General features: G+C 37.2%; 1 pseudogene; it reads right to left on the reverse strand.

Moving 5' to 3' along the window:
* Window positions 1–11,609: 11,609 nt before the first annotated feature.
* Window positions 11,610–45,901, reverse strand: LOC112913304 (small ribosomal subunit protein uS2-like; annotated as a pseudogene).
* Window positions 45,902–72,089: the final 26,188 nt, after the last annotated feature.

Here is a 72,089-nt window from a genome sequence, read left to right on the forward strand (position 1 = left end):
GAATAGGTAAAATGGCACTAGAACAGGAGCTATAGAAAATTTATATTTAAGAATGAGAAAGGGTCTGACATGGAGATGAGATTCTTCTCTTTCCTACATCATATACTACTATTAAATTTCTACTTCACTTACACAAAAATAATGAAAAGTTACCAAATATGTACCAGGCAGTGATTAGTCATTTACATATTTAAAGCAGATGCTATTGTTTTACTTTACTTTTTTTTTTTAACATAAAGAAATTATGACACACAAAGAGTAAGCACTTTGTCCACAAGGTAGTCACTGAGCAGATCCTGGCCTAGAGGTAAACCTAAGTGTGTGTATGACTCTAGAGTGGAATCTCTTAACCACTTTATTATAATTTCATTTTTTCTGCCTTTATAGTCAGAACCAGCAGTTACATATTCATTTGTTTGTGGTTACTGGAAATCCCTACCAAACTGTGAATTCTTTGAAAGTTGAGCACCTTGTCTTTAACTCCTTTATTGCTTCATACTATTTAGCTAGTGCTTAGTATGTGCTCATTTCATACTTACTGGACAATTCTTAGAGTCATTCAGATGATCAGGCTCTCTGTAGCACCAAGAACTAAGATAAATGATTGTTCATACTCTATTATTATCACTGGTGATATCATTTCTGTGCTATAGCAGACACTTTATGCATCCTATGCCACATTCCCTTGACCTACTACTAAATTCTGGTGTTGCTGTGCTGAACAGTTCTTATGCTGGACAGTTCCCATTCAAGATGACCACATTTCAGCCTAAGGGCCTTCAACTTCTCTCTATTCTTCTGCCTCAAGGCTTTTTCTGAAATCTCTGAAGCCCCTTTGTTTTGGCCTGCACAGAATCACTGAGGAGTTGATGACCCAGGGGCAAACTTCACCCAATGAAAAATAGGATAAATGCTACTGCCTTTGTTCCTCAGAGAAAATTCTTAGGTACAGTCTACGTGATCTCTTGAGAGTTAAGTCCCCCACTTCTTTGAACATCAGTTGCCCTATGGTTACCAATACCTTGTTTTTTCATACTTCTTTGTCTCACTCTCTCCATTCCCTAATTGCTGCTTCCTGGGAGTATCTCCACAATAAATTCCTTGCACCCAAGTCCTTGTCCATATGGGCTTTTTTGGGATGGGATTGAGTGGGAAAGAGAAAAAACAAATAAGGTACATGTCTGTTTGCTAATGACTTTGAGCCAGAGGCCACATATAATGGCACACAATGTGACTAAACCATGTGTTTGGATTAATTAGAGAAGTTATCTCAGAGGAGACTGAGCATCAGAGGTCTTGGATAGATAGTTTTAAGGTGAGTGGAGAGACAGCTTAATTTTCAGAATTGTCCTTTCCCCTTTAAGAGTTCACAGTGTGTAACCAGTTACACTGATGAAAAGATGCAATGCTTAAAAGTGTTGCAAGAATGAGTCAGTCAATTTGCTGAAAACTAAAATGACCACAAATGCAGTTACTTCCATTTTTAGCAGCATTATTGATTTTGGTGTAAAAAAGACTAACCCACAGTGCATTCCTAAGTCTGTGGTCCATAGCACTTGCAGTTGATAAGTTTTATGACTCCTTTTTTCACTTGAGTTTCTGTTAAGATTTATTTTTAAAAGATGCCAGATATGATATTCATAATTACTGAGCAGTCACCTCACCAAAAAAAAAAAAAAAAAAAAAAGGGTGAGAGAAAAACATGGCAGATGGTGTCATGAAAATTATATTGAAGAATCTCCCTTATCATGATGAAAGATGGAGCAGTGAAGTCCTGGCATGCGTATGGGTGGCAGGAAGGATTTATACCTGGTGTGTCTGGGCTCATAATAACTAATATATCAACTTGTTTGAAAACTTTTTAATTAGGAGGATCAGCAGGACTTGTGGATGAGTCATGAAGAGAAGACCTTTCACTTTCAGTAAATGAGGATGGACAAACCATCAGTAGAAATAGCTGCATTTATTTTATGCCCAAGTATAAATGGCACTGTTCTAATGAAGATAAGGCCAAGGGTCTGATCCCTCTATGAGCCAAGTCAGGCTGCCTGGTTCCTTGGCCCTGACTGCCCTCTTCATTTCTTAGCCGCTGTTGCACAATATACATGGGTCTAACGCAATATGACATGAACTTCAAATTTAAATCTGACCTTGTCACTTGCCTGTTGAAAATCTTTCACTGGTTTCCCACTGCATGAGCATAGAACTCAAACTCCTTATTAGAGGCCTTAAGGCTCTGTACAGTTTGGGCCCTTCTTTTTAGTTCTATTACCCCATTTTGAGGGACTCTCCCCTTTGCTCCCTGATGCAGCCTTTCTGTCATCTGGTAGGTCTAGCTCTTCCCAAACATTTTTGTAATTTCATAAGCTGTTATTAGTACAGCATAGTAATACAACATAATAAGCTATCATCTCATCTTAATGAGATGATATTAATTAAAATTTATATCCTAAAATGTTAATACTATATAATAAAAATCATTATTGATTTCAACATTAGCAGATCTGGAATCTTAGAAAGCAAGATCTCTTGGAATATTTAAGGGGCAAAAAGAATTTCTAAGCAAAGCATTCTTTTTTTTTTTTAATTTAATTTTTATTTTTTTAAAGATTTTTATTTACTTATTCATGATAGAGATTGAGAGATCAGAGACACAGGCAGAGGGAGAAGCAGGCTCCATGCACCGGGAGCCTGACATGGGATTCGATCCCTGGTCTCCAGGATCGCGCCCTGGGCCAAAGGCAGGCTCCAAACCACTGCGCCACCCAGGGATCCCTAAGCAAAGCATTCTTTACCTGGGAATGCTCCTCAGAGGATGAGAAATGTTTGTACATTTGGTATGGTGGTCTGTATTTGTTGATCTGCCTTAGTATGATCAGGCTTTGCAAGATCTTAAGAAGAACAATCCAGATTTCATGAATTGAGAACACTTAGAGTCCTCATTTCTAGGGCCTAACAAGTTGTATTATGTAGCTTATTTATTTGTTTGCTTGTTCAATGCCTATTTCTTTCATGAAGACTGTGTATATTTCCCCAGAACTAGTATAATGCCTGACATCTAACAGATACTCAAGAAATATTTGTTGATTGGACAGTAGCAAAGTAAAATATCCACTTTAGGGCTGGTGGAAAAAACAAAACAAAACATGTCATTTTTGGTATGTAGGATGGAGTTTTAGACTTTCTAGGATTATGAGTTGAATTTGAAATAATCTAGAAAATTTCTACAGGTTTCAAATCTAAACTTTTAAAGCCCTGGTTGATAATTCTTGTGTTGGTCCTAGCTAGAAAGTTATTGGATCTGTTTGGAAATTTGTGTTGACAAGCTTAGGATAAGTCTGATGTTGGGCAGAGGTATCTTCATATTGATGAACAGTCCTCTGGCCATTGAATAGAGTTCTGAGCTTCCCATGAATGCGGTGTCCCACAGAAGTTGGGCCTCTTGGAAACTACATTTCTCATTTTTGCTGACTTTTGAAATGTTTTGAATGCTCAGTTTTGAAATGAAACTATTTCTAAGGTTTTTTGTGACTGTGAGGTTTACTGTTTTGAATTGGTTTTATTACAGTAGCACTTAGCACTCTGGACAGTATATACTTAATAAATATTTAGTGAGTGAAGGAAAGATTTACATTTTCTATTATTAATCAATAGTCTTATGACATTCAATCCCTAATAGTCCTTTCCCACATTGGGTAGAGCTGACCAGTAGGATGTTGTAGAAATGACAGGGTATGACTTCTGAGTCTAGGTCATGAAATATATGTGGCTTCCCTCTTGTTCTTTCTTGAATCATTCACTCTGGAAGAATCAGTTGCCATATGGTAAGGATACTCAGACAGCCTATGGAGAGGTTAATGTGGTATGACTAAGGCTGCTTGCCAATATCCGTATGTGTAAGTTATCTTGGAAGTGGATCTTTCAGCCCCAGTCAAGCCTTCGGATGGCTGTTGCCTCAGCCAGCTAAGCTGCTTTTAAGTTCCTAATTCCTTGAAACAGAGATAAAAATATTTGGTTTTTTAAGCTACTAAGTTTTGAGTTAATTTGTTACGTGACAAATATAGGTGACAAATATACATAGAGATCTAAGCAGTGACTCAAACAAGATCTCATTAGAAACCAGGCCTTAATTCTATTGTCTTTATCATTCTTTACTCATTTTCCTGTTGGTATATTAGTGACCTTGCTGTCTACCAAAAATGGTAATTTTTGTGTCTGTCATATTATTTGCCAAAGTTTTTTTTCCATTCAGTTGTTTGTCTTTATTTTGGTTATGTTTTTGATATTCAGAGGTAAGTTCATTTGAGGGTGGTGTAGTAAGTCATTTTCCTTTTTTTTCTTCCTGTTTTTTTTCAAATTGCTTCTGGTTTCTTTTTTCTACAGCTTTAATAAATATTCAGTTAGTTTTTAAATGATTATATTTTGTATAGTTCAGTCTTTAAATACCTATAATTTATTCTGGTGTAAAGTTAACTATTTTTTGGTATCACCTTCCAGCCAACTCATTACTATAAATTCTAGAATTGTTCTTACATAGTACTATATATATCATGGTAGGACTTAAAAAATGGCTAAAGTTATAGTGATTACATATCCTTGTTCCCTTTATTTATGTGATCTGCCACTTTGTCAAAGAAGACAATGTACATTGGTCTGTTCTTTGTTAAGTCATGCTGATTGCTACCTAGTATGTCATTCCTATGAATTTCTTGCCACTTAAGTTTTAATTGGTTCTATTTTAGATTTTCTGTAAGCATAAAAGTCCATAGGTCTGTGACGTCATATATCTTAGCTTATTCAGAAACTTTTAACTCACTTTCATGTACAATATCACCTTGACTTCTGCTTTTCCTTTGGGTTTGTGTTTGGTCTACTAGCTTGTAATTGCAGAAATGTCAATAGTCAATTTTCTTTTAATTAATGTTTTTAGCAAAGCTGACATTCTATCACCCTCATTTATAAGTCTATTAGTAAATTTTTCATTGTTGTTCTTAAGGAAGAAAAAAACCCACCAACTTCTTTGAGACTTTTTTAAAAGTTTCATTTAAAAATTTTTTTTTTAAAAAGTTTCGTTTAAGTTCAAAATAAAGTATCTTTTTGTGGAAGAAATTTTAGTTGTGACAAAGTCAGCTTATAACATCTGTGGTTGGAACTTGACCCAGGAGTTCAGGAAGTCAGGTGTCTGCATTTTGAATTGTTTCCAAGCAACTATATTCGATCACAACCTGGGTGGCTCGTTCTGACATTTCACTTGTACTGTATCAAACTGGGTACGAATCCATTGGTGACTCTGACAAATCCTGTCATTTGTTTTCCTAAAGGCAGCCCCTTCTTTTAAACATGGTGAATCTGTATCTTTTGCTCTTGCTGCTGGAAGATTTTCAACTTGAAGAAAGCCACTGTGGTGGCTGTTACATTTGTTATATTCCATTTCTGCACTTTTTAATGGAGTATCCTAGTCACTGAACAATACCAACTAGTGTTTTATTTCTTAATTTTAAATTCCAATTCCAGTATAATTAGCATACTGTGTTATATTAGTTTCAAATGTACAAATAGTGATTTAACAATTCTATATGTTAATCAGTGCTCATTATGATAAGTATACTCTTAATCCCCTTCATCTATTTCACACATCCCCTCACCCATCCTCTCTTCTGATAACCATAAGTTTGTTCTCTATAATTATGAGTGTGTTTTTTTGTTTGTTTCTTTTTTCTTCATTTTGTTTCTTAAATACCATATATGAGTGAAATCATTTGGTATTTGTCTTTCTCTGACTGACTTTTCACTTAGCATTATACTCTCTAGATCTATTCATGCTGTTGCAAATGACAAGATTTCATTCTTTTTTAATGACTGAGTAATATTCCATTGTGTGTATATATCTATTCAACTACCAATTGACTTTTGGATTGCTGCCATAATTTGGCTATTGTAAAAATGCTGCAATAAACATAGGGGTACATGTATCTTTTCAAATTAGTGTTTTCATATTCTTTGGGTAACTACTCAGTAGTAGGATTACTGGATCATATGATAATTCTATTTTTATTTTTTTGAGGAAACTCCATAATGTTTTCTATGGTAGCTACATCAGCTTGCATTCTTACCAGTAGTGCACAAGAGTGCCTTTTTCCCCACATCTTCATCAACACTTGTTTCATGTGTTTTTGATTTTAGCCATTCTGACAGGTGTGAGGTGACATGTCGTTGTGGTTTTGATTTGTGTTTCTTGGATGAAGAATGATATTGAACATCTTTTCATGTGTCTGTTGGTCATCTGTATGTCTGTTCATGTTTTCTGTTTAATTAGATTATTTGTTTTTTTGGTGTTGAGTTGTATAAGATCTTTATATATTTTGGATACTAATTCCTTATCAGATATGACATTTGCAAATATCTTGTCCCATTCTGTAGATTGTCTTTTAGTTTTGCTGGTTGTTTCCTTTGTTTGGTGAAGTCCCAGTAGTTTATTTTTGCTTTTGTTTTCCTTGTTTCAGGAAACATCTAGAAAAATGTGTTGTCAGAGAAATTACTGCCTGTGTTCTCTTCTGGGATTTTTATCGTTTCAGGTCTCACATTTAGGTGTTTTATCAATTTTGAGTTTATTTTTGTGTATGGTGTAATAAAGTGGTCCAATATTATTCTTTTGCATGTACCTGTCCAGTTTTCCCACAGCATTTGTTGAAGGGACTATTTTTCACATTGCATACTTTTTTCCTCCTTTGTCAAAGATTAATTGACCACATAATCATGGGTTTATTTATGGACTGTCTATTCTGTTCTATTGATCTATGTGTCTGTTTTTGTGCCAATACTATACTGGGTTTCTTGTTGTTGTTGCTATTTGTTTGTTTGTTTGTTTGTTTTTTACAGTAGGCTCCATACCCAGCATGGAGCCCAACATGGGACTTGAACTCATGACCCCAAGATCAAGACCTGAGTTGAAGTCAAGAGTCAGATGTTTAACTGACTGAGCTACCCAGGTGTCCCAAAGCTAGGGTATTTTTTTTTAAGTAGTCTCCAAGCCCAACATGGAGCCCAACACAGGCTTGAATTCAGTTCCATACTGTTTTGATTACTATAGCTTTGTAGTATATCTTGAAATCTATCAGCTAGTATTTTAATAATGCCTTTGAATTGGGAAGAGAGTTATTTCAAATGATTTATATACTTTTATTTTCCTATTAATACCTAGCATATCTTATACTTTAATTATTAAAGCAATATTCTATGCTCTTTTTCATATCATCTCACAACTACCCTATGACATTCACTCCTATGCTTAAAATTTTTCAGTGGCCATTTTCATTGGCCTTTCTATTTTTCAAACCAGCTCTTTAAACATGGTATGTTTCTTTTCCTGGAACGTACTTCCTGTTTGCTCCTTCTTCCTTTCACCACGTTAAGACTATTTACCAATCAAATCCAATTGAGACATCACTTGCTCAAGAACAGTTCAGATACTTTTATTATATGTTCCAAAAAAATCAAGATTAGTCTTCCAATTCTCATTCATTTATTTGTATGATTATTTAATGTTTAATTCTCCTTCTAGACCAGTATTTCCATGAGAACCAGTAATTACTGGATTGGTTTGGCCCAACATTGTATCTTCTGCATCTGGTACCATGCCTTGTACATGTAAACACTCAAATATTTGTTAAATGAGTAAGTGAATGATTCCTAAATTAAACATGTACAACCTGAGACACAGAGTTCAAAAATAGCTTCACCAAAGTCTTAAAACAACTTAGTTGCAGAGGTAGAACTTGAACCTAGATCTTCTATGTCCTGCTTTTGTGATTTTTCTATTACACATAGTTGCTTTATGCTTTTAAGTTGACCCTTTTTAATTTACCTTCAATTCTACAGTAATTGTTTCTTTGGTTTCTTGCAAGTGATAGGATAACTCAGATTACACCTTGAGTATGATTGTAGCCTCAAGGTAGATAATAGGTGTATGTCAGTGTGCCTAAAAAGGGACATGGAAAAAGGAGATGGAAATCATTTACTTTAAAAGTCTTTCTCTTGTAATGTGTCCCAGTTTCAGGGAAATAAATGGAACTGTGAAAGTTATTACAAAAAACTCATCAGGTGAGGGCTATGGGGAAAGTTTGAAGCATTGTTTGGTGCTTGTGACAATATGTGTTTAGCTTGAAGCTGTAAAGTCTAAAGATTATTACACTCGGTCTAGATATAATTAAATATTAGTAGTCTCAAATCTTCTACTCATTAGTTGTGAGATTTTATGCAGGTATCTTTATATCTCTGGCCTCAGTTTCATGTCTAAAAAATGATGAGTGAATGAGTGAGTGAGTCTTGGAGTGGCAATGATCTTAGAATTATCAGCAAAAGTTCTAACTGCAGGTTTATAGGAATGACTTGTTCTCTTTTCCCTTATATTCTTTGCTGAATGATGTAGAATGTCCTGTGATTTGGGGATTTAGGATAGAAATTTATTACATGATGAGGAACTAGTCCCACCTATCTTTGGATTGCTTATAGCAGACACTGAGTGGTCTCTTAAGCTACTGTTATAAAAACTCAAACAAAACAGAAACAAGGTTGACGGAAAATAAACAGTTTCTAAAAGTTGTAAAAAAAAATAGATAACTTAAAGTTCATGGTACATGGGAATGTTTTTAGAGCAAAGTTACAAAACCAAAGAATTAATTTATGGTGTTAACCTATCAGGACACTTATCTGAGTATGAGCTGGGAAACTGTTTTCATTGTCTCTGGAAAGCTGGGGTTTCCACATATTTCCCATTGGTCATTTATCCAATGGTATAAGTTCTTCCTGTGAGAAAATGGGTGCAAGGTGAGTAGAAGTGGGTGGCTCTCGGAATTGTATTTGAATATTCAGGTAGCTGGGATATAGCACTATTTTCTGATAAGATTCAGATGGCCTAATAATTTAAGCTATCCCAAAGTGTAATGGGTTTACTCTTTTAGCCTTCCTGGCACAAGGACATTCAGCTAAAGATTGGATTGCCCTGTCCATCAACCTCCATAATAATGCCTACTAAGTATTAAGCAATGTCATGGATATTAAAATACAAAGATTAGCCATAGTCATATCAATCTGTTCTCAAAGTGTTTACATTGTAGTAGAAGATAAAAGATAGATGCACAGAAGACACAGAATAGTATTAGTGTCACAAAAGAAATATAGTTAAAGTGCCACAGGAGTTTAAGAAGGAAGATATGGTGGAAGTGATGGCATTTAAGCCACATTAATGCATTAACAAGCAGAGAAAATGGCATAAGCCAAACCAAGAGGAGAAGTTGAGGAATGACCAGAGTACAGGTCTTGTTTAGGAGAATGAAAGAAATATGGTTGAAAAGGTCATCTATATGTCAACTACAAAGGATTTTAATTACAAGGCTAGGAATATAAGTTTTATTCTAAAGATCAAAAGGAGCCACATTTCAGAGAGGTTGTCAGAGAAATTCCAGAGGCAAGAGGCCACCCTCCAGATGACTTTTTTATGGCTCTCCTCATTTTCAGATCTTCTCAGTCTCCAGATTCATATTGAAGAAGAAACAATCCTCCAACATAGATATGGACAATAATGGCTGAGTTAAAACTTGGGATATAGGGAAGCTACGAAATGGTTCTGAAAGACTGGTATATCATAGGTGATCACAGAGAGAGGTAAGTTCAAGCAACTAAAGAGAATAGCAAATTCAAGCCACAGGGGCTCTTCCCTTTCTGGTAATGACCCTAGTCAAGAAGCCAGTTCAGTGATGTCATTAGTTTATTTTCTGACAAAGGACAATTTTTTTTAAGTAGGCTCTATGCCCAGTATGGAGCCCAATGTAGGGCTTGAACTCATGACTCTAAGATCAAGACCTGAGCTGAGATCAAGAGTCAGATGCTTAGCCAACTGACCCATCCAGGTGCCCCACAACTGACAATTTCTCAATAGGAAAGTGTTATTTTTTTTCTCTGCCTCACTCCCTTGACACATAATGGGTAGTCCCTCTCAATACTTGGTGGTGTCATAAAAAAACTAAAGAGAAAATAGCTACTGTGGGCTGGAAGGAATAACCTAAACTCTAGGCATCTTTGGCCTGATTCAAACCATTTACAGTGAACTTTAGCCAAGTGAAGCAACTACTTACAGAGAAACTAGAAAGGACTTGCAGGATCCACTGAACTGGGATTTGCTGCACTGAGCTGACCCTGCAAAAGTGTAATTACAAAACTACAAAGCTTGACCAAGGAAATGTTCATGTGTCTCAGGACCTTGTAACTAAAATCGCCTCAGTCTAAAATCTCCTTCCTAGCCTACCTTAGGAATTGACTAACTGTATTGCTCTATTTACACAATTTTGCACCTAAACATTATGATCAACTTGAAGTGTGGTTTCTAGAAATTTATCATGAAGAAACATGAATATGCAAAGATGCATGTAGAAGGATGTTCACTGTAGCATTGCCTGCATTTTTTCTTCAAGTTCTTATTTATTTATTCATTTAAGTAATCTCTATACCCAATATGGAGCACAAACTCAAGATATCAAGAGTCGCATGCTCTTCTGACAGCCAACCAGGTGCCCCCAGAAATCCTTAAATTAGTGAAAGACTGGAAACAATATACATATCCATTAGGAGAGGAATGCTTAAGTGAAATGTGCTAATACAACAAACTACCAGTCACTCATTAAAAAGAATACATTAGGTGTACAAACTGTCTTTGACTTGTGATTTTTGAACCTTACAAAAATGGGGCAAAGCAATATAAGTTCAGTAGAAACCATAATTCAAACTCTGAATCTTTTGAATTTTGATCTTTTCCCAGGCTAACAATATGCAGTATAATACTCTTTCATGATCCTGAGCAGCAGCAGCAGTAAGCTGCAGCTCCCAGTCAGCCACTTGATTCTGAAGGTAAACAACCAATACATTTATAACCACTTTGTTTTTCACTTTCAGTATAGTATGCAATAAATTACACATTCAAAGACAGACGTTCAAAGCTATATTATAAAATAAGCTTTGTGTTAGATGATTTTGCCCAACCATAAGCTAATGTAACTGTTCTGAGCATGTTTAAAGTAGGCTAGGCTAACTTATGCTGTTTAGTAAATGAAGTGCACTAAGTGCACTTTCAAATTATATTTTCAATATATGATGGCTTCATCAGGATGTAACTCCATTATAAGTGGAAGAAACATACTAACAAGAAAAGATGTCTATGTGTTGTCCATATGTTACTTAAATATTGTTAAGAAAAAAGAACTAGAATGCAAATGGTGTACTATGATCTAATTTTTAAATATATATGTAAAAATTAATTTATATGTAAGATATTTTTATATATGTGAAATATCTATATAGCCATGTAGAAACCATTGGATAAATGACCAATGGGAAATATGTGGAAACCCCAGCTTTCCAGAGACAATGAAAACATTTTCCCAGCTCATACTCAGATAAGTGTCCTGATAGGTTAACACCATAAATTAATTCTTTGGTTTTGTAACTTTGCTCTAAAAACATTCCCATGTACCATGAACTTTAAGTTATCTATTTTTTTTACAACTTTTAGAAACTGTTTATTTTCCGTCAACCTTGTTTCTGTTTTGTTTGAGTTTTTATAACAGTAGCTTAAGAGACCACTCAGTGTCTGCTTCTACCCATTCAGTGGCCTGAGCAGTGGGAGCTGCAGATCAGTCTTCAGTGGCAGGCTAAGTGCTCCAGTCTTTGGTAGGGAACTGCTTAGTGGCACACAGAGCACCTGCACCCTTTCATATCAGTCTGTGGCTTTAGGTTGAGTAGCAGTGAACTTGGAAACTGGAGCAGTCCATTCACCCTGAAATTCCTCCTTGGTCACAGTCTTTCAGTAATAACCTGCTCTCCCTTTTGAGTATTTCCAGGTTCTGTGTGGAAGCTGAGATCAGGCATGACTTCCCACGGGTGTTTGTAGGAAATGGTGCAACGCATGTGCGGAACTTCCTGAGCCAGCATCCACCACATCAGACCCACTGAGTGATCTCCCTTGTTGTTGCAAGGGATGACAATGTCCACATAGTGCAGCGGAGTGTCTCTGTTACACAGAGAAATGGTAGGCAGGTTGACATAAGGCACCTCCATGAGAGACTGTTGGTCCACCCTAAGATCAGTAACCACCAGAAGTCTAGGCTCTCAGAAGGCTACCTGGATCTAGTGGAGGTTCTGGGAGTAAAGTGGCCAGCAATAGAGGTGGCTCCAGTAGCAGTGGTGCACTTCAGCACAGCTTACTGGCCACTATTCCTGGATGATTTGACACTGACATCAGCTAGGTTTTTAATGGCAACAATGGCTGCCAGTAGAAGCTTCTCCCAGTTTCTTTTGAGATTTATGATGTAAATACCATCACTTTTCCTATTGTAGATGGACTGTTTCATTTGGAAGTCAAGGTTGGTATCACCTAAGTGGATTTCTGCTGTAAGGAATTTGAGGACATCTTTTTCCTTCACTTGCAGGACATTAAGGGCTTCAGACACTGTGAAAGCTTCCCTTTAAGTGACAATGGGAACCCAGAACAATGCCATATGGACCTTCCTTTGGGTAGTGTGGAAGGCACTATAAAAAACTGTAGTTTTTTTAAAATCACTGTAAAAAACCAGTAGTGCTTATTAACATTATTCTTATATAATCTTTAATTTGCCTGCAAGTTAGCTAAATGTAAAGCTGATATTTACTATATGTAGCAAGTGCTTCCTAACCATCATCAAGGCATTCTGCACACTATTAGACTCTATCCACTACTTAACTTGGTCAGGGACATCATTTGGGGCTATACTGCCAGTTTGGGAATAAGCCAATGCAATTACATACATTTCAAGTTTGGAAACTCTGGATCCCTCCTGTATTAGTTTGCTGGGGCTGCTATAACAAAGTCCCACAGACTGGTACTTAAGTGACAAAAGTATATTGTTTCATGGTTCTGGAGACAAGTCCAAGATCAAAGTACCCTCAGAATTGAATCCATTTGAGGGCTGTGAGGAGGGATCCCTGTTCCAGGGCCTCTTCTTGGCTCACAGATGACCGTTTTATCCCTGAGTCTCTTCACATTTCCTTCCTCCAATACTTGTCTTCTTCTCTGTCCAAATTTCCTCTTTTATTTTTTTAAAGATTTTATTTATTTATTCATGAGAAACACACACACACACACAGAGACAGAGACAGAGACAGAGACAGAGACAGAGACAGGCAGAGACGCAGGCAGAGGGAGATGCAGGCTCCTTACAGGAAGCCCAACATGGGACTCGATCCCTGGTCTCCAGGATCATGCCCTGGGCTGAAGATGGCGCTAAACCCCTGAGCCACCCAGGCCACCAGGCTGCCCCAAATTTCCTCTTTTAATAAAATCTCCAGTCATATTGGGTTAGGGACAACACTAATGCTTTTCATTTCAGATACCTCTGTAAAGACTCTACTTCCAAATAAGGTCACATTTTGAGGTACTAGGAGTTAGGACTTTTTGGTGGGAAAATAACCCATAACAACTCCTAAGACATCTCTTAGGAGTTCCGAAAGAAAGAAAAAGAAAGAAAGAAAGAAAAAGAAAGAAAGAAAGAAAAAGACATCTCTTAGGAGTTCTGAAAGAAAGAAAAAGAAAGAAAGAAAGAAAGAAAGAAAGAAAGAAAGAAAGAAAGAAAGAAAAAGAAAGAAAGAAAGAAGAAAGAAAGAAAGAGAAATAGAGAAAGAAAGAAAGAGAAATAGAGAAAGAAAGAAAGAAAGAAAGAAAGAAAGAAAGAAAGAAAGAAGAAAGAAAGAGAAAGAAAAAAATCTAGCTCTTCATGGGAAAGAGACTATGTTCAGAATTCCAGCTCTCCTAGTACAAGCTATGTCTGGATTAGAGAGGAGCATGTAGGACTGCATCCCAAGCCACCTTCAATAGCATCTTGGGCTAGACTGGAATTAAGGGCAGGGTTACAGACAGGAAAGGATAATGTAGTGTTAATTAGGAAGCTAAAGAAGAACTCTTGTTTGTGTGTTAGGATAGGCATTACTCCAGATTCTCCTAATAGTGAACCTATGACAAAGCTAATGTAATTTGACACAATCCACTGCAGGAAGTGTGCATATGTGTAGATATGGAGGGGGTGGTCTGGATCACTTAAAAATCTGGGCAGGATGGAACATCTCGAGGAAGAAGCAGACCACTCAGGAGAGTAGTGGAAGTTACTCATTCATGGACTATTTGCAAAGATCCTCTGAGTCTCTCAGAGGCAGCCTGGTCTACCGTGGTTACTGCCACTACTACAAGACATTCTCACACAGCCCTGCTTAGCATCCCAGGCATCCTACCGACATCAGTGTCCACATGGTGCCCTAAGAGCCTTGTAGCTTTGAGGTACCCATTCTGCCTTGTGTGAAGAGATGGCTGAGGTCTTTGCCATGAGACTTCAAAATTCCCAGAAATAGAAACATAGTATATAAACCATATATTTAAAAAACACTTAAATATGTTTATATATAAAAATTTATAAAACACACAAATATATATATGTTATATATATATAATGCATATATACATCATACAGAAGTATACTATATATATTTAAAGTATAATACATATATTTAAAATATGTAAGTATATATAAATACATGACTAACACATATTTAAAATATATATTAAAACATGTTTAAAATATGTAATTTATTTAAATATATTTCAAAAATAAAATGTTATTTTATTTATTTATTTTATGTATTTACTGCAGAGACTCAGTGAAATGAGAGAGGAGAGACATCAGAAGTCATGGAGTAAGCCATATATAAATTCATATGTAAAACTATATATTTTAACCTTCCTTTTCCATTTCAGCAAGCTCTTGAATGGAAATCAAGTGTTATTCCTCCCTTGATAAGTAGAGATATTGTGGGAACTGGGGCAAATAGCCAGAATGTACACATACCAGCCCTGGGAGAAAACTTAGAATGGCATAAAGTAGCAGATGTGTGATTTTCTCCCTGTTCATAAGATGCTGGAACAACACAAAGCAATCTGGCATGGATGGAAATCAGATTCTGGCAAAGAGATTCCCATTCTTGGGATTTGGGGCTTTTAGGATGAATATTTAGGAAAGCATCAGCTCTTCCTTGTTGTTGCTGATGGCCAGCCAGGATATAACACCATTAAGAGTGGCCCCAGCTGTATGTTGCTAACTCAGCGTTTATGGTTGGGGATATCTGTCTCTCCCTTGAAGTGATTAGTGGACTGGAGTCTAAGAGTTGTGATTGCAGCTGTATTATCTAGCAAACTATTGGCAGGATTTTCTGCATTAGTGTTCAGGTTGAGGAAGCTGGCATGATTGGGGGAGTGGGGTCCAAGACTTGCCATCATTGGCCGGGATTAATGCCTTAAGCAATAGCCCATTGCTGAATTTTCATGCAACTTTGTAGAAAGCTAACGTCTTTCCTGGGAGGCCTGCCTTCCCAGGATAATTCTTGGGCATAACCCTTCTCTCGGAAAGAAAGCAGTATAAGTATAGAGAGCAGTGATAGGCAGTAAATAGTCAATACATTGACCCTTCTGTTCCATCCCTCTGTTCTTATGTACTACAGAGTGAAGGTTTGAATGCAGATCTTTTTATTCTCAGTCCACTGTTCTTTGCAATATCCTTCAGCTCTTCATCTTTTTTCAGGAGGTTGTGGAGCCTATGAGAGTTTTTTGGTTTTGATTTATATATATATATTTTGAGCCAACGAGTTTTTCAGTTATGTTTTATGGCAATAGCAGTTGTGCCCCCCAAATCCCAAAATAAAGATTTACTCTGGGATGATGAAGTTACCCTCCAATCTCTGTTGGCTGTGAGGGAAGTTTGAAATCATGTGGATACTTTATTCATTTTTTTTACATATTAGGACTTGAATTTTTATCACTTCTTTCAGTTCTTTCTTCTGGAAGAATCAGTTCTTGTTTTAAATTATTAATTAAAAGCTATATATGTTTTGCAGTGCCTCAGTGGTGGCTCAGTTGGTTAAGTGTCTGACTTTTGATTTCAGTCCAGATCATGATTTTGGGGTCTTTGGATTGAGCTCTGCATGGTGCTCCGTGGGGACTCTGCTTGAGGATTCTCTTTCTCACTTTCCCTGTTCCCAACCCCCAGCTCGTGCATGCACACACTCTTTCAAATTAATCAATCAATCTTTAAAAAATTATATATGTTTCAGGCCATGTGTCCTATGTATTTCCAGGTTTATTGCTTTTGTTTGGTGTTTTGCCTCTTGCCAATCCTCGATAGTCACTTATAATTCCACCAAACTGCCACAGGTGAAAGTAACTACTTTTGTAAGCTTGGAGTAAAAAGTTGCAAAATTAAACTGCACATTGGGTGCCATTCCTGAAGCTGAAATATTTACATACTTTATAAATATGTAGAATTATGTAGGAAGGTACCCAAAGCCATGCTTTTGATTGAAACACAATGTTTTTGATCCGTAAGGAGTGAAAGAATCTCTCAGAACCCCTGTAATTGCACTGAGGACAATTTCTACCATTTTTACCCAGATCACAGGCTTATAGGGCAAAAATACCTTGGGAATATAATCTAAATTAAGCTACCCTTTTTTAAAAATACTATTCCTTTTGCTTTGAATTTCTTTTTCTGTGATCTTTGTGTATTAAAGTCTTACAATTATTCATTTCATCAACTCTACTCCTAAGAAATAAATAATTAGTAGCTAATAAGCACTTGTCACGGGCCAGGAATGTTGCCAAGAGATCTCCACACATACTCTCTTTCGATTATAAGCATACCTCAGAGATACTGTGAGTTTGGTTTCAGACTATCCCAATAAAGCAAATACTGTTAATAAAGCAGGTCAAATGAATTTTTTGGTTTCCCAGTGCATATAAAAATTATGTTTGCACTATACCGTAGTCTATTAAGTGTGCAATAGCATTATGTCTAAAAATGTACACACTTTAATTTTAAAATTCTTAATTGCTAAAAATGCTAATCATCATCTGAGCTTTGAGTGAGTCCTAGTCTTTTTGCTGGTCTTGCTTCAGTGTTGATGGCTGCTGATGATCAGGATGGTGGTGCTAAAGGCTGGGGTGGTTGTGCCAATTTCTCTCTCTTTTTTTAAAGATTTTATTTATTTATTCATGAGAGACACAGGGAGAGAGAGGCAGAGACAGTTGTGCCAATTTCTTAAAATAAGACAACAATGAAGTTTGCCACACCAATTGACTCTTCCTTTCATGAACAATTTCTCTGTTAGCATGCAATGCTGTTCAATAGCATTTATCCACAGAATTTCTTTCAAAATTTGAGTCTGTCCTTTCAAACCCTGCTGCTGCTTTATCAACTATATTTATGTAATATTCTAAATCCCTTTTTGTCATTTCAATAGTCTTTACAACATCTTCACCAGAAGGACATTCTATTTCTATAAATCATTTTCTTTGCTCACCCAGAAGCAGCAACTCTTCATCCATTAAAGTTTTATCATGAGATTGCAACAATGCAGTCATATCTTCAGACTCCATTAAAGATCACTGATCAACATAACAAATATAGCAATAATGAAAAAGTTTGAAATATTGGGAAGAATTACCAAAATGTGACACAGAGACATGATGTGAGCAAATGGTGGGAAAATAGTGCTGATAGACTTACTTGCTTGATGCAAGATTGCCACAAGCCTTCAATTTGTAAAAAGTGCAGCATCTGCAAAGCATAATAAAAGGAAGTATGCCTATAATGGTTATATTTTAATTGCCTAATTTGTGCTTTCACTGTTCTGAGTGGACCAGCAAACAAAGAAGATATGGTCTCATGGTACTTACATTCTCCTAGGGAAGGTGATTTAAAAAGGAAACAAACAAAAAGATTATGTTAGAGAGTGTAAGTGTTATGAACAATGTAACATGGAGTAATGATAGAAGATGACTGGGATTGGGGGGCAACTTTTAGGTAGAGGGACTCCGGAAGACCTTTCTGAAAGAAAGGACCCAGCTATGTGGAGATCTGGCAGCAGAGAGAATTAGAAGGCTAGAAGTGTAAGGGAAGCAGGAGTGGGCCTCACAATAGTCCCGTGAAGTCAGTAGGTCCATCTGTGAGAACTGGTTGAGGAACTCAACTCTCGGAGCCCCAGTTTCTTTTTATCACAAACACAGATTCATTAGCTCATTTTAACTTTTTTTTTTTGAGCCCTCACTATGCGCCAGACACTGTTTAGAGTCTGGAGATTATTACTGCCCTCATGGAACTCATGTTCTAGTGGAGGGGTTGAGAGACAGGCAGTAAACAAGTAATTATAGAGGTTACGTAATGGTAAATGCCTTAAAAAATAAAACAGAGTAAGAAGACAGAGAGTAAAGGTGGGAGGTGGGTTACTAGGGGAGTCAGGGAAAGCATCTCTGTGTAAGTGACATTTGAGGAGAGATTGGAATGAAAAGAGGGAGAGAAGCAGGCCAGTTGGTTATCTGGAGTGGAGTGGGGAATATTTTGAATGGAGAGAACAGCATGTACTAAAGGCTATAAGATTGAAGGGAGCTTGGTGTGTTCAAGGCATGATAAATGGGTCCATGTGGTACAGAGGAAGGACCAGGTCATTCTGAGTGTGATGAAAAACCACTGCAGGATTTGGAGCAGGGATGTAATGGAAGTGATATAACTTATAATGGAATGTTGGGAGAATTAAGAGAGAAATCTATGCATAGCCTAGCACAGTGTGTGCTAGTAAGTGCTCAAAGACCTCGTTTCCTTCTTTTTAAAAAAGATTTTATTTATTTATTCATGAGACACACACACACACGGAGAGAGAGAGAGAGAGAGAGAGAGAGAGAGAGAGAGAGAGGCAGAGATACAGGCAGAGGGAGAAGCAGGCTCCATGCAGGAAACCTGATGCAGGACTCCATCCCGGGTCTCCAGGATCATTCATGCCTTGGGCTGAAGGCGGCGCTAAACCACTGAGCCACCTGGGCTGCCCATTGTTTCCTTCTTCCTTTCTTTTCTTTCTTTCTTTCTTTTCTTTCTTCCTTTCTTTCTTCTTTCTTTCTTTCTTTCTTTCTTTCTTTCTTTCTTTCTTTCTTTCTCTCTTTCTTTCTCTCTCTTTCTTTCTTTCTTTCTTTCTTTCTTTCTTTCTTTCTTTCTTTCTTTCTTTCTTTTCTTTCTTTCTTCTTTCTTCTTTCTTTCTTCCCTGTCTTCTCTCAATGTCTCCCTAACTGTCCCTTTCCTTCCTCCATCCTTTGTGCATCTGTACAGCTCAAGTATGTCTCAGAATAAGGTGACCTAACCTGCTGTTATTTCTTTCCTTGTCCACTTCATGCTAAACTATAACTTCTTTGAGGACAGGAAAGGTCTCACTTATTTCTTTTTAATTGCTACATCACCCCAGTGCCTTGCAAATTGTTGGAATGCAGCAATATTATTGAATTGGCATTAAAAATTCTGTTGCATGGGGGATGGTAATGATATCTGGGAGTTAAGAAGTATGTTTGGACTGGCAGGGCCTCCTTATTTGTATTGGAAAGTCCTGAGTTTGGTTATGATAAATGTACTGGGAAGTCTGCAGCTTTGTTGAGATTCACATAAGAACTTTCTAGTTTGCTAGTAGCTTAGAATCAGATGCTAAATCCAGTAGGACTTGGGCAAGTCACTTAATCTTTCTGAAGCTCAGTTTTCTCATCTGTACAACTGAGATAGTAATCCACAGAATTATTGGGGAACTGAAGGAGATCACATATATAAAGCTCTAAGTACAGTTGACAGCTCTGAATAATCAATAAATACTATCTATATTGAAAGTACTGTCTTGATTTCCTGCCTTTCCCTCAAAACAATCATACCTACTCCAGGAGTCAGCCTGGCAGCTATGGAGAAGAGGAAGGAGCCTGTCCCTTGCTGAAGCAGTACATTTTACCTTCTTAGTTATAATTACAACAATGAGTCTTATGCAGGGCAGAAAAATCAGGAAATGGCATTGGCTCCTCCTTTTCAACCTAGTCTATCTATTTGTGTCAGATTTACTTTAGTTCTCTGAGAGCAAAGAACTCACTTTTTTTTTTCTTTTTTATCTTGATGTCAAGGGGGGAAATAACTTGTCTAAGGTCACACATCTAATAACTGGTAAAGCTAGAATTTGAATAAAGGTCTGGCTCATTCTGCAGCTCATGTGGATAGAAGAAAGCATGCTCTCCTGGGTCAGAAAAGGTCATCTGGGCACCCTATCACTTACCTTGTCACCTTGGGAAAATGCATTTATCCTCTCTCAGGAGAAGGAGGAACCACTCTCCTGATTCCCAATACAATAGCCTTTCATTTGACCTTCTCTGGTTTCATTTTCCACCTGTGCCAGTTTAAGATGTTGGAGTAATCTCTGACTCTGTTCTGCATTTTTACAATGAAGCAATGATGCACATGCCCCAGGCCCTTAGAGCTGACCTGGTTCTATCAGGTAACCTTTTTGCTGAGAGATCTGTATGATTATTCCCAGGCACCAATCTACACTAATACTTGATAAAGCCAATTAATATTGCAAAGTAGTAAATAGAGTTGTTTTGTGTTTAGCTCAGCAGCGGAGATAACCTTATATTTCAAAACTCTTTGCTCTAATTCTATGTTCTTCTCTATACACTCTTCCCCCAGCCTTGCTTTTTTCTTTCATCAGCTAACTTCTGCTTTTAGAACCATCTGTCCTTCCTTTTGTTCATTTTATCTCCAACTAGAAGATAGAAAAACATACATCTGAAATACAGAGTTGTTATCTGGGAGAGATCAGAGCATTGTTTCTTTCCTTTTTTTTTTTTCCCTTTTTCTTTTTTTTACCTTTTTCCCTTAACAGCATGATCAGATCTTGATTCTTTGTTAACTTTTCCAAGCTGCCAATTAAAAGGTTGGATAATGAGAATTTAGTGTTCTGGTGATTAAGATGTACTCTGCCTTGCAAGTCAGTGCCACCTGAATTAATTGGCACCTTCTCAGTTGGAGTCCCATTCTCACATGTCTTATTCTACCAAGAATGGCATTCAGAGACCTCTATAATCCATCGTCATGCAGTTTTCAGAGCCCTTCCTCACTACCTATACCACTCATCTCTTGTTTGATTTACCCTCCGCTACCCTCTTGTTATATGATTTGCATCCCTTCCACTGTGTTGCTTATTTCTCTCTGCCTGGAATGATACAGTTACAACTGTAGACTCAGGAGACAGTCTACAATGAAATTATTGCCACCAGTTCTGTAATACTAGGTGTTTAACCTCAGCTTTCTCAGATATAAGAGCTTACTCACCTCATTGTATAGTTGTACAGAAGACATAAAATAGTGAGTGTAAAGGATTTGTTGGAGTACCCAGCCTATAGTAAACACTTACTAAACATTAGCTGCTGTGATTTTCACTTGTATCTATCCAGATCTCACTACTTCTTCAGGGGCACTCAAAATACACTTCCACTTCCTATACAAGAAGTCTTTTTTGACCACCTTCCAGTCCAAGCTGGCCTCTTTCTTCAAGTTTCTTATTTTGTGAATTGTATAGAATTATTTGGTCCTAGTTTATGTTCAAAGTCCTGTCATACAGGTGAAATACTATAGGAGGTGGAGACCTAAGCCTCTAGCAGACAGTGAGGTACATATCTCCACAGTGGAATTGTAATTTTCTGCCCCTGACTTAAGGGAATTCTATTTTGTTAATGTTGTTTTGGGTTCTTGAGTGTTCAACTGATTTAATGGGTGGTTTGCTCATTTTTCAGTACACTAACACATTAGTATCCTGGGTGTTTTGTTTCTAAGAGTATAGTCAGTTCAGACTGGTAAGGTTGTGACACGAATTCTGGGCTTGCCTATTGGGTAATCAATGGTAAGGCCTGTTTTGGCCATTAAGATCATTTACCTTTGGCACGCTAAAATATGGGATGTTGTGAAAGAATCTTCAGGGTAAAGTATAATATCATCTAGGTGTATCTCCAGTTAAGACTTATAAAGAAAGTTTGGTGTCTGATTTTCAGTAGCAGTATTATTATTATTTTTAATTGCAAGAAATTTCACATATACTTTGCCTCACAAATACCTATAATTAGGTCAGAATTCAGTAAAGTGGGCTTCTATTTGCATAGAATGACATTAATTCTGCATTTTCTCCTAACAAGGTTGAAAGAAAGGATTAATCACTTATTCATGCAAAACCAACTCACATGAATCATTTATTTATCTTGTTCTGGTAATTTTGCAGAGCTCATTTTTACATGCCTCAGGTTGCAGATAAAGTGAAAACTCAGAAGGTGATTTACTCTCCACAATAAAGACATGATGGCCGTGTAAACAGGATGTTTCCTATAGGAAATCAATAGGTAACCATGGAAATAACTCTACAATGGGAAATTCTATTTCCTTATGAACAAATTATCAAAAAGATCAATTGTAAAAGATGAAAGGGCTTTGTGCCCATGCCTTTCACAAAGACTCTTGGTCTATGTAAAGGAGAAAACAATGCACATTGGTGCCAGTAAATAACATCTTAAGCTATATTGAAAATGGACATCACTTTTTACTTCAGAAGTTTGGGCTGGAATTTTTAAGCACTGTTCTAAGAGGTATAACTAAGAAAACATATCTAGTGGCAAGAAGAATGTCCAGAATACAAGATAGTTGAATTCTTCACCCTTGCCTAATTTCAAACAGTGATGAGATCTTTAATTTGAATATGATTTTTAAAATAAATTTATTTTTTATTGGTGTTCAATTTGTCAACATACAGAATACACCCAGTGCTCATCCCGTCAAGTGCCCACCTCAGCACCGCAACCCAGTCACCCCCACCCCCTGCCCACCTCCCCTTCCATCACCCCTAGTTCATTTCCCAGAGTTAGGAGTCTTTCATGTTCTGTCTCCCTTTCTGATATTTCCCACTCATTTTTCTCCTTTCCCCTTTATTCCCTTTCACTATTTTTTATATTCCCCAAATGAATAAGACCATATAATGTTTGTCCTTCTCCGATTGACTTATTTCACTCAGCATAATACCCTCCAGTTCCATCCATGTCGAAGCAAATGGTGGGTATTTGTTGTTTCTAATGGCTGAGTAATATTCCATTGTATACATAAACCACATCTTCTTTATCCATTTATCTTTCGATGGACACCGAAGCTCCTTCCACAGTTTGGCTATTGTGGACATTGCTGCTAGAAACATCGGGGTGCAGGTGTCCCGGCGTTTCATTGCATCTGTATCTTTGGGGTAAATCCCCAGCAGTGCAATTGCTGGGTCGTAGGGCAGATCTATTTTTAACTCTTTGAGGAACCTCCACACAGTTTTCCAAAGAGATGGAAAAATATTCCATGCTCATGGATTGGAAGAATTAATATTGTGAAAATGTCAATGTTACTCAGGGCAATTTACACATTTAATGCAATCCCTATCAAAATACCATGGACTTTCTTCAGAGAGTTGGAACAAATTATTTTAAGATTTGTGTGGAATCAGAAAAGACCCTGAATAGCCAGGGGAATATTAAAAAAGAAAACCATATCTGGGGGCATCACAATGCCAGATTTCAGGTTGTACTACAAAGCTGTAGTCATCAAGACAGTGTGGTACTGGCACAAAAACAGACACATAGATCAATGGAACAGAATAGAGAATCCAGAAGTGGACCCTCAACTTTATGGTCAACTACTATTCGACAAAGGAGGGAAGACTATCCACTGGAAAAAAGACAGTCTCTTCAATAAATGGTGCTGGGAAAATTGGACATCCACATGCAGAAGAATGAAACTAGACCACTCTCATGCACCATACACAAAGATAAATTCAAAATGGATGAAAGATCTAAATGTGAGACAAGAATCCATCAAAATCCTAGAGGAGAACACAGGCAACACCCTTTTTGAACTTGGCCACAGTAACTTCTTGCAAGATACATCCATGAAGGCAAGAGAAACAAAAGCAAAAATGAACTATTGGGACTTCATCAAGATAAGAAGCTTCTGCACAGCAAAGAACCAGTCAACAAAACTAAAAGACAACCTACAGAATGGGAGAAGATATTTGCAAATGATGTATCAGATAAAGGGCTAGTTTCCAAGATCTATAAAGAACTTATTAAACTCGGGATCCCTGGGTGGCGCAGCGGTTTGGCGCCTGCCTTTGGCCCAGGGCTCGATCCTGGAGACCCCGGATCGAATCCCACGTCGGCCTCCCAGTGCCTGGAGCCTGCTTCTCCCTCTGCCTGTGTCTCTGCCTCTCTCTCTCTCTCTCTCTGTGACTATCATAAATAAAAAAAAAAAAAAAAAAAAAGAACTTATTAAACTCAACAACAAAGAAACAAACAATCCAATCATGAAATGGGCAAAAGACATGAAGAGAAATCTCACAGAGGAAGACATAGACATGGCCAACAAGCCCATGAGAAAATGCTCTGCATCACTTGCCATTAGGGAAATACAAATCAAAACCACAATGAGATACCACCTCACACAAGTGAGAATGGTGAAAATTAACAAGACAGGATACAACAAATGTTGGAGAGGATGTGGAGAAAGGGGAACCTCTTGCACTGTTGGTGGGAATGTGAACTGGTGCAGCTACTCTGGAAAACTGTGTGGAGGTTCCTCAAAGAGTTAAAAATAGACCTGCCCTACGACCCAGCAATTGCACTGCTGGGGATTTATCCCAAAGATACAGATGCAATGAAACGCCGGGACACCTGCACCCCGATGTTTCTAGCAGCAATGTCCACAATAGCCAAACTGTGGAAGGAGCTTCGGTGTCCATCGAAAGATGAATGGATAAAGAAGATGTGGTCTATGTATACAATGGAATATTACTCAGCCATTAGAAACGACAAATACCCACCATTTGCTTCGACGTGGATGGAACTGGAGGGTATTATACTGAGTGAGATAAGTCAATCGGAGAAGGACAAACATTATATGGTCTCACTCATTTGAGGAATATAAAAAATAGTGAAAGGGAATAGAAGGGAAGGGAGAAGAAATGGGTAGAAAATATCAGAAAGGGAGATGGAACATGAAGACTCCTAACTCTGGGAAATGAACTAGGGGTGGTGGAAGGGGAGGAAGGCGGGGGCGGGGGGGGCGGGTGAATGGGTGACAGGCACTGAGGGAGGCACTTGACTGATGAGCACTGGGTGTATTCTGTATGTTGACAAATTGAACACCAATAAAAAATAAATTTATTATTAAGAAAAAAAGAAAGTCCTTCCGGATTTAAAATAAATAAATAAATAAAAAATAAAGTTTAAAAAAAAAGAAAGATGAATGGATAAAGAAGATGTGGTCTTTGTATACAATGGAATATTACTCAGCCATTAGAAATGACAACTACCTACCATTTGCTTCGACGTGGATGGAACTGGAGGGTATTATGCTGAGTGAAATAAGTCAGTCAGAGAAGGACAAACATTATATGGTCTCATTCATTTGGGGAATATAAAAAATAATGAAAGGGAATAAAGGGGAAAGGAGAAAAAATGAGTGGGAAATATCAGAAAGGGAGACCGAAAATGAGAGACTCCTAACTCTGGGAAATGAACTATGGGTGGTAGAAAGGGAGGTGGGCGGGGGTTGGGGGTGACTGGGTGATGGGCACTGAGGTGGGCACTTGATGGGATGAGCACTGGGTGTTATTGTGTATGTTGGCAAATTTAACACCAATAAAAAATAAATTTATAAAATAAAAAATAAAAAAATAAACCTGACAAGAATTTGCAAAATAACTACAAGTACTGAATGTATGTTCATGTCTTTTTAGGTAGACTTGAGCACAGAACTCAAATAAAAACAACAACTAGAAATCATAATTGTATTGTCTGTTTTAAGCCAAAGGAATTATTTGGTCTCATTAATGAGTCAAATATTTATTTTAATGAAAAACGTTGCTATTAAACAATACTCATCAATAAAAGTGGAATGATGTTAGTAGCACTTTGTGGTTGTCCATTTCTATTATCAGCTCAGAGGCACAAATAGCAAATGTTTGCCGTTTGCATACCTACTCCATTGTCAACAGTAGAGAGCAGCACAGTTATTTTCAGGTATCTTTTTTGGGAGCCATTTATGCATGTAAATGGGAATTATACACATTGGATCCAAAGGTGTGGGCTGTGGCAAGTTGCAATGGAAGAGTATGTACATGTGTCAAAAGAACCACCTTAATTAAATATCAAAAAAAACTAAATATCCAAGATTATGGTGTTGAATTTTCTCTTTAGGTTTTCAGAAATCGCCATTAGAATATTTACATGCTTTAGCATTTCATATTGATTCTTTTTATTTTAGTCTTTCTGTTATTTTTTCTGTCTTGTTACTTGAGAGACAGTGTTATAAAAACAAAAACAGTACAGCTTTTGTCTTCTGAAGGTATAGATTTGCATCTCAGCTCTTTCTTGCTAGATCTGTGACTTTGAACCAGAATTCTCAGGATTCTCAATTGTTAAGGGCCTCAGGATTCTCAATTGTTAAGCAGGGACAGAAATACACAATCATCCCCACTGCCTCACAGGATATTATGAATATTAAAAAAAATCAATACATGTGAAAGCATTACTAAATATAAATATAGGTTTTAAAATAAGTATTTATCTCTTATATGCTATCATTACTAATATGAATCTACTTTTTAGATAAAATGAATGACATAGTTTTTGCAATTTTTTTTTGAATTATAGGATGGTATCTAGAAGTAGGTAGAACTGGCTGCAAGGCATACTGGGATATCCTTGGCATGGAGGGTCCTTTGTTGGGAACAGGACTGCAGGAATTAGTGTAGCTACAAGGTCTGAACCTTGAAAGAATATGTCAAAGATCCACAGGGTTTATTGTAAATGTTTATTGAATAAAGGCTAATATTGATATCTCATAACCTATCAGACTTAATATTTCCTCTTTTTAGCAGATATTTAGTAATGTGTTCTTATTCTTAAAGATAATAAAATATATATGTAGTTATATATATATGTATATATATATATATGGAAAATAAGTTAGTTACACTGCCCTAATTTTAATATGAAGGACTAGGAAGTGTCAAGTAATTAAAAATAACTTAATATGTATTTCAGTATGTAAGTATATGGGCTTGACTGCTCTAAAAGACATAATGAAGTAGTCACATGCTTAGAGTCACACAGAGAATGGAAACCACAAATATATACTCATACAGGAGCTTCATGCTTGTGATTCAGATAGGGAGAATACCATTGCATTATTGGTGAAGTGATTTTCACAAAAATGAACAATTCTTGGTAAAGATCCCATCTAGATGGCACATACTCCCTTTGTTTTATAGGCTAGAGACTGTTCTGGACAATTTGTTAGGTATAAGAACTTATGTAAAAAATACTTTGAGGATGTATATAAAACAGAGTTAGCATCTAGACTCAGATAATGTCAATGAGGTTATTCCCCCTACATGAATGTCTAGAGAGACACAGTACAACTGTGTCTTCCGTGTGAAGGGTTGTCCATTAGATTGCAGGATATCTATTTTCACTGGCTCCTACACTCTAAATACCAGTAAAAGCAGAGTGCTGTTGTGGGAGGAGGAAGCTTCTGTTGTGACGACCAAATATACCATCAGCTATTTCCAAATACTCCATTGGAGGCAGAGGCATTTCAATTGAGAATCGTTGGTCTAAATGAAGAGTCCATAAATGAAGAGTCTCAGCAGTTTTGGCATGCCAAGAGTGAAAGTAACCCAGCCACTGACTAGATGGAAGTCAGTCCTGGAAGGAATAGGTGGCAGTGGTTGGGCAGCTCAATAGACACACAGCTACCCTGGGCTCATAACCCAGTAAAATCCAATGTAATAGCAGCAGAACTAATTCCAGACTCTCACCTGTTTGTGGGGCTAAGCCTAGAGATCTTTATCAGCCTTGGTCCTGTCTTATTCAGGGGCCCTTTAGGGCTGTGGTCATAGACCTAAGGCATTGTGGAGGCTTACCCTGGAACTTCTAAACAAGGTAGGGAGTAAAAAGTATAGAACTAGAAACGTTGGAAGAAAGTTACAGAAAGACAAGTATTGGCTCAGTATTTGGAATGGTTACTTGGTAAAATAGTGACTTGCTACATAATAGTCTCTTACATTTACAAAGGGATTTCATGTTTGAAATCAAGTTTCGTTTATATTTATTTATATATATTTATCTTAAATTGCCTTTTCTTGCTCAGTAGTCTAATATTGTCATGGATCATTTATTATTAGGTATCTAGTGAGTTCATCTACCTTGACATAGATGATTTTCACATACTGTCTTCCAGAGACATTTCTATTTAGAAGAAAGGACCAGTGTTTATCTCAGTAAGCTGAATTGGTTTTCCATATTCGCTATGTGTAATAGTTACTTCCAGAGATTTTTAAAAATATATATAGATGCCCAAGGCCCTCTCTAGGCTATTTAGATCAAGATTTGGTTATGGAATATGTATTTTTAAAAGTCCCACAAGTGATCCTTTCATCAGTAAAAGCAAAAGGCAACTTTCTTAATGCATATGTTCTTTCATCCATATTGTAATATAACATCTTCATTCAGGGATTCAGTTAACACTCCATAACACCTAGCTCAGTGCTAGCCACAAAGTTCTTACTCAACAAATATTTGTCCAATGATTAACGTAAAACTTCAGGCACTAGGACACTGAGATCATGACCTGAGCTGAAGGCAGAGGTGATTAAGGGTAAGTGAGATCATAAGGGACTGGTGTCCTTATAAGAAGAGGAAGAGACATCAGGAATGAGCCTGAAACAGAGGAAAGGCTATGTGGGGGACATAGTGACAAAATGGCCATCTGAAAGCCAGGAAGAGAGGCCTCATTAGACATCACCCCCATTAACACCTTGATATTGAACTTCCAGCCTTCAAAACTGTGAGAAAGTAAGTTTCTGTTGTTTAAGCCACCTAGTCTGTAGTGTTTTGTTATGGCAGTCTGAGCAGACTATTACTATGTATCATTTATCAATCATCTTTTACTGATGTGTAGCAGCTTGCCTGGCAGGTGGTAGCTTCTTTCCCATCAACTCAAAGACATCCCAGAAATGTCTAAGTTTTTGGAATTATTTTTATAACAATTCCAGGCACTACAGTTTCTGCTATTATATTGCAAAGAGAAGGAGGTGGCATAAAGGATTGGATGACCTAGGTATTTTTTGGTATTGAGGGCTTGAGTGACAGGCAGTTTAATAACCCATCTGCTGACATCAGGTACTGCTAATGAGATATTTCTTTAACCCTGTGATTGAGTAGCTTGAGAAGCTCATGAGGTCAAAGGAGAGGCAATGTCTTCAGGCAATGTGGTGCATAATGAAGTTTAATAAAATCTTTATTTTTAGGAGCAGTGGCTATGCTTCACTTTGAGAATTCATGAGAATAACAAATTGAGACAATGAGGCTGAGAAGCTAAGGATTTGTGAAGCATTAATTTTAGTTTACTGTCTCATTGCATTTTTTTGTCAGTAGACTCATTTCCTCTCATTTTCACACTTACCAATGAGTCTAACACCTTTATAATGAATTACATGCCAGTGATGAAAGAAAGACCAGTCATTTTCTCCCCCTTACACTTCTGTTTAATATAACTAAGTTATACCTAAAGATCTACTTTTTCAGGCCTCCCTTTATGAGCTCTAAGAATTTAACAAGAAAATAATATGAGTTTATGAATCTAAGTGGAGTTTTAAATCAATGCCAAAACACTTGTATGTGAAAATCTTTGGATCACAGTTATGGACTTCATTCAAGTAAAAATGTTTCCCTGGGGGGTTTCAATTTTGAACATTATTCTTCCACATATAAGTTATGTATGTGTCTCTCTATTTCTCTTGAGAACTTTACATTATCTGTCATCCTCACCACCTAGCTTTCCATCTAAAAGGTCATTCATTCGTTCATTCATATGTTTATCAAACATACAATTTCTGAAGGCAAACTGTCTTTGAAACCTTCACAGATTTGTTTGGGCGACAGACATGTATGTAAACAAATAATTAAAATCCTCTCTAGAAAGAGATATAAAAAATTGAGCACAAAGGAAGGAATAATGAACTTTCCTCTGGAGGATGGAGAAGTAGTAACATCTGAGATCTACCAGGAGGGACATTAGGGAGTTGGCATAGAGGAAGAGTTTTTCTGACAGGGAGAACAGCATATATAAAGATAAGGAAAATGTAGTTATGTCCTTTTCTAGAAAGCTTGTGTGATGCAGAGATGACTTAAATGTGTACAGTTGTGAGAATAGTTTATCATATTAGGTTTGCGTGAAAGCAAAGACTCTTGTTCTTGATGTGGAATGTCTTTCACGCTTTATGCTTGCTGTTTCTCAAACATGCCACTCACATCCATATCTTTGTTCTCATGATTTCTTCTGCGTGGAATACTTCCTCCTCATCCCTTGGGCCTTAACTAACCTGTGAAACCTTCTTCTTACTTTCTTGGCAGAATTTATAGTCCTCATAGCACTTTGCTCTTGCTATGCAATTACTATATAGCTCATTGTTTATGATAACTTTCTCCTTGCTGGATTGTGAGCTCCTTAAGTACTGACACTATATTGTTTTCTTCATTTATTCTACTTGTCTACATACAGCCAGACAAACAGTATACTCAAAAAATCTAGAATGCATATAGGAATGACCACGAATCCTCCAAACAGAATGATTTTTAGAAGAAAAACAGCTTGGCACAGTGGTTAGAGGCCTGTACAAGGGTACTGGAAACTGATATCTAACTTCATATTGCTTCTTGGTCCTCATCTGCTGTGGGCCAAGAGACCTGACCCTAACCTTCTGGGGCTGCCACTATGCTCACATGGATAGAGCAATACCTTGTTATTATAAAGCCAGTGGATGGAGTGAAATGATCTTTTGAGATTTTTTTTCTAGCTCTAACAGCTGTGATTTTAAAATATATCTGATGGGGCAGCCCCGGTGGCTCAGTGGTTTAGCGCCACCTTCAGCTTGGGGCTACATCAGGCTCCCTGCATGGAGCCTGCTTCTCCCTCTGTCTATGTCTCTGCCTCTCTCTCTCTCTGAGAGGCATTCATGTGTCTCTCATGAATAAATAAAATATAAAAAAAAATAAAACATATCTGATGAATTGATTTCATATTCACTCACATTTTCCTCATTTTCCTTTGAAGTGAAAGACTATTTTTACCTGTTTAACTGTTCTCGTCAATAATACATGGAGTTGTTATTGTCTTTGTTATTTTAATCATTAGGTGTTAGTGAAGGGAGCTAAAATCCTGCATTTGTGCTCTGAATAGTCATGGGGTGAGGAGGAATGTGGGAGCAACCTTAGAATATCTTTCTGTCTCTAAGATTTCTCAAACTATGAGCAGCAAAAGTAATTTTATGTTTTCTCTGTACTGACACATTAATGTTCTATCTCTAAAAACTTTTTTGTTGAGTTGAATTCTTAATAAATTGGTTAGTAGACAGATGACCAGAATCTAGGAAAGTGAAAAAAATCATTTTATTAGTATTCACAACCAAAATCCTTTGAAACTCTGAAGGAAAAAAGAAAGTGTTTTTCATATAGTTTTTTATTAGAAAACTTAGCTAAACAAGTATATCAGGTAAAAAGAAATGGTTTTATAAGATATGAAATTCACCATGGAGTATTGAAATAAAGTGAATACTTATAATACTGCTTTCCAATAAGTCTATCAATAATTTTATCTAGCTGTTCTGATATCTGGGAAGGTTATGAATCTATTCTTTTCCTGAAATGTATTATTTTTAGCCGGTGTTATGAATAGAACCCTACAAGAATTAACACATACATTAATGATATAGTTTCCTAATTGGCAGGGGTCATGAGTTTTGAAAGAGACAATGGTGATGAAAAGGTGAGAATGAGTCCTGTGGCTTCAGGGCATTTAAGGTGTTCTTCTCATCCTTGGAGAAGGTTATGGGCAATGAAGATAGCATCCCACAGAGGTACTGATGGGGCAGGAAACGGATGAGGAGATAGATGTTGGCTTCACTGCCTTGAGAAGTATATGGCAAGTTAACCTGACTGAGAAATTAATGGTGTCCTTCTCCCCAGTTTTATTCAGAAATAGTTGACATACATCTCTGTACAAGTTTAAGGCGTATAGCATGATGATTTGGTTTACATATATTGTGAAATGCTGCTTGCAGGAGTTTCAGCTAACATCTGTCATCTCATATAGATACAGTATAATGAAAACAAAAAAGAATAAAAATTTTCTCCTTATGATGAGAACTCTTAGGATTTTACTCTCTTAGTAACTTTCCTGTATATTATAGAGCAGCATTAACTATAGTCAACATGTTGTACATGAACATCCCTAGGACTTACTTATCTTATACCTGTAAAATTTTCCTTTTGACTATCCTCATTTTTCTTCCTTGTCCCTCACACTACCTCTGGTAACTACAAATCCCGATCTCCTTTTCTCTGAGTTTTTTATTGTCTTTGTGGTTTTTGTTTTGTTGTTTTGTTTTTTAGATTCCACATATAAGTAAGATCATGCAGTATTTGTCCTTCTTTGTCTGACTTTTTGTAATTAGTGTATTGCCTTCAAGGTCATCCATGTTGCAAATTGTAGCAGTTCCTCATTTTTTATGGCTTAATAATATTCCTGTGTATACACACACACACACATAGACACCAACTTCCTTATCTATTCATCTATTGGTGGACACTTAGATGGTTTCTATGTCTTAACTATTTTAAATAATGGTGCTTTAAACATGACAGTGCAGATATCTTTTTGTTAGTATTTTTATTTCCTTTGGATACATTCCCAGAAGTGGAATTGCTAAGTCATATGGTAGTTCTAAATTTAATTTTTTGAGGATCCTCCATACTATTTTCTGTAGTGGCTGTACCAATTTACAATCCCACCAACAGTGCATAAGGTTTCCCTTTTCTCTATATTCATGTCAGCTTTTGTTGCCTCTTGTCTTTTTGTTGATGGCTATTCTAACAGGCATGAGGTCATATCTCATTGTGTTTTTTTTTAAAGATTCTATTTATTTATTCATGAGAGACACAGAGATAGGCAGAGGGAGAAGCAGGCTCCGTGCAGGTAGCCCAATGTGGGACTCGATCCCAGGACCCCAGGATCATGCCCTGAGCCAAAGGCAGACACTCAACTGCTGAACCACCCAGGCCTCCCCTCATTGTGGTTTTAATTTGTGTTTCCATAATGACTAGTGCTGTTGAGCACCTTTTCTCATACCAGTTGGCCTTTTGTATATATTCTTTGGAGAAATGTCTATTTAGATCATGTGCCCATATTTTAATTGGGTTTTTTTTTTTTGCTATTAAGTTGTGTGAGTTTTTTATACATTTGGATATTAATCCCTATCAGATATATGGCTTATAAATATTCTTTTTTTTTAAATTAATTTTTATTGGTGTTCAATTTACCAACATACAGAAAAACACCCAGTGCTCATCCCGTCAAGTGTCCACCTCAGTGCCCGTCACCCATTCCCCTCCAACACCCGCCCCCTTCCCCCTTCCACCACCCCTAGTTCGTTTCCCCAAGTTAGGGTCTTTATGTTCTGTCTCCCTTCCTGATATTTCCCAACATTTCTTCTCCCTTCCTTTATATTCCCTTTCATTATTATTTATATTCCCCAAATGAATGAGAACATACACTGTTTGTCCTTCTCCGATTGACTTACTTCACTCAGCATAATACCCTCCAGTTCCATCCACGTTGAAGCAAATGGTGGGTATTTGTCGTTTCTAATGGCTGAGTAATATTCCATTGTATACATAAACCACAGCTTCTTTATCCATTCATCTTTCGATGGACACCGAGGCTCCTTCCACAGTTTGGCTATTGTGGCCATTGCTGATAGAAACATCGGGGTGCAGGTGTCCCGACGTTTCATTGCATCTGAATCTTTGGGGTAAATCCCCAACAGTGCAATTGCTGGGTCGTAGGGCAGGTCTATTTTTAACTCTTTGAGGAACCTCCACACAGTTTTCCAGAGTGGCTGCACCAGTTCACATTCCACCAACAGTGTAAGAGGGTTCCCTTTTCTCCGCATCCTCTCCAACATTTGTGGTTTCCTGCCTTGTTAATTTTCCCCATTCTCACTGGTGTGAGGTGGTATCTCATTGTGGTTTTGATTTGTATTTCCCTGATGGCAAGTGATGCAGAGCATTTTCTCATGTGCATGTTGGCCATGTCCATGTCTTCCTCTGTGAGATTTCTCTTCATGTCTTTTGCCCATTTCATGATTGGATTGTTTGTTTCTTTGGTGTTGAGTTTAATAAGTTCTTTATAGATTTTGGAAACTAGCCCTTTATCTGATATGTGGTCATCAAGACAGTGTGGTACTGGCACAAAAACAGACACATAGATCAATGGAACAGAATAGAGAACCCAGAAGTGGACCCTGAAATGTATGGTCATCTAATATTCGATAAAGGAGGAAAGACTATCCATTGGAAGAAAGACAGTCTCTTCAATAAATGGTGCTGGGAAAATTGGACATCCACATGCAGAAGAATGAAACTGGACCACTCTCTTTCACCATACACAAAGATAAACTCAAAATGGATGAGAGATCTAAATGTGAGACAAGAGTCCATCAAAATCATAGAAGAGAACACAGGCAACACCCTTTTTGAGCTCGGCCACAGTAACTTCTTGCAAGATACATCCACAAAGGCAAAAGAAACAAAAGCAAAAATGAACTATTGGGACTTCATCAAGATAAGAAGCTTTTGCACAGCAAAGGATACAGTCAACAAAACTAAAAGACAACCTACAGAATGGGAGAAGATATTTGCTTATAAATATTCTTTTTCCCATTCTGTAGGTTGTCTTTTCACTTTGTTGGTCTCTTCTGCTGTACATAAGTTTTTAGTTTGATGTAGTCCTATTTGTTTATTTTTTCGTTTTTTGTGTTTTAGATGTCACATCCAAAAAGTCATTGCTAAGGCCCATGTCAAGGAGCTGTATTCTTTTGTTTTCTTTTACAAGTTTTATGGTTTCAGGCCTTATATTTAAGTTTTTAATCCATTACAAGTTAATTTTTCTGAATGGTGTAAGATAGGCATCCAGTTACATGCTTTTACATGGGAATATCCAATTAACTGCATCATTTATTGAAGAGACTGCCTAAAAACTCTCTTTTTACCATTTTTCTTAAATATTTTATTTATTTATTCATGAGACATAGAGAGAGAGAAGCAGAGACACAGGCAGAGGGAGAAGCAGGCTCCATGCAGGAAGCCTCTGTGATACTCGATCCCAGGACTCCAGGATCACGCCCTGGGCCGAAGGCAGGCACCAAACCGCTGCGCCACCCAGGGATTCTTTACAATTTTTAGTTTAAAGCCTATTTTGTCTAATACAAGTAGAGCTACCTCTTCCCGCCTTTTCTCTCTCTCTCTCTCTTTTTTTTTACCTTGTGTTTGAAATTACTTTTCCAACCCTTTACTCTCAGTCTATATGTGTCTTAAAGACTAAAGCAGGTCTCTTTAGGGCAGCATATCCTGAGATCTTGGGTTTTTAAAAACCCATTCAGCCATTCCGTCTTCTGATTGTAGTATTCAGTCTGTTTATGTTTGAAGTGATTATCAATAGTTAAGAATTTACTACTGCCATTTTATTAATTGTTTTCTGGTTGTTTTGTGGATATTTCGTTTCTTATTTCTTATCTGTCTTTTTTGTGTGTGTTTTGATGTCTTTGGGATGTCACTGTTCTGACTCCTTTGTTGTATTCTTTATGTAGTTGCTACAGGTTTTTCCCTTATGATTACCATGAGGCTTATATAAAAAATTTAAAATTATAACCATCTATTTTTTTTTCTTCCAAATTTTTATTTAAGTTCTAGTTAGTTAACATATAGTGTAGTATTGGTTTCAGGACTAGAATTTAGTGATCCATCACTAACATATAACACCCAATGATCATCATAACAAGTGTCCTCTTAATGCCCGTCGCCTATTTATCCCATCCCCTACCCACCTCTCTATCTACCTTCAGTTTGATCTCTATTGTTTAGAGTCTCTTATGATTTGCCTCCCCCTCTCTCATCTCTTTTCCCCTTCCCATATGTTCATCTGCTTTGTTTCCTAAATTCCACCTATGAGTAAAATCATATAGTATTTATCTTTCTCTGACTGACTTATTTTGCTTAATATCATATACTCTATCTCCATCCACATCACTGCAAATGGCAAGATTTGATTCTTTTTGATGGCTGAGTAATATTCCATTCCATCTATCTATCTATCTATCTATCTATCTATCTATCTATATCTATATCACATCTTCTTTATTAATTTATCAGTCAATTGACACTTGGGTTTCTTTCCATAGTTTGGCTATTGTTAATAATGTTGCTATAAACATTGGGGTGCATGTACCTCTTTGAATCCTTTGGGTAAATACCTAGCAGTATAATTACTTGATTAAAGGGTAGTTCTTATTTTTATTTAATTGAAGTTCGATTTGTCAACATATAGTATAGCTTTCAGTGCTCATCCCATTAAGTTCCCTCCTCAGTGCCCATCACCCAGTTACCCCATTGCCCTGCCTGCTTCCTCTTCCACTACCCTTTGATAGTTCTATTTTTAACTTTTTGAGGAACTTCCATACTATTTTACAGAGTGACTGTGCCAGTTTGCATCTCTACCCACAGTGCAAGTGTGTTCCCTTTTCTCCACATCCTTATCAACACCTGTTGTTTCTTATGTTGTTAATTTTATCCATTCTGACAGGTGTGAGGTGGTATCTCATCATAGTTTTGATTTCTATTCCCCTGATGATGAGTGATATTGAGCATCTTTTCATGTTTCATTTAGCCATTTGGATGTCTTTGGAAAAATGTCTATTCATGTCTTCTGCCCATTTCTTACCTGGGTTGTTTTTTAGATGTTGATCAGTTTTTTATAGATTTTGGATACTAGCCCTTTGTCAGATATGTCATTTGCAAATATCTTCTCCTATTCCATAGGTTTCCTTTGGACTTTATTGTTTCCTTTGCTGTGCAGAAGTGGTTATCTTGATGAAGTCCCAGTGGTTCTGTTTTGCTTCTGTTTCCCTTGCTTTCAGTGACATATCTAATAAGAAGTTGCTATGGCTGAGGTCACAGAGGTTGTTGCCTGTGTTCTCCTCTAGAATTTTGATGGATTCCTATTTTACATTTAGATTTTTCATCCATTTTGAGTTTGTTTTTGTGTATGGTGTAAGATAGGGGTCCAGTTTCATTCTTCTGCATGTTGCTGTCCAGTTTTCCCCAACATCATTTGTTGAAGAAGCTGTCTTTTTTCCCTTGGATATTTTTTCTTGCTTTGTTGACCATATAGTTATGGGTCCAGTTCTGGGTTTTTTATTCTGTTCCATTGATTTCTGTGTCTGTTTTTATACTACCTTGATAACTAAAGCTTTGTAATGTAGCTTGAAGTCCAGAATCATGAAGCCTCCTGCTTTTCTTTTCTTTTTCAGGATTCCTTTGGCTATTCGGTATAAGTTAATTTTAAGTTGATAACCACTTAACTTCAAGAATTCCCAAGCTTTACACTTTCCTTCTCCTCCCCCTCACAGTTTAGGTTATTGGTGTTATAATCTATATATTTTTATATTGTGTAACTAATATCAGATTATCATAGTTATGGTTATTTTTACTATGTTCATTTTTATATTTTTAATCTACAATTATAAATGAATTATTCATCACTATTATCAAGTACAGATCTAACTTTCACAATATATTTACCATTATAGTGAGTTTTACACTACCTTTTTTTTTTTTTTTTTTTTTAAAGAGAGAGGGTTGGGAAGTGGCAGAGGGAAAGGGAGAGAGGAGAGAATCTTAAGCAGATTCCAGGCCTGTCAAGGAGCCCAACATGGGGCTTGATCTCACAATCCCAAGATCCATGACCTGAGCTTAAATCAAGAGCTGGGTCCTTAATGGACTGAGCCACCCAGGTGCATCTTTTTATGTTTCTGTGAAGTTAGTTAACATCCTTTTATTTTCACTCAGGAACTTCTTTTAGCATTTCTTGTAAGGCAGGTCTGGTGATAATGAACTCCCTTAGATTTTGTTTGTTCAAGAAAGTTTTTATCCGTCCTTTATTTCTGAAGAACAGCTTTGTTAGGTATAGAAATTTTGGCTGATGGGTTTTCATTCAATATTTTGAATATGCAATTGCATTCTCTTCTGGTCTGAAATGTCTTTGTTCAGATATCTGCTGATAATTCTTATGGGGGTTCCTTTGTATGTAATTTTTTCTTTTGTTGCTTTCAAAATTCTTTCTTTGTCTTTAACTTTTAACAATAAGAATGTGTCTTGGTGTAGCTCTATTCAGGTTTGACCTATTTGGAATCCTTTGGATCTCATGGGTTGGGATGTCCATTTCTCTCCTCAGGTTTGGAAAGTTTAAAGCCATTATTGCTTTATTTATTTTTTTTTTAATTTTTATTTATTTATGATAGTAACACACACACACACAGAGAGAGAGAGAGAGGCAGAGACACAGGCAGAGGGAGAAGCAGGCTCCATGCACCGGGAGCCTGATGTGGGATTCAATCCCGGGTCTCCAGGATTGCGCCCTGGGCCAAAGGCAGGCGCCAAACCGCTGCGCCACCCAGGGATCCCGCCATTATTGCTTTAAATATACTTTCTACCTCTTGCTATTTCTCTTCTCTATTTGGATTTCCTATGATGTGAATATTGTTTCTGTTCATTATGTCCCATAAGTCTTGTAGACTTTCTTTACTCTTTTTTATTTATTTTGTTTTCCACCTTTGATTGGATACTTTCTACTATTTTATTCTCCAGATCTCCGATTCTTTCATCTACATGGTCAAGTCATTTTTGAAATTCTCTATTAAATTCTTTAGGTCAGTTATTGTGTTTTTCCCCCTAGGATATTTGTATATTTGCTGGTCTCTATCACTTTGCTCATCTGATTTTGTTCATAAATTGTTTTCCTAATTTCATTCAGTTGTCTGTGCATTCTTCTGCTTAATTAAACTTAAGAGGATTATTCTGAATTCTTTGTCTGGCAGTTCTTTCTTCAAGATCAGTTATTAGAGCTTTATTAGTTTCATTTGGTGGTCTCATTTTTACCTGTTTTTTCATTATCCTTGATTCCTTATATTGGTATCTGTGCATTTGGGTAATTAGGATTCTCTTTCAGACTTCACAGGTTTGCACAGACATATCTTCCCCAATCAGCCCAGTTTGAGTTTTGGGGCATGTCTGATGATAATGGCTTTAGGCAGGTGGGGCCTGCTATTGTGGTCTGTTTGGGGGTGAGTTACCTGTTCAAACCCTGAGGCTGGGGATGGGGCCACTGTCTGAGAACATTTGGATAAGTCTGCTGGCTTGGTTCCCTACTCAAGTGAGACTATAGGATAGGCTCTTTAGTTGTCTGGATTGTCTGGTCAGCCTTACTAGATGATTGGGAAAGTATATGATATTCATAGTATATGGGGCTATGAATTAGCTTCCTTGTACTGGAGGGCAGCAGGATGGGAACCAGGGCCTGTATGGGTCATTCTTAGGAATCTGATTCAGTTAAGAGTATGCATTGAGGGGCACTTGATGGGATGAGGAGGCACTTGATGGGATGAGCACTGGGTGTTATTCTATATGTTGGCAAATTGAACACCAATAAAAAATAAATTTATATAAAAAAAAAGAGTGTTGAATTCCCTAATCAGATGAGGGCACTGTTTTTATTCTGCAGATGGGGATAGCTACAGGCTGTGTTCTCTGTTTAAGTGGCTCTATAAGCAGGGCTGTTGGATAGGCTACACAGTTTCCTATGTGTCCTGTTTAGATTCCCTGGTCAGGTACACTGGTGAGTATATTCAGTGATGAGCCAGGCTATGAATTCATTTTCTTGCCCAGGTGCAGTGCGAGAAGCAAGTAAACTTCTTTATTGTCTAATTCAAGGAGACTCATGCCCCAAGTTTTCTGGCTGAACAGCTCCACTGGCTTCACTGTGCAAACTATGGCCTCTTCTTGTCCTTCGTTCAGCTTTAACACCACTATGCCACACACCTTCCAGGTACTGCATCCACTTATCAGATGGGGCCAGGATCCACAAAGCGTGGGTAGAGTTATGTCTCAGCTCCCTGGCCTGGGTGGGGAAGGGAGTGACCACTTCAGGCAATTCTGTTTCCCAAACAGGTTATCTGTTTGGGAGGGGCCAAAAGGTACCCTCAACCTTTGCTATAAATTAATTCTCCTGCCTGTGTACCACACGGGAACCCTCCATACCTGCAACTGGCTTTGCTCTGTGAGTGATCAGCTTTGCCTACCCACCTCTCAGCTCAAGCACCCCTGGGCCATACTGCTTCCAGGTGCTTCAGCCAGACCTTTGGTCAGACACTCTCCATGGGGGTTGTGATAATGTGTCAGCTTCTTGTCTGGGCATGGGCAAACCAGGCTCTAGGGCTGGCAAAATTCCTGTTTGAGGATCTGAATCAATCAGATCTATACCATGTTATGTGCACAGGTCAGATTGTACCACCAGATTGGTTTTGCAGATAAGCAAAGCCACTGGTTGGGAGTATTGCATGGGCACTACAGATGTGAACTAGGTCTATCAGGATCTGTGTGCTAGTTATTGCAGGCTGCTCTCCTGAATCCATCATAGTCATATTTCCAGTGTTTGAGCTCTGCAGATTCCCTGAAGTTCTCATGGGTTAAGATCAGAGTAGTAGCTCCCATAAATGCTGGGGGTACTGGTTGTCCCCCCTGAGTTTTCTTTTCCCAACAAAGGTGCTGAGACTCAGGGAAGACCTCTCAGTATGGTGCTATTCTGGGCTGGGGGAGAGGCAATTGGGTTAGCATATAGCTGCTTCTCTTATACTTCTAATGTAGTCTATCTCAGTTTCTGTGGCACAGGGTGAAGGGGTGCTTCAGCCTCACCCTCCACATTCTAGGATTCTCTCAGTGGTACCTTATTCTTAAAGAGTTATTAGTTATTCTTGAAAGAGGAAGGAAATTCAGGAACGACCTATGACATCATGTTGGTGACATCACTTCCCACTGATGGTGTCTTTAATGAGAGAGCTAACTTTTTTTTCTTCTCTGAAAAGAGAATATGTAAGTCCCAGACTTACATATTGGTCTTCCCTTGCCCCAAAGGAGAATTTAGAAGTCTTTGTTTTAGATGTTCCAATGTCCTATAGATGTAGAAGGCTGGGCTCCTTTACCTCCACTGGGCTTCTCTGCTTTACAGACTGTTACCTTGTTATATTAACCCCTCATGGCCTGGGCCAGGATCTAGGTAGAGTATTGCCCCCAGGTGGCTCCAGTCTTTTCGCATATGTGCTTTAAAATAATATTTCAACATGTTCTCTGATTATAAAGGTAGTACATTATTATTGTGGAAAATTTGGGAAACAAACTAGAAGGTATAAATAAGAAAATAAAGCCATCCCAAATCCCACCACTCAGAAATAACCACTGTTAATATTCTATGCATTCTAACATAATTAAGATCATAGTTTGCATATAGCTCTTCCCACTGAACATTACATCATAAATACTTATTAAGCTTTTAAAATGCATCTTTTAAAAAAGACTTTATTTGAGTGAGAGAATGAGTAAGCAGGAGGTAGGGCAGAGGGAGAAGGAGAAAGAGAATCTTAAGCAGACTGTATGCTGAGTGTAGAGTCCAATGTGGGGCTTGATCTCATGATCCTGAGATCATGACCTGAGATGCAATCAAGAGCCAGATGCTTATAGGACTGAGCCACCCAGGCACCCCTAAAATGCTTGTTAAGCATTGCTTTTGATAGGTACCTTACATGAAAGAAGATCCACAGTTTACATAGTATATCATCTATTATTATGTAGGTTGTTTTAAAACAATGACTTTCCACATAAAATTTCTTCTACTCACTAGATTATTTTGGTAGGATAATTTCCTAGAAATAGAATTATAATGTCAAAGGGTATTGGTCTTTTAAAGACTCCTGATATATAATATTTTTATAGAATTGTTATGGTTCTGTATTCTCTGTTTAACCTTTGAGTCTCCTTTTCTCACACATTGCTAATAGCCTGCAATATTTTTTGACACTATGGGAATGACTATGGCCACCCACTTTGAGCCATTGGTGCCAATCAGCCAGTCAATAAAGGCCTTTGACCTTGATTTAGACCTTTTAATAGAATAAGAAGTGAAAGTTATGGTTGTGTTTTATAGAAGCTTATAAATTAACTGGGATAACAAAATTAAGCAGGTGGTAAAATTAACAAACAATTCTAGACAATATCTCTGTTGTCTTCTTTTATAAGCCACATCCTTCATTAGGAATCTGATGTCTCTACACCATACGGTCTCCATGATTAGCCTGAGCTCTAAACTGAGCCTGAACCTCAAATTGCTCTAAGTTTCAGAAGAATTTATTATCCTGCCTTCTCAGTGAATGGCACCTTGAGACACCAACAGTTTATAATCCCTACAATCTTCTGGGTAATAACAATAACCATGATGATGCCTAATACTTATCAAACAATTTACCTTGTGTCAGAGTTACAAACTTTATGTACAGTATCACATTTTATTTGCTCCAGACCTCTGTGAGATGATACTACTATCCATATTTTATGAATGATAAAAAATGGGGTTTAGAATGATTAGGAGATTTCCCCAAGGTCACACAATAGACAGGGACAGAGCTATTATAACAACCCAAATCTGTCAGTCTGTGGCCCTTTATCTTGAACAGCCCTTTATCGTGCTGGAAGGGCTGAGAGCCTGAGCTACTGCTGGGAAATGTTCTCCAGTCAGACTCTCTACCCAGAGTCTAGCTGGTCTTTGCAAAGGCAATTCCAGATAAAGGATTTTGCTGTGTTTGTAGCCAGTGTCAGGAGCTGCTCTCCTTAGTGTCTCTTGTCAGGAATGTTATGGTTGAGAGTGCTCCCAGGATACTTGCCTATCAGAGCATTTCTCAGGGATACTTTGATGTTTCTTAGAGTCTAGCTTTTGGAGCTTCTGACACCTGCACATTTGGTCTTACTTTTAGCATCACTTCTGGAGGCATCTTAGTCTTTGCACCTGCAATTCTGCATTAGTTTACAACCCTTGGGAGGAATGAAGGAAGCCACAAAAACCCCTCTATCAAGGCCTGAGTGCCCACATCCTTGACTAATGGTGAGCACTTTTCCTTCTCTAGGAAGCCCTTTTCTGAATTGCAAAGTTTTAGAATATTAAAGACCCTATCAATCTCTACTTTCGAGATTGAAATCCACACCACCAATAGACTTGACAAAAGCCCCCAATTCTTCTCCTACTGCCCTCCTAGTGGGCTTGCTGGACGTATGGCAATTCAGCTTCAGGAATATTTTCCCAACCCAGATTCAACTGTTCTGCCTGGATCCCATGTAGGAGGTATTAGGTCTAAGTATAAACTCAAAGAAGAAGCCAATAAAGGATGCAGTGACCAGGGAAGATTCCTTGGAGTAAGTGAATCTAGATGTGAGTATTCAAAATGGCTATGATTAGAACAGCTGGGCTTGAATAGGGAGGACATTCTGAGAGAGAGGATCCTCATGCAAGATGTCAGCATAGAAGAAATTGTATTTACTGGAATGTAAGAAAGTTGGGCTGACAGCAGGTCCATGCTATGTGTACAGAGATTACTTAACCTTCTCCTTTGTTGCTTACACCCCACAGCTGCTCTATGCAATGTGCTATTTACAAGGCCAATGCTGAGCATCTCTGGATGTGACAGCTCTTACATTACTGCTTCTTCTAGGCAGATCTTGGCAGAAATTGCCTTGGAAGTAGCAGCCCCCTCTGAATGTTTCTTTTGTAGGAAAGCTAGCTAACAGCCTATTCAGCACTTTCTAGTTATTATTGAGACAGGTGTTTTAGGTTTTTCTTTCTTGTGATTTTTTTGTTTGTCTGCTTGCAGATGTCAGATATTCAAAGTAGCTCAGATAGCAAGGGGAATGTATTGGCTTGCATAACCAAAAGAAAAGTTCAGCCTAGGTTTCAGGAATGGCTTGATTTAGGAACTCAAAGTTTCCCTGTTTCTATTTTGCAACTCTTCATCCCTCCATTTGGTCTAACCAGTTCCAAGTGGACTGTTGAGCAGTCCATAACCAGCTCAACTGGCCATGTTGATGTGACTGGAAGCTTCGAACATTCTTCCTTATAGGTCCAAACATAGAAAGCAGAAGACTTTTTCTTACTGGTTAATTTGAAAAAGTATCCTGGGCCTGACTATCACTAGACTGAATTTTATCACATGCCTAACTCAAAACTAAGTCCTAGAGCAAAGGAGGTAAGTAAGATACTCTGATGGGTCAACTCTGAGTCATATGCTCACCCTTGAAAGATGAAGTACATCCACTCCAACCATATGGATGAGTTGAGACCATATATGGTTCCCAAGAGAAAAATTGGGTTGATGTTAACAGAAAAGTGGCAAATATAGGCTAAGTGGTAAAAACAAAACAAAACAACCTATGATTACTATAGTGAATCTCTGATTCTCCACATATTAAGAACTGGTGTTTTCCTTGAAAAGCAATTTAATGTTGCCTGGATTCCCTACTAGGATAGCCATTTAGCTGTCCTGATCTTTGATGGATGTGCTTGCTACACATGGCCGCTACAAACATCCTGGAAGTCATGGCCAGGATTAGAGTCACTGCAATCTCACTGTAAGGATGTAGTGGATGCTCTGGATGTGCTTTGGATCTGGTGAGAGAGAAAAGAGGATAAGTTTATAATCTGACTTTATTGGAAGTAAACAAGTAAAGCTGCTTAACTCAACCTCTTCGAGGCATCTTCGTCAGAAGATAATACAGTGGTTAAGACCATTGCCTTATGGGGGCACTTGGGTGGCTCAATAGGCTAAGCGTCTGTCTTCGGCTCAGGTCCTGATCTCTGGGTCCTGGGATCCAAACGCAGGTCAGCCTCATGTCAGCTCCGTGCTGTGTTCCCTGCTCAGCAGGGAGTTTGCTTCTCCCTCTGTCCTGCCTACTCCTCCTCTCTTCCCCCTGCTAGTGTTCCCTCTTGCTCAGATAAATAAATAAAATCTTTTAAAAAAGAAAAGAAAAAAGAACCTTGGCCTCTGGAGTCAGACTGCCTGGGTTTGAACCTGTTTTTTTCAATATCAATAAACCTCCATTTTCTTTCTCTACAAGTCCTGAGGACTCATGAAATTATGTATATGAAGTACTTGACACAGTATATAGCATATAACTAAGTGTGTATATAATACAAGTTAAATACTCTTTGCTCTTGCAGATGATGCCATAACAGCTGGCACTCAGAAGGGCCTATCTTATCCAGAAGCATGAAAGTGCAGGACATATATTCTTTTATTGGATATGAAACCCTTCTTTCCATCCTCACTATATTTCCTGAGGGGTGAGCAAGTCTGACTAGAATCTTTGTATATTCACTCTGACAGCTAATGGCTTCTGGGAGTCACTGCCACACCCTCTTTTCCCTCCCACACTAGTCAGTCCCAGAATTTTGCTTGTTCTAGCTCTGAAATATTTCTTGAAGCTAACCTCACTCTTTACTGCCTGTGACCAGTTCTAATTCACAAGTCTCTCTCTCCTGCCTGATTAAATAAAGAATTTTTCTTATTTAGTTCCCTGTCTCACATGTCTTTCAATCTGGTCTACTCCTTTCCTTTGCTCCTTTCCCTTGCCTGCACAATAATGTCCTAATTCCTTAGCAAGGCATTATTTAAAGACCTTTCAATCTGATTCCAGCCTCCTCTTCCATCTGCAAGAATCTCCCCCACAAAACATCTATTACAGTCATAGCTGCTGATGTTCACTCTTCTCTAAAAACTCCATGCCCCAGCACCCCTGCAGGCCTTTGCCCACACTGTTTTTGCTGGCTGTCTGCCCTTACCTCTTCTCTGCTTGGCTAACTTCTGCATATTTGTTAAAGTTCAGCTTCTCTCCCCTGGGTCCCTGCCCCTGTGCTTCCATAGCTGGATGTACATACCATTACTGTGCATTTACCACACTATTTAACAATTGCCTGTGTACCTATCTATATTCCTATATGCACCATAAATTCACGGAAGAAAAAGAACATGGTTTATGCATTGTTATATACCCAGGGCCTAGAAAAGTGTTCAAAAACAGCTTATTTTCTGCAATCAGTATCTGTTCTTAGGTTGTAAATCAAGAAGTGTAAAAGGCACTACCATGCTTTTATCTTATCATGGCACCATTCTGAGTGGTTCTTAGGACTTTTTCTTCCCTTTTTTTCAATATATTTTAAACTATATAATAATAAGAAATGCAGGAATCCATTATTATTCTTAAAAATATATATTAATCCCTCTACCAAGGTAGCCACTATTATTGGGTTGGTAGATATTCTCCAAAACTTTTAAAAATTATTTATTCAAAATAACAGCTTTATATTGAGATATAATCCACATACAATGAAATTCACTTCTTTAAAATGTACAGTTCAGCAGTTCTTAACATTTTCACAGAGTTATGAAACTATCTAATGTTAGAATATTTTAGTCATTAGCAGTCACTCCCCATTTTCACTCCCCCTCAGCCCTTAATAACTACTAATATAGTTTCTGTCCCAGTGGATTCGCCTATTCTGGATATTTCGTGTAAATGGAATTATACAATAAGCATTTTGTGTCTGACTTCTATTACTTAGAATGATGTTTTCTAGATTCATCCATCTTGCAGCCTGTCAGTACTTCATTCCTTTTATGGCAAAATAATATTCTATTTTTAGATGTAACATATTTTCTTTATCCACCTATCAGTTGAAGGAAATTTGGGTTGCTTTCACTTTCTGACTGTTGTGAATAATACTTTATGAACATTCCTGTGCAAATTTTTGTGTGGATATGTGTTTTCAGTTCTCTTGAGAACTTAGGAGTGGGACTACTGGGTCATATGATAATTCTGTCTAATGGGTTGAGGAATTGCTAAACTGTTTTCCATAGCAACTGCACCATTTCACATTCCCACCAGCAATAAATGAGGATTCCAACTTCTCTACATTTTTGTCACCACTTGCTCTTTTCTCTCTTTTTCACTCTAGTCATTGTAGTGAGTGTGAAGTGTTATCTCATTGTGGTTTTGAGTTATGTTTCCATATTAAGAACTGGTGTTTAAAAAAACAAAAACAAAAACAAAAAACTGGTGTTTTCCAGTTAATAATCTTGAGCATCTTTTATGTACTTGTTATCCATTTGTATATCTTATTTGGGGAAATGTTTATTCAAATACTTTGTGTATTTTTAAATGGTTATTTGTCCTTTCTTTGACTTATAAGCATTCTTTATATATTCTGAATACACGTTCCTTTTCAGATATATGATTTATAAATATTTTCTTCACAGCCTTTTTATATACATTTAAATAAATATGTATTTATATTTTGCTTATATTTATACATGTAAAGATTTAATAGGTTTCTCTTTTATACATATGGGATTATATTGTTTGTACTGTTATGTAGATATCTTCCCCAATCATTGTACGTGTAAATCTGCCTCATTATTTTCAATTTCCAAATAGGTGTACATGTGACCATTCCCCTGATGATGGGCATTTTGGTGAGTTGCCATATTTTTACTAATATGAACAGGGCTATAGTGAGCAGACTTATAAAAGTCCCTTTTCACATGTGTAATTCTCTCTCTAGGATACCTTGAAGAAGAATCACTGAGTTTAAGATTATCTGCATTTTACATTTTAATACATACTATCAAAATGTCTATTGGAAAGGCTGCACAAATATACTTTCACAGTAACAGTATAGAATACCATATCCTATTTGTTGGCCACATTCACATTTAAGTATTCTTGTCAGGTGATAAGCAAAAATGGTACCTAGCTGTTGTTTTAACTTGTATGAAGTTGTTTTGATATTATGATCTTCATAACTTCTATTAATTGGTGTTCAGAAAAGAACCTGTTTCTCATTTAATTTTATAGATCTCTCCTTCACATGCGGGCCCCTTCATGGCATGGAAAGGAAATGATGGGCTGGAGTAGTCTGGATTTATATTCTGGCTGTTATGTATGGTAAGGCCAGCTTGAGAAAAACATGGTTCTTAAAAGACTCTCTATTGTATTTAGAGCTGACCAGACTTTTAACCACAATCCAGAGACTTTTAACTTCACGAAGATGTGGCATTTTATTTTAATAAAGCTATCCATAGTGCCCCATTTCGAGTTACTTTTCTAAAGCATCTTTTGTCAGCAGAGAGCTTTTATTAGCTAATGCAACCTTGCTGTAATCCATGTTAGCAAAGAGAGAAAAGAAATGTCCTTGGATACTGAATATGGAAAGTTGTGCAAAAATTCTCAAGGGGAAAAGTTGTTCAGCTTTTTGAAGCTACATTTGTGACTCTGTTGTATCTAAACTAAAAATAATGATGTTTTCCAATGCTAATGTCTAGGAAGTAAAGGTTTATAATATTATGCCTCCAAACTGAGAGTTGGATAAAAAAATCACAAGGGGTTAACATGGAGAGACTAGTTAGAAGTGTGGGCTTGATAGCTGGGATCGACTCGACTATAAATGTCTGTGGTCTGAGCACCTAGAAACAGGGAGTTAGGCAAGAAAATTCAGGAGTAAGAGTAATAGCCTTGGCTATGGAATAGCTAGCTAATGAGAACTTAATCTGATCCATTACTGATAACTGAGCAGTGCTAATAAACTGCAGGATCATGGGGGAGACATACATATTGCAGGTTCTAGGCACAGTCAGGTGGGGAGTTAACGATATGATTCCAGTAATCAGTCCGTTGACGTAAGTGCTCATTCAGTAATCAGGGGAGAGTGTGGTCAGGGTCTTTACACCTGTCAAGACACTGGAAAACAGATTGGGATTCTGGGTCAGGTCCACTGCAGTATGGGAACTGATGTGCTGTTGAGACAAAGCCCTCTGACCTTGGTTAACATAGTAGGAATGATGAAAGTTGCATCTTAAAGTGAATCTATACAAAATCTTTAACTGAATGGCTTAATTTCAAAATCCATGAACAAACAAGGTGGGACAGCTAATACCTTTTCTGTTTTGTTAGGGACTGGCTCACAAACTGAGGAGGGCACTTAATTGATACTGTGGATTTAGGGCTCACAGTGAGGAGTCACTGGAGAAGGCAGGAAGGACATTCTGACAGCACTGTCCCTGAGTCCCTGGGTACGACTACAAATTATCTCTCATTTTGCTGGGAACTGGTAGGTAGTGGTGCTTGATGTCTATTAGACTCCAATTCAATTTTGAGGTCCGTAATTCAATGAGGATAGATATAAAAAGGGTTCCTTTTTCATCAAAAGGGTAATTACCTAGTTATCAGTGTGCTGAAAGGATGAGAGCTTATGGATTTTTCATAAAATCATAAGTTCATAAGGGGCTGGGTGAAGTCATTTCATTCTGTCTTCAAGTAAGGCTGAATTTAATTCATCCTTAATGGATGGGACATTGTTTAAGAAAGATCTCTAGAGAATAATAGTTGACAAGCTTCAGTATTTTAACTTTCCTCTATTATGACATTCCTTCTATCTAAGTGAATATGTTGACATGAAAAAGAAGTCCATAGTCTTTTGTGTCCTTTTTGGGTAGAAAAAACAGTGTTATAAGTGTTGCTCATTCTCATTAATTCACAGAACATTTATTGGATACCTACTTTGTGCTACATGTGAGTGATATAAGGTAAAGCAGTAGAAAAGACAAATTGGATTCTTGTTGTATTTAGCTGAAAGACACGTGATGGATAACAATCAATAACCGAATAAGTAAGTGATTACAAGTCATAATAAGTGCTATAATGGAAATAAAGTGCTGCTATAGAAAGGAGCAAAAAGAAGCTAAGGCCTAGTTTAGATGAGTGGACAGAGGCCTTTATTTATAAGTGACATTTACTATAAGCCCTGAGATATAAAAGGGACCAGAATTTTAGCATGGAGAGGAATGTTCTTTGACACAGGAAGCAAAATGTGCACAGGCCCTGAAGTAGAAAGACCATGGTGTGTTTGAGAAATTTAAGAGGTCAGTATGGCTAGAGCAGAGTGGTCAAGAAAGAGGCTGGCACCCATTCCCCTCCAACACCCGCCCTCCTCCCCCCTTGGAGGGGAATGGGTGACGGGCACTGAGGTGGACACTTGACGGGATGAGCACTGGGTGTTTTTCTGTATGTTGGTAAATTGAACACCAATAAAAATTAATTAAAAAAATAAAATAAAATAAAATAAAATAAAATAAAAAAAAAAAAAAAAAGAAAGAGGCTGGCATGCAATGAGGTTAGGGAAGGAACTAAGGGGCCAAATAATATCTGCCCTTGTCAGCAATAATGAGGGGTTTGACTTTTATTAAAATAGAATGTTTTTAGTAGATCAACTGGCTGCTGTGTGGCAAATGAACTAGACATGGGAAAATCAGAATAGAGAGAATATTTAGAAGGTAATCTGTCAGTGTTGGTGCCTTGGTGTGTGCCTTGGCAGTGAAAATGGCTGGAGACATTTTTGAGATATACCTAGGGGTCTCATTGATGGGTTGAATGTAGTACCAGTTCAAGGCTGACTGACATCTTGGATTCTGGGTGAAGGAACTGGTAAAATGGTAGTTTCATCTAGTATATGGAAAACAATTCAGGAGTAGATTTGTAGTGGGAAGGATGGGAATGGAAAGTTTGCATCTGCAAGTGTTAAGTTTGAGATACCTGTAAAACATACAAATAGAACTGTTAACTCTAAGTCTAAAGTTCAGAGAAGTTGGCACTGGAGAAATACATTTGGATATTAGTCTGAGAATAAAAGCTAAGGGAAGAGAATGACATTATGGAAGGAAGAGGGAAAAAAAGGAAAAGGGGTCCAGGAATAAACTCTGAGAAACTCTAACATACTCCCATAGCTTTGAGAAGGAGTTGAATAGAGAGGGCACCAGACTGAAAAGCATGTGGGTTCTGATCACTTGGGCAAGTCATTGCCTGTCTTTGCCAGTATCTGCATCTTTAAAATAGGGAGTTTGAGCCCTAAATTCTTCAATTGCCAATATTCTGTAGTTCATTTCTTACTCACCATTAGGCTCATTTTCCAATTACTTTGGCCATTGTTTGTAACTTCCTCTACTTACCTAGAATTAGCACACCCAGAACACCTTTTTCTAATTCACAATTGTAATTCTGGGTCTATTAACATCCCTCTAAATCTTGTCCCTCCTCTGCCAACTTGTGATTCCTTGGGCAGTTTGTTCTGTTACATTCCAGTTCCATTTGGTGATGGGTAGAATTTGTGTCACAATGGAGATTGATATTGGTAGGCTTCATTTTTCATTAAAAATGAAACTCTTTATAAATTTTTGCCATTCCTATTCAACTAAATTTTCCATGTTTTTTAAAATAAGCTTTAGAAAGTTGAGGAGTAGAGGAGGGTCTGGGTGACTTAGTCAGTTAAGCATCCTACTCTTGGTTTCAGCCCCAGTCATGGTCTTGAAGTTGTGAGATGAAGCCTCACATAGTGCTCCGAGTCTGCTTGAGATTCTCTTCCTCTTCCTCTACCTCTCCTCCTGCCCAACTCTCTCTAAATAAATAAAAAGAGAAATAAGTAATAGAAAATATTAAAAAAAATAAATTTGAGGACTGCAAGTGGGCATTTTGTTTGACCTCATTTAACGTTTGTGTTTGGTCCAGATTATAAAGTAAACCAAATTGATGACCACTGCTTAGTAGCCAATAGGACTTTTAGTTCAGTTGAAATTTGGGCTGAAAGATGTATTTCCAACAGCAATGCAGTAGATGTGTTTGTAACAAATGAAGTTTCAGAGCATTGCTTAAGGATCCCAGGGTGGTATCTGTTCAAGATATCTTTTTCTTAATAAATTAGCAATGTCAAATTATTCATGTTGGAATGATTTTTTTTAACAAAATACTTTTGCTGTCCTGTCATGATGCCTTATTGCTAATTTTTTTATGAGATGATTTTGTATTGTTTTTGCTTCTGTCTCACAATATACCATCTGAACTTCCTGAGAAAGTTCAAGAAAAGTGACAGAAAAAAAGAGTTCATGTTGAAAAACAAAGGTTATTGGTTAGTGAAAAATAATAGCTAAAATAGCAATTAGGTGTCACATGATAGACTTTCTTTTTTGTCCCCCAAATGCTCTGAAAGTGGTACTGGGTCATCTCAGCAAAGAAGGAACACAATTACAGTGATGACAATCTTTCTGTCATAGGTAAAGCCTTGTCAGCAATTTATTTCTTCTACATGTCACTGTTTTCAGGATTCAAGCCTCTTGTCATGACTGATATGGTTATTAGAGAAAGAAGAGGTTAGAGTAAATGAAAACAGTTGTTACTTGTTACATCTGGATGATTTGGCTAAATTAACGGTAGTGTTAAAGGCATAATACAGAAAGTGGTGAAAAGATATGAGTCAGTAACATAATTGTACTTAAATGAAATGGAATATTATCAATCTAATTTTATATTTTTTCCTCATGATTTTAGAGCTATCCCTAGAAATCCTTTCAAATTCTCTAAAATAGATCCAGCTTGGGTCAGCCTCAATATTTGTGTTTATATGAAGCAAACATTTCCCAACTGTATTATGTGAGTTTAGCTGTATTATTTGTCCTTCCCCTTTCCCACCTGTATTGAGTTGGAGTTAGACCCATAAAAAGATACATCCAGGACCTAACCCCAGTACCTATGGATATGACCATGTTTTCCTGTTTGGAGAGTCTTTGCAATTAAGTGAAAGATCTTTAGAGGAAATCATCCTGGATTTACTGGGTGGGCCCTAAAGCCAATAACAAGTGTCCCTACAAGACACACAGGGTGTAAGTTCATATGAAGACTGAGGCAGAGTTTGGAGTGATCTGTCTATAAGCCCAGGGGCACAATGATTGTAGCAATCAGTACAAGCCGGGGGAAAGTTATGGAAAGATTCTCCCTCAGAGCCTCTAGAAGCTTGTTGACACTTGGATTTAGATTCTTAGTCTCTAGAATTGTAAGACAATACCTTTCTGTCATTTTGAACCACCTATTTGTGGTAATTTGCTACAAAAGCTCTAGGAAACTAATATACCACCTTCTGTTAAGCATTTTGTAGGCCACAGCATGATGGAGTAGAAAGGCATTGTAGTTAAAATTAGGAAACATAGTTTCTAGGCTTAAGGCTGCTATTTGTAGCTGTGTGATCTTTGGTGTGTCACAACCTCTTTCTGAACTATAAAATGAAGGCTTGGAATTCCCTTTCAAGTTCTTCTAGGTCTACTCTTATTATCTCACTTAAAAAAGAAACAAACTAGAAAACTGTACGAAACATAAAATAATGCTTTTTGGATAGTGTACAATAGGGAGTGTAGGAGTGTTTTCACTAAGAAAAGAGGGGAAAAAAGATGGGCCTAGCTTTTGGCTTGCAGGCACTTTATGCACTGTATCCCAGAGATGGAGAACCAAAGTAAAGTCCAGTGGCACTGCTTAGTTGAAAAGAAAAATGTTGGAATTTGCAGAGGACAAGGGCCCTGGGATTTGTGGTATGGAGTACTAGAGAGGAGAGAGAGAAGTATTCAGAAAAACAGGACAAAAAATTGACATAATATTCCCCTTAAATCATTGATTGACACTGATATATAAATGCATATGGTGAAATTTCACAATGTTGGACAATGGAGTGACTGGGTAGTGGTGAGCTACATGGTTTCCCGATCTCACACGGACTGGGAGCTATTTACATCCCAACAAGTCATATTGGGGAGACATCTTTGAACACCTGGTATATCACTAAAGATGCTGGCAAGAGTGATGTCTTAGTAGTAGGACTAAACTAGCTCTAAAACAAAGGCTACTCTTGACCTACCTTAAAATAACAAAAATAAGCCTTGAAAAGATCAGGCCCATTTACAAATAATGTTAACTAAGAAAACAAAACCTTCAACACTCTTTAAAGGAACCCAACAAAATCCAGACACTCAATAATATAGCACTTAAAATGTCCATTGTCTAATAAAAAATTATTAGACATCCTAAGTAGCAGGAAAATGTGACTCATAATCATTCAGTAGAATCAGATCTGGGAATGATAGAAACAATGGAATTAGACAGGATTTTAAAACAGCTCTGGTAAATGTGCTCAGATATTTAAAATGTGAATGTAGCAAAAGGATAAATGGAAAATATAAAAAAGAATCAAATGGATCTTCTAAATTAAGAAATACCATATCAGAAATGAAAAATTAAAGGGATCCCTGGGTGGCTCAGTGGTTTAATGCTTGCTTTCAGCCCAGGGCATGATCCTGGAGTCCCGGGATTGAGTCCTGGGACTGAGTCCCACATTGGGTTTCCTGCAGGGAGCCTGCTTCTCCCTCTGCCTGTGTCTCTGCCTCTCTCTGTGTATGTGTCTCTCATGAATAAATAAAATTTCTAAAAAAAAAAAAAAGAAATGAAAAATTAACAGCAGGTGAGGATTTACTTCCCACCCCGAAAAAGAGATCCTAGGCACAGCAGTAGAAACTATTCAAACTGTAGCCCAGAGAGAGAAAAAAAATTTAAATGTAATTAACAGTTGCTCATTGAGCTCCTGGGAACACAGGAACACATATATAATTGAAGTTCTGGAAAGAAAGGATGAGACAGTGACATAAAAAATAATAATGGCTGAAAAATCTCCAAGATGAAAGAAATCTTTAAGTCTCCTGATCCAAGTAGTTCAATGAGTCCAAGCAGAATAAACACAATGAAGATTACACCAAATTTCATTATGAAATATTGAAAACTGGTGATTTAAAAAAATCTCAAGAATAGCTAGAGAAAGGCCACATTACCCATAGAGTAACAAAATAAGAATAATCACTGATTTCTTATTAAAATTAATGCAATACAAAAGAAAATAGAATGGCATCTTTAATATACTGGGCAGAAAAAACAAACTTAGAATTCTATATCCAGTGGAAAATATCCTTCAAAAAGAAATGTGAAATAAAGAAATTTTCAGGTAAATAAAAGCTGAGAGAATTCATTGCCAGCATATTTGCACTCCAAAAAAATGAAAAGGAAATTTCAGGGTATAGGAAAATGATACCAGATGGAATCCTGATCCTCCAAAAAAAAAATTAAGAGCTCAATATATGGTAAATATGAGGGAAAATACAAAAGATTTTCTTTCCTCATGTATACCTATTTTCTTTGAAAAATAATTTTCTTTATAGCAAAAATCATGTAAAATTTATAACATATGTAGGAATAGAATATAACAATAGCAGAATGGATAGGAGGGAGAAATGTAAGTATTCTGTTGTAAGGATCTTCCATTGTATGTAAAGTGGTTTAATATTATTTGAAGATAGACTGTGATAAAATGAAGATGCATATTGTAATTCCCAGAGCACCAAAATTGTTGTAATAGCTTCCTAACTGATCTTGTTTCTGTCCTTAATTATGTAACTAAGTTAGATCATATCACATCTCAACTTAAAAGTCTCCAAAGACTTCCCATATTAGAGCAAAAGCTGAAGTTTTATAAATCTTTACTTAATTTGGTCCAAATCTACTTCTCTGATCACATTTCCAACTTCTGCCCCTCTCACTCTTCCCTAGCTGTGCCGGTCTCCTTGCTATTCTTTGAATTTTACTGGCAAGGTCTCTCCTTAGGGTTTTTGCATTTATGGTTTTTCTCTCTCCTTTTCCTCTAACACTCTTCATCCCAAATACCTTTTTTTCAAATATATTTTCAGACTTTATTCTCTCACTGGTATCTTCCCTGAACACTAATTTGAAATGATCAACCTAGGGCACCTGGGTTCAGTCAGTTAAGCTTCTAAGTCTTGGGTTTTAGCTTAGGTTGTGATATTTATGGGTTGTGAGATGGAGCCCCAGGTTGGGCTCCCCACTCAGCATGGAGTCTGCTTGAGATTCTTTCCCTCTGCCTCTCTCTCCACATGCACATACACACACACTCTCTCTTTCAAATAAGTAAATAAATCTTTAAAAAATAAAATAAAATTATGAACCTACCATTTGCTTTCCTGGCACTCCTTATACCTCTTCCTTTGGGTACTTGGTAGTACTCCTGTTTTCTTTGTTGTACTTTTTGTTGACTTAATTGTCCTTGCGGTACTTTTTATTTTCCAAGGCATGACTTTCTTATTTGTTTTATTTATTGTCAGCCTCTCTCTACAGAGTCCATCACAGCATAACCTTTACTTGAGCAGGTTTTCTGTTTTCACTTTCTCTCTTTTTTTCTCTTTGTTCACTGATGAATCCATAGGACCTAGAATATTGCATAATATATAGTAAGTGTTCAATAAATATTTGGCTGAATGGCAGGATCTGCAACCAAAAGCTTGGAAACTCCAGGAATAGTACCTAAATTCCTGTTCTTCTCCATAGCTGCCCCTGTGTATTGGACCTAATATCTAGTGTATAGCATATGGCATTTTTGCTGCCCTCTTCAACAATTTCCCCATCATCTCCCTGTCCTCGTTTGCCTTAAGGCTGCAAGGGACTGGAAAGATGTTCCTTATCACAAAAAGAGAGACTTGAGAGCCCTGCTTTAGGCTTTTTTATTTGCCCTAACAAATATGACAATCTGTTTTTATCTTTAAAGCACTTGTGTGTCAGGAAAGTAGCCACTCTGAGAAGGCTGGTTTTTCTGTATTTCAAAGGGAGCTTGTGGTCTTTTTTGGGTTTTGATTCCTATTTTTTGGAAAAGTCAGTGCCTGCAGCTCTGTTGCACTCAAGGTTTGAAATCTTTCATCCCTGACAGTAGGAGGATAAAAGGGGGCTCATCATGGCCTACCAAGGAGACTTTCTTTAGCTTCAGGTACCTCTGGATGTTTGCAAAGGCCACAAAGCAGAATGACCACAAGACTCTTGCTCTTTTCTAGGACCAGCGTTGAGGAAAAGATAGAGTCCAGTTTGCCCTACACTGACTAATTTATTTTGAAGACATAGGATTTTGAAGGACCAGGCAGTTTTCAGGGAGAATCTGCTTCCCAGTCTGCCTCTGCTGGTATGAAAGCTAAGAGTACTTTGATCATAGCCTCAGCCTTTAGCAGCTAAGTTCCTTGGTATCTAGGGCACTGAAAGGGAAGGGCAGCAGAAGACAAATGGCAGGTGTTGAATGATTGAAGGTGCAGTTTGTGACTACAACCTACTTCACTGGTAAAGATTAAATACCTTTTAGGTATTATTTTTGCACTGTATCTGAAGGTTGAGAAATAAAGGCGGCTGTTTGCTATTTAAGCTGGCTTTATCTTTACATGCATCTGGAAAATGAATAGTGGTAGTTTACATTAGTAAACTTAATTTTCTTTTGAGCTGATTATCAAAATAGCAATACTTCTCCATTCCCCTAACATATTCAGTGTAGCTAATGCATAAGATTCATTTCTTTAGTGGTAATGTAAGGCTTCCTGGGCTCAGGACTTCTAAGCATCTGTTGAGGATTAGAGGTATTAGCTATTGTGCCAACAGATGGCAAACTAAATTTTATCCTCCCTTTCTTGACTCTTTCCCCAGATTTGAGCTCATTTCATGGCATCCTGGAGGGATAACATGTTGTGAAATAGAAATTAAAAACACAGGGTAAGACAAAGCCTGTCTTGGTATATAGCTACAAAGGGGATCCAAGCAGCTTTATCAGCACTTGTCTCTCCCTCATTTTTATTTCTCTCTGTGGATCTTGTATTTTCCTATAATAGTGAAGGAGAGACAAGTCCTGACAACCTTATTTGGCTTCCTGGATCCAGCCATGCCTGAAGTCATAATGGCCTTTAACTTTAAAGTTTTGTGAGCCAATGAGTTCTCTTTTATCATTCAAGTTAATAAAAGCTGAATTTCTCTTGGTTGCAACCTAAAGAGTTTTGAACTAATAATTTAGAGCATGAAAGGCATATTGAATTCATCTGAGACTTTAAATTGTTTGGACAATTACTCTCTTAAGATAAAAGCATCTCTAGTCTTAAAAATGCAACCCTGGTTAGAACAAAGGAGACATGTGATACCTTAAACCCAGTTACCAGTCTGATTGTATCTCTTACCTTCTAGTTGAAGCCCTTCCTCCTTGGACCCAGCCTTTTTCTTCTAGCTGGGAAAATGAGGCTAGCAGTATTTGATTCATAACCTTTTGTCTCAGTGACTCAAATTCTAAGCCCGTCCTCCATTAGCTCTAAATCTAAAAGTCCTTAGGTGGGAGACTTTGATTCAGTTGCATCACATGTCAAATTCTGAGGCCAGAGAGGCAGAGTATTATGATCCTTAGTCCTATTAGAATCACACATTTAAATTTGGGGAGACATTGTTTAGTTAAATTTAGGTAGTGATTTTACAGTTTATTTTTATTTTTTCTTTTGCTTACTTGTGCATGAAATATCACTTTTTAAAAAAGGAACATTTTCGCTGAATGAATGAGATGGTCATGCGAGTAAGTGCCAAGGTTTTTTTTTTTTTTAAAGATTTTTAATTTACTTATGATAGACATAGAAAGAGAGAGAGAGAGAGAGAGGCAGAGACACAGGCAGAGGGATAAGCAGGCTCCATGCCGGGAGCCCAATGCGGGAATTGATCCCGGGACTCCAGGATCATGCCCTGGGCCAAAGGCAGGTGCTAAACCACTGAGCCACCCAGGGATCCCCCCAGTGCCAAGGTTTAAGAAATTTATCTCATTATTATCATTTGCATGCTACAACATCTCATGGGGTGGATAGGGCTAGAATCATCTCACCTGTTCATTTAAGAGAACTGAAGCTCAGGATAGGTTAGGAATTTAGTCAGTACTTTTAAGGAGAACTAAGCAGAAGCAAAAGTAATTCGATGTGTATACATCTTTTTATGCCTACTTTTTGGGGAAGGGGGTTAACATCTTATGGGTAAGAATAAAGTATTAAAATATAAATACTGAGGCACTTGAGTGGCTTAGTTGGTTAAGTGTCTGACTTTGGTTTTGGCTCAAGTCATGATCTCAGCCTGTCCCAGGTCCTGGAATGGAACCCTGTGTCAAGCTTCCCTCTCAGCAGAGAGTCTGCTTGAAGATTCTCTCCCTCTGCCCCTCCCTCTACTCTTGTGCTCACTTCACACTGTCTTTAAAATAAATAAAGAAATCTTTAAAAAATAAAATAAAATATAAATACAGTACACAGTCTGTAATCTGTGTTGTGGTATTGATAGCAATATTTAAAAATGTAAACTAGGCTTCTGCTAGTGTTCTCTTCTACTTTTCTGAACTTTTCTAAATTCTATTTCACTCCCTGTGAAATGAGCAAGAATCAATAGGCCAAAAGTATTTATAGAGCCCTTCTTTACATCAAAAAATTTTAAAGGCAAAAGTCTTAGTTTCTTGGTTCACTCACTGTAATTAACCCAGAGGCCCACACATAACAGGAAATACTTGCTGAATGGAAATACAAATGAATAAATGAATGAGTACACAAATGAATAAGTGATTAAATAAGTAAGTAAAGAAAAAAGTCCATGGTCTATTATGATTTATTTCAATGGCTGTATTAGAAGAACATATGTAGCCATGAGAGCAAAGCAATCTCTTCACATATTTTCTTTTTTGAGTTGCATTTTGCTACATAACTAATACTCTCCTTTGAAGAAAAATATTATGGGTTTTTGATTATCACTGTATAACTAACCACCCTTAAATATAGTGATTTAAAACAACAATAATCACTTATTGTCTCTCACTATTCTATGGGTTGACTGGACTCTGCTAGATGATTCTTTTGCTCCATGTGGTGTTGCCTGAAGCTATACTGATCATGATGTTCTACTGACCTGGGATTGTCAAGATGGTTTACACACATAACTGGTTAAATACCATTTAACTGGTTAAATACCAGTTATGCTGGCCTACCTGTTGAGGCTATCAACTGAAATATCTCCTTAGTTTTTTTCCATGTCATTCTCTCATATGACTTGGGCTTCTCTATGACAGACTCTATGACAGAATAGTTCTAAGAATGTTCCAGAATTGTGATAGCAGAAATCTGCAGATCTCCTTAGCCTGAGCCTTGGGAGTGACTTTAATCACCTCTACTACATTCCACTGGTTAAATTAAGTCATAGGGCAAGCCCGGTTTCAAGGGAAGAAGGAATGGGCTTTATTTCTCAATTAGTAGAGGCACACACAATTTGCAGCCACCTTTCTCCTACAGTGGCATATCTTTAAGAAAAAGATTCATTGGGTGAATGCCTACATACCTGGATGAATAAATGAAAGAGATACAGTGTGTCTGAATTCTGATCTTTGCTCCATCATTTACTTAATGTTTGATCTAGTCAAGTTTTGAGCTTTTTGAGCCTTGGTTTTCTGAACCATGAGTAGGGTTCTTTTGAGGATTCAGTGAGGTCACATACACAAAATACTAAGCTCAAATATTCAGGTCTATAGTATATATTCAAGAAATTGTTAACTAGTGTTGTTATTTTTATTATTGTTACTGTTACTGTTAAAATATAAAAGCCAACTGAATTTTAATAATGGACAAGCATGTGATACTTCCCTGGGGGCACCTTGTTATAATAATGTTTGACCTGGGGAACTTCTGAAACTGAGCGATTGAGCCTTACTACTTATGTAATTAAATCATTTGTCACCCTCAGTCCTGAAGGCTGCACACAGAAACGAAACATCAAAATCATTAGTAGGTCATCATGATCTTTCAGATCCCCATGAATAGGTAAAACTTTTATGGCTTTGATTTCAAGGATTGATTTGGGTTGTTAAATTCTAATAGTAATAGTAAATTAAATGTCATTTCCATTTTTTAGGGCAAATGGTGTGAAAGAACAAACATATCTGTATACCTTTAAGTAGGTACAAGTTTACATAGAATTTAACAAAAATTACTTCATGGATAGAGCTGTAAAGTGATACTTGGCAAGAAGCAAGCATTAAAACACATAATAAATGTGTAATTTATTGTGCCATTATATTAATCTTGTTGTGCATAAAGGCTGAATGTTAGTTGATATCCATAGCAGAAAAGAAACATGATTAAAACGAAACTCTTCTCACCCAAATCTGTTCCTCTTGCAGTTTTAGAGACCTCTGCATAAATGGCTCAAGCCAAAAACACAGCCTTAACCCTAACCTTACCCAGTACAGAAACTGGTAATTTAAGATTTATCTTCAAATATATATTCCAATTTGATCACTTCTCTCCATTTTTCACTTTTAATCCTAATCCCAAATTCATGATGGCTCCTAATATCTCCTACTTCCACTTTTGCCTCTCTCTTATTCCTTCTGTGCAAAGCTACCTGAAATTTCCTTTAAAACCTTCCAACGAGGCAAAGTCAGTTAAGCCTTCAACTCTTGGTTTCAGCTCAGGTCCTGATCTCAGGGTTAGGAGATGGAGCCCCATTTTGGGCTCTGAGCTCAACTCGGAGTCTGCTTGAGATTCTCCGTCCCTCTTCCTCTGCTCCTCCCCCCACATGTTCTCTTGCTTTCTCTCTCTCTAAAATAAATCTAAAAAAATAAAAAAAAAAGACTTTCAGTAGCTTTTTCCATTAGTCTTAGAATAGAATTCAAATTTCCCCTGTCTCACTTACTGTCTGATTTCATCTCCTATCAGTCTCCTCTTCGCTATGTGGGCTCCAGATAGAGTTGCTCTTTTTCTGTATACCAAAACAGGTGTACACCAAACTCAAACTAGTATTTGCCAAAATGCTTTGATGCTTGCTGCTTCTGTCTGAAATTCTTTGTGTTCAGGTTATCCCCATGACAGCCTCTTTCTTGTCATTGAGATCTCAGCTTAGAGAAGCTTTCCTTGACTGTGGAAGCTAAATCAGTACCCTCCTCCCCCTAATCACTTAATCACTGCTGTAGCCTCCTTCATAGCTTTGTAGCATTTATCATGTTGTGCAATTATTTGGCCGTTTATTTGTTTATCATTTGCTTCATTTTTAAAATCATCAGAGCAGTGGTCTTGTTCTTCTATCTTATTCACTATTATAACCATAGCATCTAGAAAGTGTCTGGGTATATAGTAGGTGCTCAATAGAAATTAGTTGAATATTTCCAGGTGCCTAACAAGGCAGAAATTATCACTACCTTCATGAAACGTATCCTGCTTTTTAAAGTGATTTTATTTTATTTATTCATGAGAGACATAGAGAGAGAGAGGCAGAGACACAGGCAGAGGGAGAAATAGGCTCCCTGCAGGGAACCCGATGCAAGACTCAATCTTGGCACCCCAGGATCACACCCTGAGCCAAAGGCAAATGCTCAACCTCTGAGCCACATGGGCATCCCGAAACATATCCTCCTTTAGTCAATTATACTCATATACTTATTTTTTAAAAAGTGTCATGGCTTTTTAAAAGTATTCAGTGCTGAGAATATGTGAAAGTAACTTGGTATTCTCAGGTATTTGAATTAAATTCACATTCCTACTTTCACTGATTGATCTTCTTTCCTGCTGATTTTAGTGATTGTTCTGCTGATAGGCTAGACAATGTGTAAGAACAGTAAAAAGGCTGTTATATTCAGGTCCAGGGCTGTCATATTTTATTGATATTGGATATGTGGATCATACTTAATAGAAAACAAAAAGCTCTATAGGTTCTTCAGTTTTCAAAATTTGCTTTCAGTGAGTTAGAGCAAGAGATCAGAAAGATTTTTAAATAAATCTATTAAACTAATAATATGAGAACTGAAAAGTGAGCCATTCTATAGTTATCTTCCTGACTTTGAAATGATATTTCATTATTCACAAATAATCTTTCTGAATGTTTTGATGAACTTTGTGAAATTAGGTCTTGAAGTAGTACTTACATATTCAGTTTGGGGGTCTTTCAAAAGTGAACAACTTTTGTTTCATCATTAATGTGTGCTCATTACAACAATTTAAAATGCATTTCTAGATGTGGTTGTAATTCTTCACTGTTCAACCTGAAGTACATTTCACATGTTCAGTAGTCTTGTCACAATTTAGTGGCAAAGTTAGAGCAAGCATTTTTATAACTCACTGTTTCTATAATTTTTATTTTATAATACACAGGATTTGAGGGGGAAATTTGCTTAAAACCCTGACATGTTATTTTATCAAAATGTATTAAGCATATCTAGAAAGATTAAAGCTTAATTCTCTTGATTCAGGGTAATTTGGTCAAGTTTTTGAGACAAAATAACTATATGGTATTGAGCGCCTGCCAAATGCATTACTTCAAGTTTTCACATGCTAACAACTTTATGTACATATTACTTATTAGCCTCATTTCTCAGAATAGAAAACAAATTCTTAAACAGCTGAAAATACTTGTTCAAGATTATGTAACTAATATGACAGAGTCAGAATTTAATGAAAGATCTGCCTGGTTCCAAAAGCTTTTTATCATCCTCCAGTATTAAATTTTCTTTCTTAGAGTTGGCATCACCTTATATGTTCTTCATGATCATTTGGAAGATTAGTGATGAAAACTAGAGGGCACAGGAGGGGAATTTAGTGTTATACTATTAAGCTCAAAGAATTAATTGGAAAATTTCTGATTTAGGATACTAATTACTAATTTGGGATATTTGTGCAGCCATGGAATTTCATAGCAGGGCCTTGAATACCTTCAAGATGATCATCTTCTTCTTCTCCTCCTTCACCTTCTTCTCTTTCCCCTTCCCCTTCCCCTGCTCCTTCCTCCTCCTTTTCCTCCTCCTTCCCTTCCTCTTCCTCCTGCTCCTTCTTCTTTGAGTATAGTTGACACATGATGTTACAGTAGTTTCTGGAATTCACCATAGTGATTCAACCACTCTTTACATTATGCTCATACTCCCCACAAGTGTAGGTACCATCTGTCATCTACCACTTTCAATCCAACCTCATTTTGTAGATGCCAATGTTGAGGCACTGATAGCCAGGCTTATACCTAAATGATTTGCAACACTGTCTCTTTTTATTTCCATAACATCTTGTTGGGAGTTTATAATTCCTATTTTACTGTAGTTTGTACTGGAACTGAAAAAAGACTAAATAACTTACCCTTTCAATGGGTGAATTGGGAGTCCAGCCTAAATCTCTTTAACACCAAAGTGTGGTGATTCCTAGGATCATTTTAAGGGTAGTAATATGATTGGAAGGATATCTGGGTAGGGGGCTTGAAGGTCCATGGATTGAAAAAGATCACAAGAGCCCTACCAAACTCTTGACTTAGCACTACCAGTGATTCTTTCCCAAGCACTGACTGCTTAGAAACTACCTTATTACATACCCTGCTCACACCAGATACCCAGGATTCTATCCTGTGCCTGATTTCAAGATCTTATTCTTTTGGTGGTTGTTGACTGTGTGTATTATAAAACATATTTAAGGCTATTTGCAGAAAAATGAGTCAATTGATTTTTTTAGTTGACTTTTTATTTAAATTCCAAATATACATGATACAATGAAGTGTTTGTTTTTCTCTGTCTAGCTTATTTCACTTAGCAAAATGCCCTCAAATTCCATCCATGTTGTTGCAAATAGCAGACTTTCCTTCTTTCTTATAACTGAATAATATTGTATTGCACATATATACTACATCTTCTTTATCCATTCATACATTCATACACACTTAGGTTGTTTCCATATTTTTGGCTATTGTGAATAATGCTGCAATGAACATGGGAGTACAGATATCTCTTTGAGATGTTGTTTTCATTTCCTTTAGAAATATACCCAGAAAAAGAAAGAAATATACTCAAAAGTGGGATTGTTGTTTTTTTATGGTAGTTCTATTTTTAATTGTTTTTGGAGGAGAATCTCTATACCATTTTCCATAGTGGCTCATAAGTTTACATTCTCACTTTGCACAAGAGTTCCTTCTTCTCCACATCCTTACCAATACTTGTTTTCTCTTCTTTTTGGTGACTGCCAGTCTAAAAGATATGAGATGGTTTTGATTTGTGTTTCCCTAATTAGTTGTGTTAAGCACCTTTTCATGTTTCTCCTGGTTATTTTTATGTCTTCTTTTGAAAAATGTTCAGATCTTCTACCTGTTTTTTATCAGATTTGTTTTTTGTTTTTGTCTTTTTTTACTATTGAGCTATGTGGATTCTTTATACATTTTTGTATATTAACCCCTTATCAGATATATGATTTGCAAACATTTTCTCCTATTTCATAGGTTGCATTTTCATTTTGTTGATGGTTTCCTTCCCTATGCAGAAGCTTTTTAGTTTGATGTAGTCCCATTTGTTTATTTTTGTTTTTGTTGGTTTTTATTTGATGTCAAATCTAAAAATTATCACTAAGACCTATGTAAAGGAGTTTACCATTTATATTGTCTTCTAGTTTCATGGTTTTAGGTCTTAGATTTAAGCTAAAATCCATTTTGAATTGATTTTTGTATATGATAGAATTTTTCTATTCCTATACTTATTTTTAAAAAATATTTATTTATTTTATCAGGAGGAGGGATAGAGGGAAAGGGGAAGAGAAACTTAAGCAGACTGTGCTGAACATGGAGCCAGACATGGGGCTTGATCCCATTACCCTGAGATCACCAACTGAGCTAAAACCAAGAGTCAGAAGCCTAACTAACTATGCCACCTAGGCACTTCCTATTCCTATCTTTAATTTCCTTTACCTTTTTTTTAAATTGTGCTTATGATCCTTTAATCCTCTTAACAACAATTTTATGCTTCTGTCATTTTCTGTACCTGTGGCCTCCATGTATTCTCCATCTATCAATTAATGGGCTTTGGATGCCTCCAGAACTGACTGGAAGCATCCTTGGATGACTCCAGGGTGCCTCTGATCCTGACTTGCCCTTTCTGTTATGTCTGGTGTTTCAAACCTCTGATTTTTACTGTATTTTGTCCTCCCATGTAAAAATAGCTGTTTAGAACAAACCATTTCAGCCTACTTAAACTGTAGTGTTAGCTCATGCTGAAAAGAAGGTCTGTAGTAGAACAAATATGAAATCACTCTAGCTGGAGTTAGAGTCAATAAAATAGTAAACTTGTAACAAATCCCAGTATTAAGAACTTTGCATTAGTGACTTTGAAAGGTATATAAAACCAGTTCATTTAGCTCTCATTTTGTTCTGTTTTTACTAGAAATGCCTTGGTGGTTTTGAATGGCCCTAACAGAGTCCTCTACATGTGGATATTTCTCAAAGATAGATATAAAATGCATATTTGTACTCCAACTAAGAATGATGCCCTTGAAATTGATGGTTATGGACTACCGTATTGGAGAGACTGAGTTTTAAGTTCCACTGGTTTTATTTGGAAATAAAGATTCTGTAGATAATAATAAGGATGATAATGGTGACAGTGAAGGGGGAAATCATAATGATGGTGGATATAATCATAGTGCCACTGTGCAGATCACTTTCCATTTCTTTAAAAAAATCATTTTTAAAAAAGATTTTTATTTATTTATTCATGAGAGGCACAGAGAGAGAGTGGCAGAGACACAGGCAGAGGGAGAAGCAGGCTCCCTACAGGGAGTCCCATGAGGCACTGGATCCCGGGACTGCAGGGTCACGGCCTGGGCTGAAAGCGGCCCTAAACCTCTGGGCCACCGGGGCTGCCCATATTTTCCGTTTCTTACGTAGTTCTTGAAACAGTTCCATTCAGTAAGTTCTATTATTACTCTTATTAACAGATGAGAAAGCGAAGACAGTTTAAGATATTTGTCTACCATCAGACAGTAAATGGTATTGATGAGATTATATTCTAAGTGTTTACAGAGCTTGCTTTCTTTTTCTTTTTAGATCAATTTAAGGTTCACAGCGAAATTTAGAAGTACAAAGATTTCCCATATACCCTCTGCTGCCATACATGTATAGCCTCTTATCAATATCCCCAGCCAGAGGGATACATTTGTTACAATTAATGAGCTTGCATTGACATTTCATAATTACCTAAAGTCCATAGTTTACATTAAGATTCACTCTTGATGTTGTATATTTTATGGGATTTAATAAATAATGTATCCATCATTATAGTATCATATAGAGTGTTTTCACTGCCCTAAAAAATGCTCTGTGCTTGGTCTGTTCATCTCTCTTCTGCCCCCAGGGAGCAATAATTGATCTTTTTACTATTTTCATAGTTTTGCCTTTTCCAGGATGTCATATAGTTGGAATCATATAAGATTTCCTATCTCTTAATAGTATGCGTTTATGTTTCCTCCATGTCTTTCATGGTTTGATTAGATAATTTCTTGTTAATACTGAATAATATTCTTTTGTCTGGGTGTACCACAGTTTATTTATTGATTTCACATACTGAAGGACATCTTGATTTCTCCGGAGTTTTGGCATTATAATAAAGCTGCTATAAATAGTTGGTGCATGTTTTTATGTAGACTTAGATTTTCAACTCTTTGAATAAATACCAAAGATAATGATTATTGGATTATATGGTAAGAGTATATTTAGTTTTATAAGAAACTTCCAAACTGTCTTCCAAGCTGGCTGTATCATTTTGCATTCTCACCGGCAGTAACTGAGAATTTCTGTGGTCCTACATCGTCACCAGCGTTTGGTGTTATCATTGTTACAAATTTTGGAAAGTTCCAAATCTTGGAATTTTGGAAAGTTCCAGTAGAACTTGGAAAGTTCCAATCTAATAGGTGTGTAGTATTATTTAATGGTTGTTTTAATTTGCAATTTCCTGATGACATATGATGTGGAGCTTCTTTTCATATACTTGTTTTCCATCTGTTCATCTCTTTTAGTGAAGTGTCAGGGTCTTTAGCCCATTTTTTAATTGGGTTGGTTTTTTGGTTGTTGAGTTTTAAGAGTTTTTTTGTATATATCAGATGCCAGTCGTTTACATATATGTTTCCAAATATTTTCTCCCTTCTATGGCTTATCTTCTTATTGTATTAACTATTGTCCTTTATAGAGAAATGGCATTTAATTTTAATGAAGTCCAGTTTATCATTTCTTTCTCTTATGGATCATAACTTGGGTGTTACATAAAAAAGTCATCTAGGTTTTCTACAATGTTATCTGCTAAAAGTTATATTGCTTTGCATTTCACATTTAGGTCAGTACCCCATTTTCAGTTAATTTTTGTGAAGGGTGTAGGATCTTGGTTCAGATTCATTTTATTAAATATATGATGCCCAGTTAATCCAGCATTTGTTGAAAAAACTTTCTTTTCTCCCTTATAATACTTTGCTTTTTTTTTGGCGGGGGGGTCAGATCAATTGACTACATTTATGTGGATGTGTTTTTGCGTTCTCAATTCTGGTCCATTGATCTATTTGTTTATTCTTTCATTAATACTGCACTGTGTTAGTTATTAATGCTTTACAGTAAATCTTGAAGCTGGATGCCAGTCCTCCAACTTTGTTATTCTCTTTCAACATTGTGTTGGCTATCCTGTATCTTTTGCCTCTCCCTATAAACTTTAGAATCAGTTTGCCAATACCCACAAAATAACTTACTGAGATTTTGCTTAGGATTGCAATGAATTTATAGATTAATTTGGGAAGAAATTGCTGACCAGTATTTTCTTTTGTATCAGGATAATATAGAATTGTTCTCTTCAGTGGTTTTGAAATGAAAGTACGTAGATTAACATCCACAGTTTACAAGTGAACTTCAGGGTATGTGTATTGAGTACAAACTTTATTCTTGGCTTCAGTTTTTTTCCATACACCTATTTTCCTTTTGCTTTGTCTTTGTTTATTCTGTCCTATTTTTGCATCTTTTAAGTTGCTTTAAAACTCTTTTAGTATAAAACACAATATAAATAAATGATAAAACATATTTGCATTAGAATTAAGTATTTATGCTTCATGTTATTGTTTATGAACTATTTAGAAATACACTTAATACTCCTAGCTTGAAAATAGTCACTTGCCCTAAGTAAACAGAAATAATGTTCATTGCATATATAATTTGTTGTCTGTTTCTAGCCACAAGGGATTATGAACTGGAAGGGTAAGAACAGAGCGGGCTTTTCATTTTTAAAATAATTTGCAAGGCTATAAACTGTGGCATATTAATTTTCCTAAACCTGTTAATAGATTATTTAAAATTAAATTGATTTTAATCTTTAAATATTTTGAAGAGGTAGATTTCTGAGAAAAAAATTTGGTTTTCCTTGCAAATGTAGTAGGAAGCAATATATAAATACTAAATGTATCATAATTTAGGAAGAAGAGCTAAAGGCTATTTTCTGTTTCAACTGGAAGTTATGAAGAGTTGAATTTTTCCCCAAGGAACTAATTATTTGCTGAGATTACTATGGTAGCAGATTTTACAAGAAGTTCAAGATCTCTGTAAATAGTCATAAAAAAAAAACTATAGATGTCATTTAAGTACAACACTGAAACCATATAAGCTAGTTCATTTTTTAAAATGCTGCATAAATGGTTAACTAAGAAGAATTTTTTAATTAAAATATTATATAGTCATGGGGCACCCAGGTGGGCCAGTTGGTTGGTGATTGGCTCTTGATTTTGGATCAGGTCATGACTTGGGGTCCTGAGATGGAGCCCCCCACTGGGCTCTGGGATCAGTGGGGGTTCTGCTTGGGGGGTCTCTCTCCTTCTTCTCCTGCCCCTCCCTCCTGCCCACATATTCTCACACTCTCTCTCTCTGTCTCTCAAATAAATAAATCTTGATTGATTGATTGTATATATTTTTTATTGGAGTTCAATTTGCCAACATATAGCATAACACCTAGTGCTCATCCTGTCAAATGGCCCCCTCAGTGCCCATCACCGAGTCACCTAAACCCCCTGCCCTCCTCCCCTTTCACTACCTCTTGTTTGTTTCCCAGGTTAGGAGTCTCTCATGTTCTGTCACCCTCACTGATATTACCCACTCATTTTCTCTCCTTTTCCCTTTATTCCCTTTCATTGTTCTTTATATTCCCCAAATGAGTGAGACAATATAATGTTTGTACTTCTCCAATTGACTTGCTTCACTCAGCATAATACCCTCCAGTTCCATCCATGTGGAAGCAAATGGTGGGTATTCGTCTCTTCTGATGGCTGAGTAATATTCCATTGTATACATAGACCACAGCTTCCTTATCCATTCATCTTTCGATGGACACTGAGGCTTTTCCACAGTTTGGCTATTGTGGACAGTGCTGCTATAAACACTGGGGTGCAGGTATCTCGGTCTTTCACTGCATCTGTATCTTTGGGATAAATCTCCAGCAGTGCAATTGCTGGGTGGTAGGGAAGTTCTATTTTTAACTCTTTGAGGAACCTCCACACAGTTTTCCAGAGTGGCTGTACCAGTTCACATTCCCACCAACAGTGCAAGAGGGTTCCCCTTTCTCCGCATCCTCTCCAACATTTGTTGTATCCTGCCTTGTTAATTTTCCCCATTCTCACTGGTGTGAGGTGGTATCTCATTGTGGTTTTGATTTGTATTTCCTTGATGGCAAGTGATGCGGAGCATTTTCTCATGGGCTTGTTGGCCATGTCTATGTCTTCCTCTGAAATTTCTGTTCATGTCTTCTGCCCATTTCATGACTGGATTGTTTGTTTCTTTGCTGTTGAGTTTAATAAGTTCTTTATAGATCTTGGAAACTAGCCCTTTATCTGATACGTCATTTGCAAATACCTTCTCCCATTCTGTAGGTTGTCTTTTAGTTTTGTTGACTGGTTCTTTTGCTGTGCAGAAGCTTTTTATCTTGATTAAGTCCCAATAATTCATTTTTGCTTTTGTTTCCCTTGCCTTCATAGATGTATCTTGCAAGAAGTTGCTGTGGCCAAGTTCAAAATGGGTGTTGCTCGTGCTTTCCTCTAGGATTTTGATGGATTCTTGTCTCATATTTAGATCTTTCATCCATTTTGAGTTTATCTTTGTGTGTGGTATAAGAGAATGGTCTAGTTTCATTCTTCTGCACTTTGCTGTCCAATTTTCCCAGCACCATTTATTGAAGAGACTGTCCTTTTTCCAGTGGATAGTCTTTCCTGCTTTGTTGAATATTAGTTGACCATAGAATTGAGGGCCCATTTCTGGGTTCTCTATTCTATTCCATTGATCTATTTGTCTGTTTTTGTGCCAGTACCACACTGTCTTGATGACCACAGCTTTGTAGTACAACCTGAAATCTGGCATTGTGATGCCCCCAGCTATGGTTTTCTTTTTTAATATTCCTCTGGCTATTCAGGGTCTTTTCTGATTCCACACAAATCTTAGGATTATTTGTTCCAACTCTATGAATAAAGTCCATGGTATTTTTGATAGGGATTTCATTAAATGTGTAAATTGCCCTGGGTAGAATTGACATTTTCACAATATTAATTCTGCCAATCCATGAGCATGGAATATTTTCCATCTCCTTGTGTCTTCCTCAATTTCTTTCGGAAGTGTTCTATAGTTTTTAGGGTATAGATCCTTTACCTCTTTGGTTAGGTTTATTCCTAGGTATCTTATGCTTTTGGGTGCAATTGTAAATGGGATTGATCCTTAATTTCTCTTTCTTCAGTCTCAATGTTAGTGTATAGAAATGCCACTGATTTCTGGGCATTTATTTGTATCCTGACACGCTACCAAATTGCTGTATGAGTTCTAGCAATCTTGGGGTGGAGGCTTTTGGGTTTTCTATGTAGAGTATCATGTCATCAGCGAAGAGGGAGAGTTTGACTTTTTCTTTGCCAATTTGAATGCCTTTAATGTCTTTTTGTTGTCTGATTGCTGAGGCTAGGACTTCCAGTACTATGTTGAAGAGCAGTGGTGACAGTGGACATCCCTGTCTTGTTCCTGATCTTAGGGGAAAGGCTCCCAGTGCTTCCCCATTGAGAATGATATTTGCTGTGGGCTTTTTGTAGATGGCTTTTAAGATGTTGAGGAATGTTCCCTCTATCCCTACACTCTGAAGAGTTTTGATCAGGAATGGATGCTGTATTTTGTCAAATGCTTTCTCTGCATCTAATGAGAGGATCATATGGTTCTTGGTTTTTCTCTTGCTGATATGATGAATCACACTGATTGTTTTACGAGTGTTGAACCAGCTTTGTGTCCCGGGGATAAATCCTACTTGGTCATGGTGAATAATTTTCTAAATGTGTTGTTGGATCCTATTGGCTAGTATCTTGTTGAGAATTTTTGCATCCATGTTCATCAGGGATATTGGTCTGTAATTCTCCTTTTTGGTGGGGTCTTTGTCTGGTTTTGGAATTAAGGTGATGCTGGCCTCATAGAACGAATTTGGAAGTACTCCATCTCTTTCTATCTTTCCAAACAGCTTTAGTGGTATAGGTATGATTTCTTC

Source organism: Vulpes vulpes, chromosome 9, assembly GCF_048418805.1.
Source record: "Vulpes vulpes isolate BD-2025 chromosome 9, VulVul3, whole genome shotgun sequence".
Classification (NCBI taxonomy): Eukaryota; Metazoa; Chordata; class Mammalia; order Carnivora; family Canidae; genus Vulpes; species Vulpes vulpes.